Source organism: Hordeum vulgare, chromosome 5H (genome assembly GCF_904849725.1).
Source record: "Hordeum vulgare subsp. vulgare chromosome 5H, MorexV3_pseudomolecules_assembly, whole genome shotgun sequence".
NCBI classification, from domain to species: domain Eukaryota; kingdom Viridiplantae; phylum Streptophyta; class Magnoliopsida; order Poales; family Poaceae; genus Hordeum; species Hordeum vulgare.
The window spans coordinates 164304224-164376312 of NC_058522.1; the positions used below are offsets into that span (position 1 = coordinate 164304224).

At 46.2% G+C, this 72089-nt stretch overlaps 1 protein-coding gene across 4 annotated transcripts; it reads left to right on the top strand.

Annotated features, from left to right (window-relative positions):
- Window positions 1–27689: 27689 nt before the first annotated feature.
- Window positions 27690–56551, top strand: LOC123397677 (ATPase family AAA domain-containing protein FIGL1). Of its 4 annotated transcripts, XR_006609999.1 has the most exons (15): window positions 27692–28079; window positions 42037–42175; window positions 42430–42840; window positions 43418–43662; window positions 44197–44324; window positions 44400–44518; window positions 44597–44689; window positions 49391–49492; window positions 49572–49674; window positions 50099–50182; window positions 50246–50341; window positions 50440–50567; window positions 50798–50920; window positions 55517–55648; window positions 56284–56551. XR_006609999.1 is itself a non-coding variant. In XM_045092211.1 (14 exons), the coding sequence occupies exons 1-13, from the start codon at window positions 27781–27783 to the stop codon at window positions 50897–50899; spliced, it is 2049 nt and encodes a 682-aa protein (XP_044948146.1). In that variant the 5' UTR covers window positions 27690–27780; the 3' UTR covers window positions 50900–50920; window positions 53180–53463. The 4 variants fall into 4 exon arrangements, 3 of the variants coding, with proteins under 3 accessions (XP_044948146.1, XP_044948145.1, XP_044948147.1); XM_045092211.1 differs by lacking the exons at window positions 55517–55648; window positions 56284–56551 and adding an exon at window positions 53180–53463 and having other exon boundaries at window positions 27690–28079; XM_045092210.1 differs by lacking the exon at window positions 56284–56551 and having other exon boundaries at window positions 55517–56070.
- The last annotated feature ends 15538 nt before the right edge of the window (window positions 56552–72089 follow it).

The window sequence follows — 72089 nt, forward strand, 5'->3', positions numbered from 1 at the left end:
GGGAGTTTGAATCACTCCATTTGGAGTTGATTTGAATCTGCTAGGAATTTTGAAAGGTGGGATATTTTATATCCAGATTGGGATTTTAAATAAAACACCATAGAAAGTTGGGAGGGGAAAATGTGCAAAGCACTTATTTGGATAGGCCTCATTTTTAGGATCCTGCAGAAATTTGAACCAAGTGATTTGGAGTTAGAATGATTTTATGGTGGAATTTAGAAGATTGCAGATAAATGAAAAAGGGAAAAATGGGCCTGCAGACTTAGCTATCATGCGCACTGGGCGCTAGAGAAAGAGGTGGGCCGGCCCGGCGGCTTGGCCTGGAGGCACAAGGTGGCCACGCCGAAGGTGCCTTTCCCGGGGGCGCTTTCCCCACGTGGAAGCGGAATCTGAGAGGGGCGCCTCCACTTATTCCGCGTGGGCCTGGCCTTGGCTCGCTGACAGGGGGCCCCGCCTGCCAGGTCTTCTCCTTCCTCCTGCTCGCACGCAGGGGAGGCAGGGGGTAGACCAGCCACGGGAGGAGCTTCCCCGGGCGGCTGTGGCCACCCCCCGGTAGTGTGCCGGCCATCGACGTGCTCGGGGGAGTTAGCCGCCTCCGTTCCCCTGCCCGGCGCCTACAGGGGAGGGCCGCAAGGGTGCCGACACCGTGGTTGCAGGGAGACTGCCGGCCTCCTCTGGTGCCAGTACCAGGGGCGAAGGAAGGGAGGAAGAGGAGTTGGGGAGGAGGCCCGACGACGAGGTGGTTCTCCGGAGGGCCTAGGGGGCGAGGGGTGACCCCCCTGGTTAGCCATGCTCGCGCAACGGTCTCTCGTGGCTTCGTCCATGGATAGGCAGAGGGAGGAGGAGTCTTGGAGAGAGAGCAGGGCTCTAGGGTGGTTCCAAAGAGAGAGGGAGAGGTTCTAGAGTCTTACGGAGCTCGAAAGGGAGCCATATGGGGAGGGGGGAAAGGAGAGAAAGCCTAGGAGCCGTTGGAGCTCTCTGGTGCATGGATGCCACTCATGCCTGAGGGGGTTTGGAGGTTAGCTAGTGATTGGGAGTGGCTTGGAACGGTCAAAGGTTGCTCTGAGACACGCTGAGACAACCTGCCTCGCCAAGAAACGGTCGGGAGGGGAGAAACTAGGTGCAGAGCACCCGGTTTGCAGGTCAAGGTGGTGGTCACCACGGCCACCCACGCCCACAGGTTTGCAATGGCCAGCAAAACCTGTCCAGCATGCAAGGCATACATGCAGAAAGGTAACGCTGGAGTTTGGCAACTAGTGGAGTCGGTTTGAACTAGCCTTGACTGCTGCAAATTTCCTAACAGCAAACTTAGAGCTGACAACAGGGGGTCTTAGGTGGGGATCCTTGGAGAGAAATTATGTCTGGCAGTGCTAGGCATGGAAGTACTTTAATACTGCAAAGTTTCAGTTCAAACAAATGAGGGTAGATACTACTTGCTGTTCAAAGCCATGATTCAGCCAGAAATGAACTTGAGGAGGTGGTGCTCATTTTCTCCACATGAGCACGCCATATCTTGGTTCTAAATGAAGACTTGGAATATAATGGATGCTCTGGAAAGAGTTGGGGGTGATAGCTTAAGCAGAATAATGGAAAGAAGGGTAAAACAGTGCTGCCAAGGGTTAAAATGAGAGAAACTTACAAAGGGTCCTTCCCAAATAATTGACCAGTGGTCATGGGAAAGTTACTGGAGGTGAAATGTAACTATGTGAGGCTGTGGTAGAAAGTTGAGCTCAAGGGTAAAAGTGGAAGGGGCAAAAGAAACCAAATTAGTGAGTGCACACAAGGTGTTTGATCTGTGGTTGGGCCACCAGATGAATTCCAATGGCTATGAAACTTCATAGGGTCAAATAATATATGAAAATAGGCTTGCACACCAAATTTGGGATTTGCTGGAGAAGTTTTCCAATGTAGACTTGAAAAACCCTAGAAATGGGCAGAAATGGGTTTCTGCTTAGAACCCTAAGCAAATGAATTCCGACAAATCCAATATTTGGTGTAGGGGCATTATTTGAGCATTAAGGCATGCACAAAAAGTTTGAGGATAATTGGAGAAACTTTATAATGTAAAGTTTACCAAAGTCAGAAATCAACAAAGAGGGTTTTGATGGTCTTAGGACAAGTTCCTATATTCTCCTTGGTGTACCACTTGGTGTGGATGCCTCGTTGGAGTACTGGAACATGTCCACCAAATTTGAGCACAATTGGAGACACTTCACAATGTAGAGTTGCTCAAATTTAATTGTGGACAGATAGGGTTTTAGAGTGATTAGGGGAGTCAAATCAACTTGGATTGAAATGCAACTTGGCAAGATCATCAATAATATCATAGATGACATGCTAGAATTTTACTGGAATTTATTGAGAATATTTCTTATGCAGGAATGGTTTTGGGGGGTTTGCCCAATATTTTGAACATGACCATGTGTTGAAACTCATACATATGGAATAAATATATCCAGTGAGTTTCCCTAAATTTTCTGAAATATTTTGAAGGCAACAAAAATAACTTTCCTTCATAGGAGACCATTTCTGGCCTCACAGAAGGGCTTTTAAATAAAATAATAAAATAACTTTTAAAATAATATTATGGTGGTTTTTGTAAGACACTTTGATAATGGGTTTTACTTAAAATAATTGATGCAAAAGAAATTCCCTAATTTGAGGGCTTGTAGTACAAACCTCATCTCAGGGGTTTGAAAGTTTAACCCAAAGAAAATGCTTTTTGGTGAAAATAATATTTGGTAAAAAATAGATATTTGTTCTAAACACATGGCATGATCATTAGGCAGGAGATCATGGAATGAGGATGTGATTAGGAGAATGGCAAGAATTAATGGGGATCAATCACATGCAAAACAAACAGACAGACAATAGTCACTCCAAGCATCACAAGCATTCACAAAAAATTTAATTGGTCCTAAATTTTGAAATTAGTTAGTTAGTCAGGAAAGCCAAAAACTGGGGTGTTACAACTAGTTGGCCATGAACAAGGCATTGATTGATTGTGAAGCTAAAGAAGTGAAGCTAAGTCACTCTTCGGAGGACGTGATTATCTTCTCGACGCGCGATGACACAATCCGTCTATTTTCCTTAAATGAGAAGGGTGAGATTAATCCAATTTCGCAAGTCCCAGTGTTCTGCGAATATGAAGATGTGTTTTCATAAGAACTGCCAGGAATGCCTCCGCATCAAGAAGTTGAATTCGTTATTGAGCTTGAACCGGGTACTGAGCGTGTGTGCAAACGGTCGTACAAATTGGGTCCAGAAGAGCTGAAGGAAATTAAGAGGCAACTCGATGAGCACGAGCGTTTTGGTCTGATCAGACCAAGCTCTTCTCCTTGGGGCTGTGGAGTGTTGTTTGTCAAGAAGAAGGATGGCACGGACAGATTGTGTGTCGATTACTGTCCATTGAACAAGAAGACAATCAGAAACAAGTATCCACTTCCTAACATTAATGAGTTGTTCGAACAGTTGAAAGGGGCTAAGGTCTTCTCCAAGCTCGATCTCAGGATGGGCTATCATCAAATTCGCATTCGCGAAGAGGATATTCCAAAGACTGCTTTTAGGACAAGTTTTGGCTCCTATGAGTATACGGTCATGTCTTTTGGTCTCGCAGATGGTCCACCAAAATTTTATCGAATGATGAACTACATATTCTCTCCGTTCAAGAATGATTTCGTCTTGTTGTATCTCGATGACATTCTGGTCTTTTCGAAAACTGAGGAAGAGCATGAAGAACATCTCAGGCTGGTGCTTGATAAGCTGAGAGAGCATAAGTTCTATGCCAAGTTTTCCAAATGTGAGTTCTGGTTGAAAGAAGTTGTCTACCTTGGGCACATCATCTCTGCTGAGGGCATCAAAGTTGATCCGTTGAAGGTGCAGCCATTGTTGAGTGGGAGCCTCTGCAAAATGTGAAGCAATTTCGAAGCTTTATCGGGCTTGCAAGCTATTGTATAAGGTTCGTTGAGAACTTCTCGAAGATTGCTAAGCCTCTCTCAAGTCTTCTTCAGAAAGGTCTGAAGTATGTCTGGTCTCCACAGTGTCAGTTGGCCTTCGCCACACTCAAAGAGAAGCTCGCCTCTACTCCAGTCTTGGTTCCTCTTGATGACTCCAAACCTTACCAAGTGTTCTGCGACGCCTCTCTTCAAGGTCTTGGTGCAGTTCTGATGCAAGAGAAGAAAGTGGTATCTTATACCTCGAGGCAGTTGAAGACAAGTGAGAAGAATTATCCTCTGCATGATCTTGAGTTGGCGGCAGTGGTACATGCTCTGATGACTTGGATACACCTCTTGCTGGAACGAAAGGTTGAAGTGTTCACCAATCACAAGAGTCTCAAGTACATCTTCACCCACCCTAACCTCAATCTTCGGCAAACTCGTTGGGTGGAAATTCTCCAAGATTTTAATCCGAGCATTGAGTACACTCCACGCAAAGCTAATGTCGTGGTAGATGCTTTGAGCAGGAAGGCGTACTGCAACAGTCTCATTCTGAAGCCTCTCCAGTCTGACCTTTGTGAATCTTTCAGAAAGGTCAACCTTCAGTTAGTACCTCAGGGATTTCTTGCAAATCTTCAGATCTCTCCTACCTTGGAAGATCAGGTCCGAGCAGCACAACTTCTTGATGCAATGGTGAAGAAAGTTAAGCTTTGCTTGGCAAAGGGAGTTCCCAAATATAAGTACTTCAGTGTTGATGCCAGAGACATGTTATTCTTTGAGGATCGTCTTGTCGTTCCAAAAGGTGATCTCAGAAAGGTAATCAAGGAAGAAGCTCATAACTCTCTGCTCTCAATACATCCAGGAAGCTCCAAGATGTATCAGGACTTGAAACATACCTTCTGGTGGACTCGCATGAAGTGTGAGATTGCTCAGTTCGTAAATGAATGTGATGTATGTCGAAGGGTGAAAGTAGAGCATCAACGTCCAGCAGGTCTTTTGCATCCATTGCCCATTCCCGAGTGGAAGTTCGACCATATTGAGATGGATTTCGTCACCGGGTTTCCGAAGTCCAAGAAGGGTAATGATGCCATCTTTGTCGTCATCGAAAAGTTGAGTAAAGTGGCTCATTTTCTTCCAGTCAAGGAATCCATCTCGGCACCTCAGCTTGCAGAGCTGTACACTTCCAGGATAGTATCTTTGCACGGCGTGCCTATGTTGATTTCTTCGGATTGCGGAAGTATCTTCACTTCCAAGTTCTGGGACTCTTTTCAGTCTGCGATGGGTACGAAGATACGATTCAGCACAACATTTCATTCTCGGACTAGTGTGCAAGCGGAGAGAGTCAATCAGGTCTTTGTGGATATGCTGAGAGCCTGTGTTATCTCTTTTGGCATGAAGTGGGAAGACTGCCTGCCTTTTGCTGAGTTCTCGTATAACAACAGTTATCAAGCTAGTTCAGGCAAAGCTCCGTTTGAGATTCTCTATGGCAGGAAGTGTCGTACCCCGCTCAACTGGTCCGAGACCGGCGAGCATCAGATTCTTGGGAATGATTTGATAGAAGAAGCTGAAGAGATGTGTCGGGTCATTCGGGATAATCTCAGAGTAGCGCAGTCCCGTCAGAAGAGCTACTATGATAGTAAGCATCATGACATGTCTTATGAGCTCGATGACTTCGTCTATCTCAAAGTGTCTCTTATAAAGGGCACACAGCGTTTTGGCATCAAAGGCAAGCTTGCTCCTCGTTTCGTTGGTCCTTTCAGAGTTGTTGGCAAGAGAGGCGACCTTGCGTATCAGCTTGAGCTCCCTTCAAACTTTGCAAATGTGCATGATGTGTTCCATGTCTCTCAGCTCCGGAGATGCTTGAAGACTCCCGAGCGCACAGTTGATCTTGAAGACATCGACCTTCAACCCGACCTATCCTATCGTGAGCATCCAGTTGCGGTTCTCCACGCGACTGAGCGCAAGACCCGCAACAAGTCCATCAAATTTCTCAAGGTGCAGTGGTCACATCATTCCGATAAAGAGGCCACTTGGGAACGCGAGGATCACCTCTGTTCCGAATTCCCAGACTTCTTTTAGTCCTAGATCTTGGGGCGAGATCTGATTGTAGTGTGGGAGAGTTTGTAATGCGCCAGAGTGTAACTTGCCATAGTTGGAACCTTTATGTATGTGGGTCCATGATGGCAGTGCCTTGTGAGATATGCATGTGTTATTTCATGTGATATTACCTTGTCTCCCCTTTGCATTCATGCATCCATGCCTTCATTCTGTTTGTTGTTATTGTGGGTCCATGAATGTGGTTGTGATGTTGATGTGCTATGTGATGTGGAGTGGTGTTTGAAAGTGGGGTGCAACTATGCTAGTTTTCAAATAGGTTTCAAAACCCCCCCTTCTCTATTTCTCAAGCTCAAGTTTTATTTGCTCTAACCCTGGTTCAAAAATGTAGATCATTTGGAGTGATTTGTGGTGGATGTGGTGCTAGGTTTAGTGTGATTTGAATCTATGTTTGAGAGGGGTAGATATTCACAAAACAGGTCATTTATTTCTGTTTTGTAAATATTTAAATGCTCCAAAAATCCTCCTTTCATTTTATTTTATTGGGTCATAATTCCCTTATGACCAGGGGCATTTTTGTTTTATTTTAGGGTCAACAGTGTTGCCTGTGTATTTTTATTTGTCTCTGTTTTGTTTTAAATAGAAAAACCCCAGTGGGTTTTTCTTTTCTTACGTGGCGCCTCCGAGTGGACCTCCTCCTCCTCGCTGGCCCAACTAACCTCCTCGCGCGACAGCCCTCTCCTGTAGACGTCGTCTTCCTCCTCCCTCCTTTTCCGTCAGTTCGTCGAGAGAGCGCGAGACAGAGAGCGACGCCGTCGCTCACGGACGTCGAGGCGGCCTCCCTCGCCCTCTATTTAACCCTTGGCGTGCGTGCCCTGGCTAGGGTTCCTCCAAGCCACCGCCACCTCCTTCCTCTTCCTCCTCCCTCTCCCCAGATCGACAGTAGGCGGGCCGAGCTCTTCCTCCGCCATGGCCGAACCTTGAAGAGATCGTCACCGTCGTTGCCTTACCCCTGCTTCCTCTCCAAGCCTTCAGAGAGCACGCGGGACCCCAGGGGAGCCCGTTCCCGCAGCTAGCCGTTAACGAACGCCCCTGCTTCCACTACTTCCTTGTCGACCCCTTCCGCTCCGACGACCACCTCCGCATCGGCTTCTTCCACGACGTCCCCTTCTTCCGCTCCGGCACGCGTGTCCTCCTCGACCAGTGGGTGGGCAGATGCACTCCTCCCCCTTCCCTGGTAGCAAGATCTCGCGTAGGGTCGTAGCATCGCCGTCGTAGGTTCTTTCTGTCGCCGGCGCCGCCGTGCACGTTGCCGTGTAGTTGTAGAGCGTCTCACGCCGCGATTAGGTATGAAATGGAACCGTGGGAGGTCCTTCTCCCTTCCAGCAACGAGTCGTTGGCCAATTCGTAGTGTAGCGCCGGCGCTGAGCCTCCCCTATTCCGGCCACCATCGGGCAGTAGTAGATCCAGAGGGGGTTGCTCAAAAGAGCAAAGCCCCCCTCTGTGTTAACATTCGATACCGCAACGCAGTGGTAGTGGTGTGTTTTACCTTAGCGCAGGTCGTGGGTTCGAGCCCCCGTAGCGCACCCCCTTTTTGTTGATTTTATTTTCTGGCACAGTACCAACAGGGGGAAGGTATATCATGTATACTCCCTCTGTTCTATCGAGCCAGAGGTGATAGCCCAGTGGTTGTGCATGTGTGTGTGGTGACAGTAGGTTTGGGGTTTGATCCCCAAGCTACCCCCCCCCCTTTTTCCTTTTGCTGATTTATGATTGGATGATGTGGCTTGCTTGGGCATCTCTATTTTGTTGCCTAGTATCTCAAACCAGTAGTTTTTCCCTTGTTTTAGTTAGTGAGCATGTGTAGGGATTTGAAGTGCTAGTGTATGTGTGTAGGATGTATATGTGTGTGCAAGCTTCCATGTGTATGTGTGCTTGTGTGGTGCAAGCACCCAAGATCTTCTGTGTGTGTGTGTGTGTGCTTGTGCATATGTGCACTAGTGCATGTGCATGAGGTGTGTGGTTGTGAGTGTGCAAGCACCCATGTGTTGTGTGAGTGTGTATGTATCCATGTGGTGCATGTGTGAGCATGACACACACATGCCCAAGGCATGATTTTGCCTTAGTGAGCACTTGTGTGCAAGCATGTATGCATGTGTGGGTGTTAGTGGTAGTGGATGTGAGTGTAAGTATGTGTGTGTGTTAGAAACTAGCATGTGTAGGTGCTAGTGTGTGTATGCTTGGTCCATTGTGATGTGCTATGGCACACATACATGAGGTCTAAACCCTCATGTCACCATTGGAGTTGTGAGTATGTGCAAGTGCATGTGTAGGTGATGATCTAGTGAGAAACACATATGATATGGCACTATTTGCATCTTTGTGATTCCATGTTGTTTTTCCTTTCAACTTTGTGCCTACATGTTCTATGCAAGTACCTAGGTATTATATATGTTTTTGGGGTAGAATCATCCCATGAATCCATTGGTGAAATCAGTTTTCCCTTTTGGAACACTTTCTGGAGATGTCATTTTTCTGTTTTGATCTATGTTTAGAGTTTGGTGCCATGTGATGTGAACAGCCTAAGAGGATGATTCCATGATGTGGCTGTAGTGGGTGAACCCCTCTACAGCATGGTGGTTTTGCTTCATGCTTAGGAGTTTCTATGTGCAAGTTCTGCCTTGTCAAAGTAGGCATGTGGCTCAAATTGTCAGCTTGGAGAAAATTTGTGATTTTCACTAAGTCTGAGAAACTGCTGCTATTTTCTTCCCTTGTAGTTCTGGTTGCAAAAGTTCATGTGTTGGGAATCAGCCCTTGCAATCAACTAGAGAGTTGGAGATTTTGTGTTTGTCTAGCTCTGTGTAAATTTTCATGCACTTTCACTTCCTGTAGATATTGTTTTGGAGGCTGTCAAAATGCTTCAGAGCATAAAGAGCTGGTGAGAATCTGAGATTTTCACTAAGTCCCTGAAATCTATTATTTTTGTCCAAGTTAGCACGTGTAGATCTTTCTGTGTGTAACTCCTTTGTATTATATTTTTTCTCATGCTTGTAGAGCTTTTGAATAGGTTTTGGCACACATCTTGTTTGGCACATTTGGGTGGTTGTAGGTGCTTTGCATGTTGCTCTCAAACTGCTATGATGTTGTTCATGACAGATTGCATAGTTTTGTTGTTTTGAAGCTTGTGAGTGCATAGTTAGTGGTGTGGTGAGTTTCTTTGCACCACCCCACCTATACTTGTTTGTTTGATCATGTGGCAACCTGGGAATACCAGAAGTATGCCATTGGAGAGTGCTTGTGGTAGATTTGATCCGTAGGACTCCATTTCTTGTTTCGTAGTTTACGGTTGATCCGTAGCTCCATTCTCAACGTTCTTTATATGTTTTTGCATCGTTTTCTCGTGATGCATCTGTTCATGTCATCTTCATGCATGTCAAGATAGCTTAGAGTGAAGTTCTGTCCAGAAGTTTGTCTTTTCTTCTCATGCACATGCAAGTGACTAGAATAGAGATGCATGCTACATTCTCATCTCATGCATCGTGTGTTTGTTGCATCATGTTGTGTTGTTGTTCATTGGTTGTTGTTTTTATATTGGGTAGCACCGAGATCGGAGAGCGAGTACGTGGATTCGGGAGAGTACGTGCAGGACGAACAAGAGCAGTTCCAAGCTGAAGACATCACATGCAAGATGACCATGACCTTGATACCGTCTCTAGCTCTGTTGTGCTTAGATTCACGTTTCCTCCGTCATACGCTCGCTGCCTACCACTGAAATAATTGCCTCCTGATATTGCCATGAAACCCAAACACTTTCCCCTCCTAGCTAATATTGAATGGCTAAGTAGGCTTGCTCAGCTTCTAATGTTTAGCGTTGCTAGTTGCAGGTGCCAATTGTCTCATGTGATAACATGAGTTTTGATATCATTATGTTTAAATTCTGTTATTTAATTAATGCACCTATATACTCGGTAAATGACGGGAGGCCTAGCCTTTTGCCGGGTGTTTTGTTCCGTTATTGTCGCCTTAGTTTCCGGCTACCGGTGTTTGATTCCATAACTGTTCGCTCCTAACACGTTCGGTGTTGTTATGGGGACCCCCTTGATAAATCGTGTAGTGTTAAGACTTGTCCGGCAGGACCCAACATTGGTTTTAATTTGCTAATCACTTAATAATAATTTGCATGGGGAACAGCTGTTGGAAATATGCCCTAGAGGCAATAATAATTAGTTATTATTATATTTCTTTGTTCATGATAATCGTTTATTATCCATGCTATAATTGTATTGATTGGAAACACAATACTTGTGTGGATACATAGACAAAACACTGTCCCTAGTAAGCCTCTAGTTGACTAGCTCGTTGATCAAAGATGGTCAAGGTTTCCTGGCCATAGGCAAGTGTTGTTACTTGATAACGGGATCACATCATTAGGAGAATCATGTGATGGACTAGACCCAAACTAATAGACGTAGCATGTTGATCGTGTCATTTTGTTGCTACTATTTTCTGCGTGTCAAGTATTTGTTCCTATGACCATGAGATCATATAACTCACTGACACCGGAGGAATGCTTTGTGTGTATCAAACGTCGCAACGTAACTGGGTGACTATAAAGATGCTCTACAGGTATCTCCGAAGGTGTTAGTTGAGTTAGTATGGATCGAGACTGGGATTTGTCACTCCGTGTGACGGAGAGGTATCTCGGGGCCCACTCGATAATACAACATCATACACAAGCCTTGCAAGCAATGTGACTTAGTGTAAGTTGCGGGATCTTGTATTACGGAACGAGTAAAGAGAGTTGCCGGTAAACGAGATTGAAATAGGTATGCGGATACTGACGATCGAATCTCGGGCAAGTAACATACCGAAGGACAAAGGGAATGAAATACGGGATTATATGAATCCTTGGCACTGAGGTTCAAACGATAAGATCTTCGTAGAATATGTAGGATCCAATATGGGCATCCAGGTCCCGCTATTGGATATTGACCGAGGACTCTCTCGGGTCATGTCTACATAGTTCTCGAACCCGCAGGGTCTGCACACTTAAGGTTCGACGTTGTTTTATGCGTATTTGAGTTATATGGTTGGTTACCGAATGTTGTTCGGAGTCCCGGATGAGATCACGGACGTCATGAGGGTTTCTGGAATGGTCCGGAAACGAAGATTGATATATAGGATGACCTCATTTGATTACCGGAAGGTTTTCGGAGTTACCGGGAATGTATCGGGAATGACGAATGGGTTCCGGGTGTTCACCGGGGGGGGCAACCCACCCCGGGGAAGCCCATAGGCCTTGGGGGTGGCACACCAGCCCTTAGTGGGCTGGTGGGACAGCCCAAGAAGGCCCTATGCGCCATAGGAAGAAAATCAAAGAGAAAAGAAAAAAAGGAGGAGGTGGGAAAGGGAAGAATGACTCCACCTTCCAAACCAAGTTGGATTCGGTTTGGAAGGGGAGACCTTCCCCCTTGGCTCGGCCGAACTCCTTTGGGGTCCTTGGACCCCAAGGCAAGGCTCCCCCTCTTCCCCCTATATATACGGAGGTTTTAGGGCTGATTTGAGACGACTTTTGCCACGGCAGCCCGACCACATATCTCCACGGTTTTTCCTCTAGATCGCGTTTCTGCGGAGCTCGGGCGGAGCCCTGCTGGGATAAGATCACCACCAACCTCCGGAGCGCCGTCACGCTGCCGGAGAACTCATCTACCTCTCCGTCTCTCTTGCTGGATCCAGAAGGCCGAGATCATCGTCGAGTTGTACGTGTGCTGAACGCGGAGGTGCCGTCCGTTCGGCACTAGATCGTGGGACTGATCGCGGGACGGTTCGCGGGGCGGATCGAGGGACGTGAGGACGTTCCACTACATCAACCGCGTTCACTAACGCTTCTGTTGTACGGTCTACAAGGGTACGTAGATCACACATCCCCTCTCGTAGATGGACATCACCATGATAGGTCTTCGTGCGCGTAGGAAATTTTTTGTTTCCCATGCTACGTTCCCCAAAAGTAGCATCATGAGCTAGGTTCATGCGTAGATGTCTTCTCGAGTAGAACACAAAAGTTTTTGTGGGCGGTGATGTGCGTTTTGCTGCCCTCCTTAGTCTTTTCTTCATTCCGCGGTATTGTTGGATCGAAGCGGCTCGGACCGACATTACTCGTACGCTTACGAGAGACTGGTTTCATCGCTATGAGTAACTCCGTTGCTCAAAGCTGACTGGCGGGTGTCAGTTTCTCCAACTTTAGTTGAGTCAGAATTGACCGAGGAGGTCCTTCGATGAGGTTAAATAGCAATTCATATATCTCCGTTGTGGTGTTTGCGTAAGTAAGATGCGATCCTACTAGATACCCATGGTCACCACGTAAAACATGCAACAACAAAATTAGAGGACGTCTAACTTGTTTTTGCAGGGTATGCTTGTGATGTGATATGGCCAACGATGTGATGTGATATATTGGATGTATGAGATGATCATGTTGTAATAGATAATATCGACTTGCACGTCGATGGTACGGCAACCGGCACAAGCCATAGGGTTGTCTTTAAACTAACGTTTGTGCTTGCAGATGACAACCCCGATGGCGACACGTTGATGGAGATCATGATGATGAAGATCATGGTGTGACGCCGGTGACAAGAAGATCGTGTCGGTGCTTTGGTGATGGAGATCAAGAAGCACATGATGATGGCCATATCATGTCACTTATGAATTGCATGTGATGTTAATCCTTTTATGCATCTTATTTTGCTTAGAACGACGGTAGCATTATGAGGTGATCTCTCACTAAAATTTCAAGACGAAATTGTGTTCTCCCCGACTGTGCACCGTTGCGACAGTTCTTCGTTTCGAGACACCACGTGATGATCGGGTGTGATAGACTCAACGTTCACATACAACGGGTGCAAAACAGTTGCACACGCGGAACACTCGGGTTAAGCTTGATGAGCCTAGCATGTGCAGACATGGCCTCGGAACACATGAGACCGAAAGGTCGAGCATGAATCGTATAGTTGATATGATTAGCATAGAGATGCTTACCGCTGAAACTATTCTCGACTCACGTGATGATCGGACTTGAGATAGTGGATCTGGATCATGTACCACTCAAATGACTAGAGAGATGTACTTTTTGAGTGGGAGTTCTTAAGTAATATGATTAATTGAACTAATTGTCATGAACATAGTCTAATGGTCTTTGCGAATTACGATGTAGCTTGCGCTATAGCTCTACTGTTTTTATATGTTCCTAGAGAAAATTTAGTTGAAAGTTGATAGTAGCAAACTTTGCAGAGGATTGTCCTCGTTGCTGCGTAGAAGACTTATGTCCTTAATGCACCACTCGGTGTGCTGCACCTCGAGCGTCGTCTGTGGATGCTGTGAACATCCGACATACACGTTTCTGATGACTACACGATAGTTTAGTGCAAAATACTTAATGGCTTAGAAGCAAGGCGTCGAAGACGTTTTGAGACGTCACGGAACATAAGTGATGTTCTAAAGAGATGAAATTGTGATTTCATGCTTGTGCCCTTGTTAAGAGGTACGAGACCTCCGACAAGATTCTTTGTCCACAAAGTAAAGGAGAAAAGCTCAATCGTTGAGCGTGTACTCAGATTGTCTGAGTACGACAATCACTTGAATCAAGTGGGAGTTAATCTTCCAGATGAGATAGTGATGGTTCTCCAAAGTCACTGCCACCAAGCTGTGAGAACTTCGTGATGAACTATAACATATCAAGGATAGATACAATGATCCTTGAGCGATTCGCGATGTTTGACACTGCTAAAGTAGAAATCAAGAAGGAGCATCAATAGTTGATGGTTTGTAAAACCACTAAGTTTCAAGAAAGGCAAGGGCTAGAAGGGATACTTCGTGAAACGGCAAAACAATTGCTGCACTAATGAAGAGACCCAAGATTAAACCCAAACCCGAGACTAAGTGCTTCTGTTATGAGGGGAACGGTCACTGAGGCAGAGCAACTCTAGATACTTGGTAGATAAGAAGGCTGGCAAAAGTCGAAAGAAGTATATTTGATATACATGATGTTGATGTGTACTTTACTAGTACTCCTAGTAGCATGAGGGTATTGGATACCGGTTCGGTTGCTAAGTGATTAGTAACACGAAATGAAAGCTACGACATAAACGGAGACTAGCTAAAGGCGAGGTGACGATACGTGTTGGAAGTGTTTCCAAGGTTGATATGATCAAACGTCGCACGCTCCCTCTACCATCGGGATTGGTGTTAAACCTAAATAATTTTTATTTGGTGCTTGCGTTAAGCATGAACATGATTGGATCATGTTTATTGCAATACGATTATTCATTTAAAGAGAATAATGGTTACTCTATTTTCTTGAATAATCACCTTCAATGGTTTATTGAATCTCGATCGTAGTGTTACACATGTTCATGACATTGGTGCCAAAAGATACGAGGTAATGATGGTAGTACCACTTACTTGTGGCACTGCTGCTTGAGTCATGTTGGTATAAATTGCATGAAGAGGCTCCATGCTGATGGATCTTTATACTCACTTGATTTAGAATCACTAGTGACATGCAAATCATACCACATGAGCAAGGCCTTGTTTTCATTGAGATGAAATAAGATAGTGACTTGTTGGAAGTGATACATTTTGATGTATGCAGTCCAATGGGTGCTGAGGCACGCAGTGGATATCATTATGTTCTTACTTCAATGACGATTTGAGTAGATACTAGAGTATTTACTTAATGAATCACAAGTCTGAAATATTGAAAAGTTCAATTCTGTTTGGAGTGAAGTTCGTCGTAACAAGAGGATAAGATGTCTACGATATGATCATAGAATTGAATATCTGAGTTACGAGTTTTGGTACGCAGTTAAGACAATGTGGAAATTGTTTCGCAGTTCATGCCACCTGCAACATCATAGTGTGATGGTGTGTCTGAACGTCATAGCCACGCACTATTTGGTATGGCGCATGCTATGATGTCTCTTATCGAATTACCACTATCGTTTATGGGTTATGCATTAGAGACAACCACATTCACTTTAAATAGGGCACCGCGTATTTTCGTTGAGATGACACAGTATAGACTGAGGTTTAGAGAAATCTAAACTGTCGTTTCTTGAAAGTTTGGGGCTTCGACACTTATGTGAAAAAAGTTTCAGTCTGATAAGCTCGAACCCAAAGCGGATAAATGCATCTTCATAAGATATCCAAAACAGTTGGATACATCTCCTATCTCAGATCCGGAAGCAAAGTGTTTGTTTCTAGAAACGGATCCTTTCTCGAGGAAAGGTTTCTCTCGAAAGAATTGAGTGGGAGGGTGGTAGAACTTGATGAGTTTATTGAACCATCACTTCAACCAGTGTGTAGCAGGGCGCAGGAAGTTGTTCCTGTGGCGCCTACACCAATTGAAGTGAAAGCTGATGATGGTGATCATCGAGCATCGGATCAAGTTACTACAAACCTCGTAGGTTGACAAGGCCGCGTACTACTGCAGAGTGGTACGGTAACCCTGTCTTGGAGGTCATGTTGTTGAGCAACACTGAACCTACGAGTTATGGAGAAAGCAATGGTGGGCCCGGATTCCGACTAATGGCTGGAGGGCATGAAATCCGAGAGAGGATCCATGTATGAAAACAAAGTGTAGACTTTGGAAGAACTACTTGATGGTCATAGGACTATTGAGTAAAGATGGATTTTAAAAGGAAGACAGACGATGATGGTGATAAGTCACTATTAAGAAAAGCTCGACTTGTCGCAAAGATGTTTCCGACAAGATCAAACAGTTGACTATGATGAGACTTTCTCACTCGTAGCGATGCTGAAAGTCTGTTAGAATTATGTTAGTAGTTGCTGCATTATTTATGAAATATTGCACATAGGATGTCAAAACATTGTTTCCTCGACGATTTCCTTGAGCAAACATTGTATGTGATACAACCAGGAGGTTTTGTCGATTCTAAAGATACTAGCAAGTATGCAAGCTCCAGCGATCCTTCAATGGACTGGTGCAAGCATCTCGGAGTTGGAATATACACTTTGATGAGATGATCAAAGATTTTGGGTTTGTACAAGGTTTATGAGAAACTTGTATTTCCAAAGAAGTGAGTGGGAGCACTATAGAATTTATGATAAGTATATGTGGTTGACATATTGTGGATCAGAAGTAATGTAGAATTTCTGTAAAGCATACAAGGTTGTTTGAAAGGAGTTTTCAAAGGAATACCTGGATTGCACTACTTGAATGTTGAGCATCAAAGATCTATGAAGATAGATCGAAAGCGCTTAATAGAAGTTTCAACAAGATGCATGCCTTGACAAGTTTTTGAAGGAGTTCAAAATAGATCAACAAAGAAGGAGTTCTTGGTTGCGTTGTAAGGTGTGAATTTGAGTAAGACTCAAAACCCGACCCCGGCAGAATAAAGAGAATAGACGAAGGTCGTCTTCTATGCCTTAGCCGTAGACTCTGAAGTATGCCATGCTGGGTACCGCACCTGATGTGTGCCTTGCAGCAAGTCTGTTAAGAGGTACACAGAGTGATCCAGGATTGAATCACTGATTAGCGGTCAAAGTTATCCTTAGTAACTAAATAGACTAAGGAATTTTTCTCGATTATGGAGGTGGTTAAAGAGTTCGTCGCAAAGGGTTACGTCAATGCAAGCTTTGACACTAATCCGAATAACTATGAGTAGTGAAACGGATTCGTATAGTAGAGTAGATATTTGGAGCATTTCCAAATAGCACGTAGTAGCAGCATCTATAAGATGACATAAAGATTTCTAAAGAACGCACGGATCTGAAAGTTTCAGAACCGTTGACTAAAACCTCTCTCACGAGCAAGACGTGATCAGACCCTAGAACTATATGGGTGTTGGATTCGTTGAAATCACATGGTGATGTGAACTAGATTATTGACTCTAGTGCAAGTGGGAGACTGTTGCAAATATGCCCTAGAGGCAATAATAATTAGTTATTATTATATTTCTTTGTTCATGATAATCGTTTATTATCCATGCTATAATTGTATTGATTGGAAACACAATACTTGTGTGGATACATAGACAAAACACTGTCCCTAGTAAGCCTCTAGTTGACTAGCTCGTTGATCAAAGATGGTCAAGGTTTCCTGGCCATAGGCAAGTGTTGTTACTTGATAACGGGATCACATCATTAGGAGAATCATGTGATGGACTAGACCCAAACTAATAGACGTAGCATGTTGATCTGCGTGTCAAGTATTTGTTCCTATGACCATGAGATCATATAACTCACTGACACCGGAGGAATGCTTTGTGTGTATCAAACGTCGCAACGTAACTGGGTGACTATAAAGATGCTCTACAGGTATCTCCGAAGGTGTTAGTTGAGTTAGTATGGATCGAGACTGGGATTTGTCACTCCGTGTGACGGAGAGGTATCTCGGGGCCCACTCGGTAATACAACATCATACACAAGCCTTGCAAGCAATGTGACTTAGTGTAAGTTGCGGGATCTTGTATTACGGAACGAGTAAAGAGAGTTGCCGGTAAACGAGATTGAAATAGGTATGCGGATACTGACGATCGAATCTCGGGCAAGTAACATACCGAAGGACAAAGGGAATGAAATACGGGATTATATGAATCCTTGGCACTGAGGTTCAAACGATAAGATCTTCGTAGAATATGTAGGATCCAATATGGGCATCCAGGTCCCGCTATTGGATATTGACCGAGGAGTCTCTCGGGTCATGTCTACATAGTTCTCGAACCCGCAAGGTCTGCACACTTAAGGTTCGACGTTGTTTTATGCGTATTTGAGTTATATGGTTGGTTACCGAATGTTGTTCGGAGTCCCGGATGAGATCACGGACGTCACGAGGGTTTCTGGAATGGTCCGGAAACAAAGATTGATATATAGGATGACCTCATTTGATTACTGGAAGGTTTTCGGAGTTACCGGGAATGTACCGGGAATGACGAATGGGTTCCGGGTGTTCACCGGGGGGGGCAACCCACCCCGGGGAAGCCCATAGGACTTGGGGGTGGCACACCAGCCCTTAGTGGGCTGGTGGGACAGCCCAAGAAGGCCCTATGCGCCATAGGAATAAAATCAAAGAGAAAAGAAAAAAAAAGGAGGAGGTGGGAAAGGGAAGAAGGACTCCACCTTCCAAACCAAGTTGGATTCGGTTTGGAAGGGGAGACCTTCCCCCCCTTGGCTCGGCCGAACTCCTATGGGGTCCTTGGACCCCAAGGCAAGGCTCCCCCTCTTCCTCCTATATATACGGAGGTTTTAGGGCTGATTTGAGACGACTTTTGCCACAGCAGCCCGACACATATCTCCACGGTTTTTCCTCTAGATCGCGTTTCTGCGGAGCTCGGGCGGAGCCCTGCTGAGATAAGATCACCACCAACCTCCGGAGCGCTGTCACGCTGCCGGAGAACTCATCTACCTCTCCGTCTCTCTTGCTGGATCAAGAAGGTCGAGATCATCGTCGAGCTGTACGTGTGCTGAACGCGGAGGTGTCGTCCGTTCGGCACTAGATCGTGGGACTGATCGCAGGACGGTTCGCGGGGCGGATCGAGGGACATGAGGACGTTCCACTACATCAACCGCGTTCACTAACGCTTCTGCTGTACGGTTTACAAGGGTACATAGATCACACATCCCCTCTCGTAGATGGACATCACCATGATAGGTCTTCGTGCGCGTAGGAATTTTTTTACGTTCCCCAACAATAGCTACCCCAAGGAATTAATCAACAACCCGGGCGAGTGCTCCTCATGAGTGTTGGTCCAAACTAGAGCACCGTGCGGGGCCATCCCGGGGCAACTCGGGAGATTTCTCTCGCCACCGTACGCTTCGCTTATCCGGCGTGTCCTGAGACTGAGATACGCGGCTCTTATCGGGGTCGTCGACACGTCGGGAGGTCCTGCTAGTCTTGTCTTACCTTGGCGATATATCTTGCGTATAGGAATCCCGGTGAAGCTTTGGTTCTCCCCATAGTTGAGGTTTTCCTCTAAGGAATCCGACGAGATCATGAGATTCGTGATAGAGGATTACTTTACGGCCCGTGACCATTTGTGATGGACTAGTTGGAGCACCCCTGCAGGGTTTAATCTTTCGGAAAGCCGTGCCCGCGGTTATGTGGCAACTTGGAATATTTGTTAACATACGGTTCTAGATAACTTGAACTAATACTAATAAAACTGCCAACCGTGTGCGTAAACGTGACTGTCCCCTTCGAAGACCTCTCTTCGATCGGGAACACGGTGGGGTTATGTTTGACGTAAGTAGGTGTTCAGGATCACTTAGTGATCATCTAGTCTTCGACCGCTCGCGTAGACCACCACATTTATAACTCTGTTCTACGTAAGTTATCCACCGTAAAGCTTAGGATGCTGCAACCTAAACACTAAACCTTCCTCACCTAATAACTTGACTAGTTTCGGTACCAAGGTCATAGATTGCTGAGTCCCCGTGGCTCACAGATTACTTCAACAACCCAACAGGTATTGGTACGCCCGACATAGGTGATCCAGATGGCACGCAGCTGGCATGGCAGTACGATGAGGAGAACGACCGCATGTACGTGAACTATCCAGAAGACTGAGGCTTGGTCGTGATCGTGGGCAAGCATGCGGGATAGCATAGCCTTTTCTTATGTTATGTAGTCCGTAGAACTACCTTGTGTGAATAAATGTGTGGATGTAAACTCTGATATTATCTATGTGAGATGGCAAACGATTCCCTATTTGTCATTCTTATATTATGTATGTGCTATGTTTATCTTGCTTGCAAAACGCAAATATGCACTTCTTTCCATTTTGGGGCCTCGTTCCCTAAATAGGAAAGGACCGCATCTTAGTCGTTACACTAATCACCCCCCTCTAGACATACTTTCGATCCTAGAAGTGGTATAAGAGCTTTGGTCTCCATTGCATTGGTTTCACAACCTAGGAGTGTATGGCGTCTAGTGAGGGAAGTTATCACCGTAGAGGTCCATATTTCGGTGGCACTAATTTTGCTAGTTGGAAGCATGAGATGAAAATGCATCTTCTTGGTGATAATCCTGTCGTATGGGGCCTTGTTCGTGTTGGTGTGCAACGTGATTTCTTCGGAGAAGGGCGAGAACTGGATCGTGATGCGACAACGAAAGAATTGAAGATGTTGCAGTTCAATGCACAAGCCTGTGACGTCATATTCAACTACCTATGCCCCGAAGAACTCAACAAAATCAGTCGCCTTGAGAATGCAAAGGAAATTTGGGATACTTTGATTGATATGCATGAAGGTACCGATTCTGTCAAAGAATCTACGTTGGATGTGCTTCAAAGTTAGCATGACAAGTTCAAGATGAAGGATGGTGAAGGAGTCACTGAAATGTACTCTAGGCTAGCTCTCATCACAAATGAGATTTTTAGCTTAGGGAGCGAAGAGACGACCGACAAATTCATCATCAAGAAGATACTTAGAGCTTTGGATGGAAGATACGACATCTTGTGCATATTAATCCAAATGATGCCCAACTATGAAGATCTCAAGCTTACTGAAGTCATTGGAAGGATTGTTGCTCATGAAATGTCTCTGAAAGACAAAGATGAGTTGCACAATAAGTCAAGCGGTGCTTACAAAGCTTCAGTAAATTCCCCCGCTACTTCAAGTGACAATCTTGTTACCAATGAAGAGATTAGCCTCATGGTCAGAAAATTCAACAAGTTCTACAAGAGTAGAAGCAAAGAAAGAAGCTCAAGACCAAGACATGATGAGAAGCATTCGTCCAGTCGTGACCAAAACTGCTACAACTATGGGAAGCGCGAACATTACTCCAATGGGTGCTCGGCTACCTACAAACGAAGAGAAGAGTCACCTCGAAGATGAATCTCAAGAGATGAGTCACCTCGCAGAGAGAGAAGGAGTAGGGAAGATCATTATGAACAAAGACACCCCCGGAGAGGCAAGGAATTTGAGAAGAAGGACAAATACACCAAGAGCAACTCCAGAAGAAGACAACAAGCTCATGTTGGTGAATGGGTTTCTGGCTCCGAGTCTGACAACCAATTTGAGAGAAGCTACCACTCCAACTCTGACTATAGTCAAGATGAAGGTGTTGCCGGAATTGCACTTGTTTCCTCCAACTCCTACGACTTAATTGATTCACCAAATGAAGGGATTGGAAACTGTTTCATGGAAAAAGTTCCCAAGGTATCACACCCTGAGTATTTTGACTTTGATAGTGATGAGTATGACTTGTTAGGAGAAGATGACTTGCTTCTTGATAAGACTAGTGATAATGTTGGAAATGAACTTGCTAATTGCCATGCTAGTCAAGAGAAATCGAATGATGATGATAAGAGAGACATTGAACTACTAACTAAAGAATTAAACACTCTTGAGTTATCTCATGAAACTACTCTATAAGATCATAGAGAGCTTGCAAGAAGTCATGAGAAGCTACACTTCGAGAAGCTAAATTTAGAGCAAGAGCATGAGTTCCTAAAAGCAATCAATGATGATCGTTGAAAGAAGAGTTCCTCTTATCTAGCCAAACGGTTACTCTTGTCTACTTTTGTTCCACGAGTTAAACCTAAGAACACTAGTAACAATGGCAAGAAAGTTTTTCTTCTAGTAAAAACAATGCTAGAGCTAAATCAAATGATGTTGTCGCTGGTAGCTCTTTTGATTCTACTAATGATTTTCTTTGCCAAGTTACACTTGAGCAAGAAAATGATTTATTGAAAGGATTATTGAGAGAGGTGTCTTCAAGAGTCTCGCCGGAAGTAAGAAATTTGAGGAAATTGTGCGTAAGAAAGGAGGACATCGGAAGAAGCAAGGTGTTGGCTACTTCAACGTCAACGGAGATGTTTGGTAAGAAGGTCCATTCCCAAATTTGTTCCTCAAGAGGAGAAGTATGATCCTACTCCTCCTAAGGGAACAAGCTCACAAGATGGCCTTCTACCACAAGACCACAAGGGCAAGGGAAAGCTTCAAGAGGACATTGACTCATTTGAAGAAGAGCCCCAAGCCAAGGTTGAGTGGGTTCCCAAGGACACTTCTAGTACTACCTCATCTAGTGCTACCACAACTCCAAGGATTCCCATCAAAGTGATGTGAGTCACCAAGAGGAAAAACTAGGAAGTTATTGAGGGGTGACTCCACCAGTGAATTTCACTCCCATTCATTTCAGCAAGAACTATATGCAATCAACCTCAACCATATGTATTAGTTCAAGGAGTCACACATTCCCTCAAAGGTAAGCAAGGGACAAGGTAATTGATGTATCTTTAGAAATCATCCCACATGTTTTTCACTCCATGTCCATAGATATGTTTGTGTTTTTTCCTTTTTTGCTTTGGGACTAACCCATCTAGGTGAGAAGAGTAAGAAACAACAAGGATTGCTCCCAACTCAAGATGATCTCCATCAACATTGAGCATCCATCACTACTTCACCTACTTGAAGTCTTCTACGATAGAACCCAAGGTTAGTTTGTCCCTCTTAGAGGGTGTGTCATATCAAGGGGGAGCTTTACTCTAAATCTTGAGTATAAGCATCTTATAAAGATATGAACACATTAATGCTTTATGTAAAAGTGGTAACCCCACTTGTGCTTAAATGATGAGTATGACCTATGATCAAGTATTATTACTTGACTCCTAAGTCAATACACTCATATATAGATGACTTCGTCATCGCCCAAGTGCTTGATAGATGATAGGATGTTTGTGCATGTTCATCATGATTATATTTGACATCTTATTATGTGAGCATGTTGGTATGCATATCCTTTCTCGTTCGAGGATATCCAATTGTTGCTATTTGGCTTTTGATTTATCCTTTTCCAATTGGATAGACAAGAATGCCTAGGACCCTTTTTCTAGCCATCTATGCTTTCTTGTCTCAAGTTCTATTCATGCTTCATCACAAAACTTGAACAAGCACTTCTTGATCCCTTTGTGTGAAGGAGCACTCGGAGTTCTGTATTGACAAAGGATGCACTCCAAAACCTCTTTGTGAATCTCTGTGTAACCAACCCCACAATCTCGGTTCCACCGAATTCCAAAGTTGATATGGGTTTTCAATCTCGGTACCACTGAAACCACCATCTCGGCTTCACCGAGTTTCCTTGTCAACTCATAGTAGAGGAACTCGGTGGCACCGAAATCTTAGTCTTGGTGACACCGACAGTGACGGGTATAAAGCCTGGCAGACCAAACGTTTTGAAATAACTTCTTCAAACGCTTCGACCCCAAACCCTAATCTGCCATGCAAGGACCCCCGGTCATCGCCTTTGCATCCCCGAGCACTTCCACCGTTGGGATTCACCGCCGACGACAGAATCTTCGCCGTCGTAGTCGGACTGCCATCAAGTTAGGGTACGGTTTCGATCTTCTCTTGCGCTCCACCGTTCCGATTCATGCGCATTAGAAAATTTTATCTATAAACCACCGTGTGCAAACCCTCTTCTCCACCAGAATTTCTCATAGATCAGTGAACAAAATACTTTTAGGGTTAGCCGTCCGAGAACACATCTCGGTGACACCGAATCACAAAACTGGTTCCACCAATTTTGAGTCTAGGTTTCTCGAGAATGGACTCAGTGAGACTGAGTGATCACTTTTGGTTCCACTGAAGTGATTGCCAAGTTTTGTGAAGAAGTTCATCTGTCTTGGTGAATCTGAAAATTTAGACTCGGTGCTACCGAAATTTATTCTGCAGAAAGCTAAAACTAAGAATTTCTTTGTGCAATTTTTTTGAAAAATCTTTTGTGTTTTGTGATGCTCAACCCTTCTGCTCCTCCATATCTATTTCACATGGTTGCTTGTCTGCTGATTTGCTGGTGTGCTTGTGTGCTTGGTTTGCGAAGATGTCAGGATTTGATGATAGCCAAACAACTTCACTGAGGACAGTGTTGAGATGGGTTGAGGTACAAGTCCTGAGAGGTCCCCTTCTAATCCACACACCCCCAATTCCAATAGCTTGCCCAAGGATGCCACAAGGACAAGAAGGAAACTGAATTCAGATGAAGAAGATTCATATTTTCTTCCTGAAGTTCCTGTTCCCAAAAAGCAAAAAGAGAAGGCTCGTGCCAAGAATCCCGCCAGGAAGGAATATTCTAAACCATCTAACATGAGAGCTCCAGAGTATGCAAGGCAAGGGATGACGCTTTCCCTTAACAATCCTCCTAAGAAGGCTGGTGTGAAGAGAGACAAGAAGATAGTTATTAATGTTGTTGGGAGACAAACTTCCATGTATGAAGACTCGGTTGAAAGTGTTGCTGCTGAAGAAGAGGGAGTACTAGCTAAGGCCCCTCCTACAAAGAAGAAAAAGAAGCTTATGGCGGATGCTATGAAGCCTTCAACTCCAAAGAAGCATGTAGCTCCCAAGAGGACTACAAAGGACATTCCTACTGCTCCTAAAGAGAAACACACTGCTTCCAGAGCCTTTGCCACATAGGAAGATGTTGAGAATGCACCAATTATCATGAAGTTAAGGCCTAACTTGCCAATTCACACTGAGGCTCATCCAATTGCTGAAGACATGAAGAAGAGAAGAGATGTTGGGCTGAGGAAGTGGAGAGCTATTGATCCCTATGTTGTGAGGAGAAGGAATGTCAAATCCTTGACTGCACCATTCCTCACTAATAAGTTCAGACATGAGTTTCGAGATAACGAGCAGATGCCCTTAAAGAAATTTGGTGAGAAAGTCCAGACAGAGTACAATATGCTTCCAACTAGAAGTAAGCTAGGGAGGGCAATAAGGTCAACAGTGAGGCAGATTAGAGGTGAAGATGATGACCAGTACAAACTTTTGTGGGATTTTGGACAGGAACTTAGAAGATCTAACCCAGGCAACACGTTCTATCTTAGCACAAAGGAAGTAAAAGAGGAGAAGGATCCATTCCCAAAGGAATACTTCTCTACTCTTTATTGGTCCTATGATGCTTGCAAGAGAGGCTTCCTTATGGGTTGTAGGCCAATAATCTTCATTGATGGATGCCACATAAAGACAAGGTACAAAGGAAATTTGCTAATTGCAGTTGGAATTGATCCAAATGATTGCATATTTCCTATTGCTTTTGGTATGGTGGAAGTTGAGTCAACTTACAACTGGGAATGGTTTCTAGCTAGTTTAAAGACTGATCTGCATATTTTCAACACATCACCATTCACAATCACGAGTGACAAGAAAAAGGTAATGAAAATTGCTTTGAACATGCTCACGGAAACTCAAACACTAAACTTCTTTTTTCTGATCCAAATTTCTTTTTTTGGTAGGGTTTAATTGCTGCTGTCGAGAAGGTATTTCCTGATGTCGAACACAGATTTTGCGTGAGGCATCTTTACCAAAATTTTCAAAAACTTCACAAGGGTCAAACTCTAAAGAACAACCTATGGGCCATAGCTAGATCAACTACCGTTCAAGCATATAATGAACATATGGACAAGATGAGAGTTGACAACCAGGATGCATATAAGTGGGTTGAGAAATTACCACCCAGGACATGGGTTAAAGCATTCTTCAACCCTTTCCCAAAATGTGACATTCTGTTGAATAACATGTCTGAAGTATTCAATAGGTCAGCCTATATTCTCCCTTCTCACTGTTTACACATGTTGACATATTGAGTTATTACACATGTTTGTAATCCTGCATTTTGTTTCGTGAAATTGTAGCTATATCTTAGAAGAAAGGGAGCTAACAATTGGATCCATGCTAGAGAGCATTCAAAATAAGTTAACCCACATAATTGAATCAAAAAGTAGGGAATCAAGTGAGAAATGGACTGAAAGATTGTGCCCTAAGATCCAGAAAAAGCTAGATAAGTATGTTGAATGGGCTAAGAATTGCACAATACTGGATGCTGGACAAAGGGTCTTCAAGGTGAAAGGGTTGAACAACTCATACATTGTTGGTTTGAACACAATGAGTTGTGATTGCAAAAGATGGGAATTGTCACAGGTTCCATGCCATCATGCCATCGCTTGTTGTAGAAGTGAGAGAATTGATCCCGAAAGCATGGTGCATGAATCTTATACTGTAGAAAGTTACAAGAAGGCATATGGGACTCCTTTAATGCCTATGAGAGACAAAGTGTTTTGGGAAAAAATGAATGGCATTGTTGTTCATCCACCATTGTACACAAAAGTTATGGGGAGGCCCAAGAAAAATAGAAAGAAAGCTCCAGAGGAGAAACTAGATAAGCTTGGTGGGAAAAAACTTACCAGGCATGGTGCTACAATGCACTCTCAGTTTGTGGAAGTGTGATCACAATAAGAAGGGCCACCACAAATATCAAAGTACTACAACATCACCTACTACAGAAGAAGAGGAGGAACCAGATGTTCGAAGCATCATTCTTGTACCATTCTTCAATTTTTGTTGTTCCTGCAATTATTATTTTCCAGGTTCTGCAATTATTGTTGCTTAAGTTGCTGAATTAAACACTATAATACCTTTTTGCATAATGTAATGCCACACAGAGTTAATCCATGGAAGGATCCTACACAAACAAGAGGCAGCATGATCTACACTATGCAAGAACAGGTAATGCACTATGTATGAATTTTAATGAGGTAATAAAAGTGGATACTAATAATTTCCTCTATGACGCTAACTATTTACCTAATTTTCTTTCTTAGGAGAGAAATCATTATGTCCCACCCAGACAAAATGTACCTCTCCCCGAGTCAACATTTATTGTTGCAGCGAGACACTCAATTCCTCAGGAAAGGGTCACAACAACAATGACAAGAGGCAAGGTGAGAATAAACAGGGCAACATCTACTCAAGTTGAAGACGAGGAAGAAGTAGAAACAAGTGGTCATGCTAGAGGATGAGCTACTAACAGAGCTAGAGGAAGAGGTGCAGGGATCTAGAGGCGGAGGACGTGCTACTATTTCAAGATCTGAGCGCACATGAGTAGGACAAGGCTTCTCCAATATGTTTTTTGGAAATGATGGAGCTATAACCACACACGCACTACAATTCATTCTAGCAGAGGAAGTGCCAATTAGCCAGAATGCACCACAATTCAATGATTTTTCTGTTGATTTCCTATTTTTATGAATGAACTAGCTCAAAATGCACCTCAGTTCATAAATGAACTCGTACTTTCTTTAAGCACAACGACCATGTGTTGTTGATACAAGTCATGTAATGAACTTATTCTCTTTTACTTTGAAGCACTTGGTCATATGTTATTCAGACAAGTCTGCAGTGACCAACTTGTTTTATTTTGCCCTCAACTACAGACCATGTATTGTTGAGTTATGAATTTGCTTCAAAATGCATTCGTACTATATTTTCAAATATATTTTTTAAAAGAGTGAAACTTTCCCAGATTTCTTATAATTATAGTGTTGATTTTAGAGATTTGTTCCATTTTTTGTCGACACTTTATATTTTCAAATTGATCAAAAGGCGCTTTTATTGTTTAATTTGACCAAAATGGGCTGAAAAATGGGCTGAGGAATGCTGTGTGGGGTTTCGAGTTTTGCCGTCTCATTTTTTTTCAGAGGTTATGTGTAAAATTGCTTTTACGGACAGGGCTCCAAAATGCTCCAGCCACCTGCCTGTCCACGTCATCATTGAAAAGGCACGATATGACAGATTGACGAAGGATGAACTGTACGTGCAAGTTTGTGGACTAAAAATGTGTATTTTGCAAGTTTGTGACTAATTTGAACAAACGACACAAGTTTGTGTACCAAGGGCGTTATTACCTCAATAAAAAAAGAAGTAAAACCCTGCAGCCGCGAAAAAGCGGGAGAAGAATCGAGATCCCCCAAATCGCCGAAACTCTGAAACACCCGAAATGGAGGAGCAACCCCACGCTGCCGATTGCTCCTCCTCCGCCAGCCCGACGAACTGGCGGAAGGAGGTGGAGGGGCGGCTTCGGCGTAGTCACTCCCTCCTCTTCGGTGCCGACGCTGCGCTCGAGCGCGGGGATGCAGCGGCGGCGCAGGTTCTCGTGCTCCGCCTCCTCGGCTTCCTCGATTCCCAGACCCTCTACGCCGATACGGGTCCTGAAGCCGCCTTCGTCGCGCCCATCCGCGCCGCAGCCTCTTCCCGTCTCGCCGCTGCATCCCGCGCCCGCGCGTCCGACACGGACCGGTACAAACCCTACCTGGAGTCTGATTCATTCAGTTTGACGTTTCATGCTTAGTTCATGATAGATGCAATGATTTGGTTGCTCCATCACTGTTTTATATTATACAAAAGCTGAATTGCTATTGCTTAGATCCACTAAATTTTGTAGTTATGAAGCTTCAAGAATATGCAAATCCTTGGAGAATGCAATGACCGACGATGTGGTAGTTTGCCTACAAAAATGGCTATAGCTTTTTATTTGCATGTACATACCCTTTTGTTTATTTAAGCATATGTATAGTAGGATATTATCATACTGTTTCCCCCCTTTAACATTTTTGTTCCAAATACCTTAATATAATGCATGCTAAATTTAGGACCCTAATATAGGGGGAACCTTCCCTCAGGAAGGTTTCTCGAGCATACAATTGTTCCCCAGAGAGGTGGAAACGAGAGAACGCTTTCGTTCTCTCACCCATGCCCTCCAGCGCGACTGCCCCCTTCCCCTGCTGGGCCGCCCGATCAGAAGCGCACCAGTTTTTTCGCGCCAACCCCCGTCGATTTTTTTGGCCTACACTGCCTAACCCCCACTAAAGCAAACAAAAAAAGAACACACGAGACTGGGCTGCTCCCAACTTGCCAGGGTCTAATCACCCCCCCCCCCTCTTTTCTAAAACTAAGGCCATCTCCATGGAGGATTATTGGAAAAAGTTCCATGGACTACGAAAGAAAAAAAAACCCTACAGGAGTGCCATGGACCACTACAAAAATCATCCATACAGAAAAATAAATAAATACACACTACCAAAATATTCTGCAGGAAGAATTGGCATCATTCACTTAGAAAAACAGTACCTACAAAGGAAGGAAATTGTCAGGGTCCACTACAAAAATAACTACAGGAATATTTGCCGCGATCCAGTAAAAAAAGAAAACCTTCATATTACAAATTTGCAAAGTAATATACAAAATGCAAAAACCCCACCAGAAACTTGCCATGGTCCAGTACAACAAAAAGAGAAGACACCTAAAAAATAATTTGCCATCCATGGAAGACTACATTTGCCATGCAGTCACACAAAACTAACTGTACATAGAAAAAAAATCAAATTGCCATACGGTGATAGAGAAAATTAAATAGCACATGCAATCTTAATTTGTCGCTAAAAACGAGAGATAACAATCCATTCACACTTAGTTGTAATATCGAAAAACTGTAGAAAACATTTTCATTAGTATAGAAAACTTGGTTTTGCCATGGTCCAGTATCTAGATTTGGCACCAAGCTAACGATTGAGTTGCCGTGACATTCAAAAGAAGGGAAAATAATAAGAATTTGGATGATTTAGTAAACAAATTTTTAATTTTGGTGCCATGTGAAAACATCACTCCCTCCGTTCCATAATATAAGAGCGTTTTTGACACTACACTGGTGTAAAAAACGCTCTTATATTCAGAGGGAGTACAAAAGGCTGTATAGATTGCCATGCGAGTAGTAAAAAAATTGGTAAAAGCTGCCATGTAAGTAGAAAACTATGTAAAGTTGCCATGATTGTAGAGAACAAAATTCTATGAAAATGCCATGTGACCACTAAAATGCCTAATACTGCCATGGTGCACTATCTAGGTTTGCCAGTGTACAGAAAAACATAAAAGAAAGCTGTCATAATGTGAACAAAGCTAGGGCGAGAGAGTGAATGATATAGATAATAAATTCGCCACGAGGTAAGGACAAACAAAGTTTAAAATTTCCATGTTTTATACACAAAAAATCGTAAATTTGCCATCTGAACACTATATTGTTTTTGAAATTGCCATCATGAAAGGGGAACCAAAAAATATATAAATTTGCGATGTGACCAATACAAAACATTATCCCAAAAAGCTGCCATGTTTTAGAAAACAATTTTTTGTAAAACTTGGCATGTGAACATTACAAAAATGTGTAAAATTTTCCATGAGGAAGACAAAAAGCAAATATGTAAATTTTCCATGTGATAAATAGAAAAATTCATAAATTTGCATGTGGACATTTCAAAAACTTATAAATTTGCCATGTTTTGGAAAACAAAATTTATGAATTTGCCATATGACCAGTTGAAAACATTTTATAAAATATGCCACATGTAGAATTTTTTTTCTTGGAAAAAGGAAAAAATAATTAAATTTGCCATGTGATAAAGTAGAAACATTTGCAAAATTGTTGTGATTCTGGAAGCAAAGTTCCTAAAGGTTGCCCTGTGAACATTTATTTTTCTCCTAAATTTGCCATGTTTTGGAAGACAGAATGTTATGAATTTGCCATGTGACTAGAAGGTGATTATCAAAATTTGCCATGTGTAGAAAACAAATTTGACCACAAGTGATGCGACAAACAGAAACATGATCGCATGTCCCAGTGTGTTCAAGAGCAACAATCTCCTCTGCCATCGCAAGTTGCCATTTGGGATGAATAACAACATCACGATAAGTCAACTCAAGAACAACACACTAGCGCTAGAAAAACCATTGCGGTCAACTGGCGAAAGCGGGCGATGGTGCAAGCCATAGGCAGGCTGAGATGAGGAAGATGGCACATTAGAATTAGATGGCTCGGCAGTAGACTCATCCACAACATGCGGACGACAAGTGTAATAGTGAGGAAAAAAAGGGAAGAATACTCGGAGGAATCACCGAGATAGACTCATGTGATGGAGACACGAAAGCTACTTAGGGGTAGAATCCTGTGACAAGCGAGGTGAGGAAATCATAGGAGATGGCGGCGCGGTTCTGCAACAAGCGAAGAAGTAGGAGCAATGGGATGGGTGGACAAGGGCTCAACAAGAGTGATAGGAGTGTCGGGAAAAGCGAGGAAAGAGACATCCTCCACTGAAAAGGAAGATGTGAGCGGGTAGAAGGGACGAGGCTCATCAAAAGTCACATCCCGAGAAATACGCATCCGACGACCAACAGGATCCCAACAATGTTAGTCCTTATGCTCATCATTGTATCCTAAGAAGACACACTCGACAGACTGAGCGGTCAGTTTGGTGCGTTCATGTGGGCAAGAAGAACATTACAAGCACAACCAAAGCGTCAAATAATCAGAAGAACGATAAAAAAGACCCTCGAAAGGAATTACCACCATGCAAAGCAGAGGATGGCTGAATGTTGCTGAGATAGGTGGAAGTGTAGACAGCCTGAACCCAAAAGTGTGTCGGAAGAGAGGCGGCGATCATCAACGCACGAGCCGTCTCAAGAAGGTGAAGATGCTTGTGCTTAGCCACGCCATTTTGTGCACGAGCATTAGGACAGGAAACCAAGCAAGAGTACCCTGCTCAGCAAGGACTCCATGCAACATCTTGGAGATATACTCTTTAGCAGAGTCGACACAGATCGCAGAAATGAGCGTAGAGAACCGAGTGTGAACCATGGTAGCTAAGGCCTTGCTACTAGAAGACGTAAAATATATTCAGGTTTGTCGAGAGAAATCATCTAATAAGATAATATAGTAGTGATGACCTCCTTTCTAGGCAAAGGAGCTGAATTCCATACATAAGAGTGAACAAGGTCGAAAGGACGTTGCGACATATTCTCGCTATGAGGATAAGGCAACTGGACTTATTTACCAAGACAACAACCCAGTCAGTCTAAAGACACTAGTGGAGCCGGATCGAAGAAGGCCACGTTGAACTAAGGGTGAGAGACGAGGGCCACACAAGTGACCAGTGCGATGATGCCACTGCTGAAAAGAGCAAGTAGACAGGGCAACAAAGATGGATAGACCGACGCTGGCAGCAGAGAGAAGGTGAAGCCAATCAAGCTCCCAGTTAAGGCTGCAAGAAAAGCTCGAGCTACTCGAGATCGTTTTGTTTTTTAGCTTGATTCGAGATTGACACAAAAATAAATGAGCTGAGTTTGAACACTTTATGTAGCTCGACCAAGAAATGAGCTGATCTTGAGCCAATGCTAGCTCGCTCGATTTTAGCTTGATAACTCGACATAATATAATTATGTTAAATGATCATGTCATATATTAAATGGAAATAAGATAATTTATTACCATATATATGTTGTCCATGATTTTTTCTCCATTTTATTTGAACCTTAATTAAGTGCGAAAAAGATTTAGGCCTTATTATGGTCTTTGGCCAATAATTTATTTTTCTAATTATATGTTTGTCATGAATTATTATCTTATTTTCCCCAAAAATTATCATCGTCTTGATTGGAATAATAATTTTTACTGTTTTGTGTTAGAAATAATCAGCGTAGGTTTATACTTTTTACCATCTCATTTAGCTTGAAACTAGCTCGAGATCGGCTTGAGATTGTTACAAGCTGAGCACAAGTCATATTCTATAGCTCGGCCTTGAGCTTCACTCAGTTTGAGATTGCTCGACTTTTGTTGTGAGTTGTGCAGAGCCAACTCCAGCTCGCTCAAACTCGACTCGTTTGCAGCCCTACTCCCAGTGGCTCTATGAGTCACGTTGCCGGGGGCCAGCACCAAAGAAAGCACTAGCATGAGCATCCTGAACAGAACATGAGTCAAAAGTCGGAATGACCCTACAACCAGAGTCAACAATCTGACCACCATAAATTAGTTTCATGGTAATTCGCGGAACATGAGCAACATTAGGAACATGACAAAACGAAGTGCTAAGAATGCCTTGTCCATTAATGCGAGAGAGGTACCATAAGCATTAGGAACATGAACAGGAGCATCGAGAGTCGAATAGAGGGCAAAGTGAATGAACCACGAGTCATATGAGAAGTTGCTCCAGTATCAAAATCCATGAAGACGTACCTGTCTGTATAGAAGTTGGTCTCCAATGCCAGAAGAGTTGGTAGCTGAACCAGTCGAACCCGTCGGTGGAGAACCAGAGGATGCAACTAACAGGCATCGAAGTCGCGTAATCTCCTACTTAGTCAGGCGCTCAATTGAAGAGGTCGATGTAGATGCACTCGACAAGGAAGAACCAGATGCAATAATCACGAAGGCACACAATCTTCTGCTCAGTGAAGGATAAATGGAGTAGTCGATGTAGCAACACCAAGAAAGGGGCAACCACCACTTGTGGAAGCCTCTAGAGTGAAAGAATCGATATGGTCGACTAGAGGGGGGGGGGGGGGGGGGTAAATAGGCGACTAACAATTTTTAACTTCTTTTAACAAATTAGGCTCAACAATATTTCAACCGTTGGTGCTGTTGTTCTTGATCCGACTTCTTATCGTGAGGCTATTGTTCATCCTGAATGGCAGTTTGCGATGGAAGAGGAGATTGCTGCTCTTGAACGCACCGGTACATGGGATCTTGTTTCTCTTCCTCCAGGTGTCCGTCCCGTCACTTGTAAGTGGGTCTACAAGGTTGAGACTCGCTTTGATGGTTCTCTTGAGCGTTACAAAGCTCGTCTTTTGGCTCGTGGCTTTCAGCAGGAGCATGGGGTGATTACGACGAGACTTTTGCTCCTATGGCCCATATGACTACTATTCATACACTTCTTGTCGTGGCCTCTGCACGCCACTGGTTTATATCTCAGCTTGATGTTAAGAATGCCTTTTTTACTGGTGAGCTGCGTGAGGAGGTATACATGCAACCACCACCTGGGTATTCTGTTCCTGATGGCATGGTATGTCGTCTTCGTCGCTCTCTCTATGGCCTTAAGCAAGCCCGCCGCGCCCGGTTTGAGCGTTTTGCCTCTATGGTGGCTGCCGCTGGTTTTTCAGCGAGTGCTCATGATCCAACATTGTTTGTCCATCTTTCACCTCATGGTCGGACTCTTCTTCTTCTCTATGTCGATGACATGATTATCACTGCTGACGATCCCGAGTATATTGCCTTTGTATAGGCCCGTCTTAGTGAGCAGTTTCTTATGTCCGATCTTGGACCTCTTCGCTATTTTCTTGGGATTGAAGTCTCTTCTACCTCTAATGCTTTTTATATCTCAGGAAAAGTATATACAAGATCTTCTTGCTCGTGCTGCTCTTACTGATGAGCGCATTGTTGAGACTTCCATGGAGCTCAATGTTCACCTCCGTGATACTGATGGTGACCCTTTGCCTGATCCGACGCATTCTCGTCATTTTGTTGGGAGTCTTGTCTATCTAGCTGTCACTCGTCCGGATGTCTCTTATCCGGTTCATATTCCGAGTCAGTTTGTCTCTGCTTAGAAACCGACTGCAGTTTTCCATTAGAGTGCAGAGGTTGAGTTGCGAGCTATGGCTCTTTTGACGGCTGAGGTAACTTGGTTACGGTGGTTACTTCAGAATTTTGGTGTTTCTGTCACTACACCTACTCTGCTATTACCTGACAGTACATGTGCTATTAGCATTGCGCGCGATCCTGTGAAGCATGAGTTCACCAAGCATATTGGTGTTGATGCTTCCTATGTGCGTGCTGGTGTGCAGGACCAGGTCATTGCTCTTCAGTATGTGCTTTTTGAGTTATAGTTGGCGGATTTTCTGACGAAGGACCAGGTTATTGCTCTTCAGTATGTGCTTTCTGAGTTACAGTTGGCGGATTTTCTGACGAAGGCCCAGACTAAAGCGCAACATGACTTCTGTCTCTCCAAACTCAGTGTTCATCCACCATGAGTTTGATTAGTATCTAAATACATGACCATGAGTTTATCTAAATAGGATAATTCTAACATTAGCGTTAGAGATTTGATTAGTATCTCTTGGTTGTTGCAATATCAAGTAAGTACTGTATAAGGAGTGCAGTACGTCTCGACTATGAATGAGGCAAACCTTCTAATAGATAACAACCTAGTCCTAACTAGGGTTCAGTAAAATTGAAAAAAGGTATGGCTCCGCTCCGCTCTCTCCCTCCCGCTCCACCAGCCTGACCAAGCCCCCTACCGGTCTCGCCGCCGTTAAATCCCCGACGGCAGCCCACCTCCCCGGCCTCGCCGCCACCGAACCCCCGACGGCGGCCCACCTCCTAAGCCCCCCGACCTCCCTGGCCATGGCGTCTGCAAGCGCTGACCCTGTCAAACCCCGAGAGACCCTTTCCGGCGACCGCGTGTCCTCTGGTGGCCGCTGGTCGGACTCGGGAAGCGAGTACTCGGCGCGCTCGTAAAACGACGTCGCGCGCACCCCGCCGTCTCCCTCGACCCACTCCGCGCCACACGAGCCCCCTGCTCTGCGGGCCGCCGACCCCCGCAGGTTGCACGTATCGACCCGCCTTGGCCCTCGTTCTGAGGTGCATCGGGTCTCTGACGGCAGGTCGACGCTGAGGGGTTTCAGCAACCTCGCCGCAGAAACCGCTATCGCCGCCCGCGCCAGGAGGCCGCACCCAGCCCGCCACCGCAGCGACGCCGCAACCCCTCCTCGGAGGAACTCGTTGGACTCTGCTTCCGCTGCCTTGATCCCAGTCATCGGGTGAGGGATTGCACGAACGACATCAGGTGCCGGCGGTGCCTCATCCCCGGCCATGACTCGCGCTCCTGCACCTCCCGCCGCGCCGGACCTGCCATTCCGGCGCACGCCGCACCGGCTGCCCGGGAGCGCACTGGACTGGCAGTTCGGGAGTGCGCTCCAGTCCAAGCCCCCTCAGCCCTGGTCGCCAGACTGGCTGGCCCATCGGCCGCGCACGAACAAGAGCCGGCCAGGGTGATCATGGCGCACTCTGTCGAGATGGAGGAGGCCGAGGAGGTCCTGAGCCGTGCGATGGTCGCTTCCATCTCCGGCAACAGGCCGTGAGTGTCGTGCGCCGAGGTCTCCGACGTGCTTCTCAACTCCTTCGACCTTGCCGATGGTGACTTCACAGTGCATGCCCATCACCCCGAGGACTTCCTAATCCTGTTCAGTACCCACACCACCAGGCATCGGCTGGAAGGAGACCACTTCATCAACGCACCACGCTTCTCCCTCTCCATCCGGCCCTGGAGCAAGCTCGCCCATGCTGGGTATGGTGTGTTCGAGTCCAGCGTAGAGCTTGAGCTCAGTGGCATCCCCCAGGCCTGGCATCTATCCACGGCCGAGCACATCCTGGGAGAGTCCTGCTGGATCGAGCGCCTTCACCCCAACACGTGCTCAAGGGCCGACATGGCCACGTTTCGGCTAGCAGGACACACGCACTGCCCGGAAAACATCAGGCGAGCTGCGATTCTGGAAATCGTCGATCAAACCCTCGCTCGCCTGGGCTCCGACGCGCCGACCATCAGGATGCTCACCCACCCGATGTCCATTGTGGTGGCGCGCGTCGCGCTGATCAGGACACCGCAGCTCGGTGGCCAGCAGGCCGCAGGGAATGGAGGTGATGGCACGCACGAGGGGAATGGCTAGAATCGCGCCTCGGGCCACGGGGCCGCAAACGCCGTCTGACGGACGCGCCGCTTCTGGGCCGCGCTGACGGCATGGCCATGGACGCACCCCTGTGGCGTGCTGGCAACCGGGCCACCCGCTTCGATGGTGTTGCAGTCAACAACTCATGGCCGGCGCCCACCGGCGTGGTTGCCCCGCCGCCCGTACCACAAGGGCGCTGCGACATGTTCCCATGGCCGGGTCAGCCAGGACCCACGGGGGCTCGTCGCATTGCCAGAAAAGGGCGGAACAGAGGAAAGCAAAAGCGAACAGCACCAGCGGAACAGACCCCCAAAGTTGCACAAGACGTAGAGGCTCTCAGGAACGTGACGACGGAGGCTGTCAGAGACCCACTTTTGACCAGAGAGGTGCGGGAGGCCACGACAGGCTCGGGATCTGGCTCGGGGCCAGCTAGTAACCCACCACTGGTTGCAAATCGGGCCGAGAACTGCATGGTCGAGGAGGATCGCGCGAGCCCCACGCCTGGCTCGTCTCATCCGATGGATTGTCAGGAGCTGGCGTTGCTGAGCACGACGCCAGACTCGCAGCCAACCGGTACGCTTATCTTGTCGGACCAAAGCGATGTCTCCTGCACGCCAGCAACTGCACCAGGGTCAGGCGAATCAGACGAGTCACCTGGGCCACCCGAACTGGCTGACGTGCCGCGGGAGAGGCACATAGCCCCTGTGGCTAATCCCATTGCCTCCGAGGCCAACCCCGTTGCATGCGCGATGGAATCCACTCCTGCAGATGAGCCCCACACCCCAGTCAGAATCCTGTAGCGCTCAGAGACTCAGCCCCTCATCAGCTCGTGATGAATGGGCCAATGCCAAATGGCGAGCGAACGGGACCGTGCCATGCAACAGGGAGGTTCGCCTCACCGCCGATCACGCTCCGTAGAAGCCGTGGACGTGCCGCCACTTCACGCAGCTGGACTCTGGGCGAGTTCCTTGCAGCCGCCACGAAACACATCAGCGCAGCCTTGCCTACCCCACGGAGGAAATCGCGGCGGCCGCTTAACTTCACACCGCGACGCGGCCACTCGGCCATGACTCCAGCTCCTCAACCGGGGGCGCCACCAACCGCCGAGAGAAGGGCGCAGGTCCAGCTTCTGTGTACTCCGGGGATTGTTGGGACGAACCAGAGGATCACCTCCGCCGAGATGAAGGCATACGACGACATATTTGCTGCGCCCATCCTGCTCACGGTGATCAAGGCCATCGCTGCATTGGTGGACCGGGAGATCCCGACATGCTTGGCTATGGCAACGCCGCTCCCTGCAAGCACCGATGTTGCACGCGTGCCGTAGTCCGGCCGTGCGCTACCTCGTCGATCATGTGTTCATGGATCACAACCCTACAATCGTTGTTTGGAACATGCGTGGCCTAAAAGCACGCGCTCGTCGCACGGCCATTCGCTTGCTGATTGCTACAACCTCCGCCTCTATCATTTGCTTTCAAGAAACAAAGATGGAGTTATTTGCTTGTCGGTTGTGCTTGAAACCCTCGACTCGGAGTTTGATGACTACACGTACCTTCCGGCCCATGGCACGCGAGGCGACATTCTGCTTGCTTGGAAGAGCAGGGCCGTGACTATCACGGACCCAGGGTTCACCACGAACACCCTTTCGGCCAAGGTGAACACGGGCGCGGGCACGACCTGATGGTTAACAATTGTCTACGGCCCAGAGGATGACGACGCCAAAATTGCATTCATGCAAGAGCTAAGAGACGTGTGCGCAGAATGCCCTGGGCCGTGGATGGTGTGCGGCGATTTCAACCTAATCCTCTGCGTCGAGGACAAGAGCAGGGGCCGCCTGAACCGTCGCATGATGGGTAGATTCCGACGCTTCGTCAACGACCTTGAGTTGAAGGAAGTATACCTCAACGGACGACGCTTCACGTGGTCGAACGAGTAGTCTCCGCCAACGCTGGTGCACCTGGACAGAGTGCTCTGTACTTCAGACTGGGAGGATGCGCATGCGGACTGCCATCTACGCTGCCTTGCCTCCGTCGTGTCGTACCATAGCCCAGTGCTGCTAGACTGCTCGCCCACGTCCCCGACACGACGACGATTCCACTTCGAAGACTACTGGCTGCGCTTGGCCGGGTTCCACGACATGGTGGCCACGGCCTGGGGCTTGGTGTACGACCCGGATCCCTTCCGCCGCCTGATGTTGCCACAGCACGCAAACTCACTAGCTGGAGCGCTAAATCCACCGGCTGCATCCGGGACAAGATGGCGATCTCTCGCAAGCTGATCTCGCGATTTGATAAGGCCCAAGAGGAACGCGTGCTTTCGCCCCAGGAGGACTGGTTATGGAGGCAACTCAAGATAACTTATCTTGGGCTAGCCTCCATCGAGCGCACCATCGCTAGGCAGCGCTCCCGCATCACCACGCTCAAGGATGGCGACGCCAACACGACCTTTTTCTACAGGCAATGCTCATACCGCCGCCAGAAGAACCAGGTGCACGCCCTCTCAGTCGACGGCCATACCATCACGAATCAGGAGGAGATGGCGCAAGCAACATTTGAGCACTTCGACCAACTCTTCGGTAGTCCCGCTGACCGTGAATGCTCTCTCAACCTGGACAATCTCATCGAGCCATGCGACCTAGCAAGCCTAGATGCACCATTCAGCCATGAGGAGAATATGGAACGCTGTCAAACTGCTCATTCCGCGCCTGGGCCGGACGGGTTCACGTCCGAATTCTTGAGAGCCTGTTGGAGTATTATTCGACAAGACATCCTGGACGTCTTCCAGCAACTGTATGAGCTACGCGGCCGTGGCTTCTGCAAGCTCAACCAGGCGCTACTGATTCTGCTGCCCAAATGCGCCGACGCTAGCGAACTCCGCGACTATCGACTGATTTGCTTGATACACCTCATGGCAAAAATCTTCGCGAAGGTGCTATCGCTCCGGCTTGCTCCCAGTCTTAGCGGCATGGTCAGCCGCAACCAGAACATGTTCATCCCCAACCGGAGTCTATATGACAACTTCGTCCTGGTTAGGCAATCACTCAAGATGCTGCACCAACTAAAGGCTCCGCGGATCATGCTGAAACTGGACCTCACGCGGGCCTTTGATTCCATATCATGGCCTTTCCTCTTCGAGGTTCTTGCCCGGTATGGTTTTGGAACCAGGTTCCAGGAGTGGCTGGCGATTTTACTTGCGACATCCAGCACCCGCGTCATGCTCAACGGCGAGCCCGGGCCACCCGTCTGGTTTCGCTGTGGCCTGCGCCAGGGAGACCCGACGTCCCCACAACCCTTCGTGCTCGCTGTGGACACCCTCGGCCGCCTCATTCGACGCGCCCATGTGCAGCATACTCTGCCAGCTTCACCCCGGATGCGACATCCCGGCGATCTCCCTCTATGCCGACGATGTCATGGTGTTCTGCCACGCCACGCAGGACGACGTGGCTGCCATCAAGGGGATCCTCACCCTATTTGGCAGAGCAATCGGGCTCAGAGTCAACTACGCCAAGAGCTCAGCTACCATCATCCATGGCAACCCCGAGACTGTGGAGATGATCGCTTAACTGGGATGGCCGGTGGTCGAATTACCTATCACTTACCTGGGCATCCCGCTGACGCTCCGTCGCCCCACTGCGGCCCAGCTGCAACCCCTCGTCGATTCGGTGGCTGCCAGGCTCCCGACATGGAAGGCATGGCTCATGAACAAAGCTGGGCGACTAGCGCTGGTAAAGTCTGTCGTGAGCTCGATACCGATCCATTAGCTGCTCACATTTGCCCCTCCAAAGAAGACCATAAAACAGCTCGAGAAACTATAATGTGGATTTCTTTGGGCCGGCCGCGCCACCGCGGACGGAGGGCACTGCCATGTCAACTGGCGCCACACCTGTCGACCCACAGAATATGGCGGACTTAGATCCGTGATCTGGAGCGCACCGGTCTGGCGCTTCGGTTGCGATGGCTGTGGTTTGCCCACACGGACGCCGAAAGGGCATGTCAAGGACTAGACCTACAGTTCACTAGAGAGGAGAGTGTGATGTTTTTCGCATCCACCACTATGGTCCTTGGCGATGGATTGACATCCCTTTTTTGGGAAGACCGCTGGATACACGGACGATCAGTTCGGGAACTCGCCCCCGTGCTATACCAGTGCATCCCCAAGCGGCGATGCAGAACGAGAACTATGGCAAAGGGACTCCACGGGAACACCTGGGCCCGTGACATACAAGGAACCCTCGGGATACACGAGATAGGTTAGTACCTGATGCTCTGGCAGGCTGCCCAACAATTCGCCCTCTCGAATGAGCCCGATCGGCTGCTTTGGAAATGGACGGCCAATGCCATATACATGGCGCAGTCCTGCTACGCCGCCACATTCCATGGATCCACCCGCTGCCCCTCATGGAAGCTCATCTGGAAGGGCTGGGTGCCGCCCCGCGTCAGATTCTTTCACTGGCTCGCCAACAAAGACCGATGCTGGACGGTAGCGAGACTCGCCCGGCGTGGCCTGCAGCACCACCCGAAATGCCTCCTCTGTGACCAAGACCCAAAGACTATCCATCACTTGCTTCTAGCGTGCCCATTTGCTAAGCAAACTTGGCATGCCATCCTGGAATGGACGCACATACCAGCGCAACCACCAGGTAACGAACCATCACGATCATGCCAGCGCTAAGCAGGACCGGTGGCAAAAGGCGCAAACCCCGCCCGCACTCGACAAGGCTCTACAATCCATCAAGATGCTGGTCCCTTGGATGATTTGGAAACAGCGGAATGATTGTATCTTCAACAATGCAAGACCCTCGATAGATGCACTAGTTGACAGGATCAAAGTAGAAGCCAAATGTTGGGCACAAGCTGGGGCACAAGGGCTGAGGGTTGTACTGCCTGCCTCCTGGGACGTCCATTGATGACGAATTTGGATTGTAACAACACCTCTTAGGAGGCCTGTAATCTCCCACCTTTTCAATGAAATGAAACGCAAACGCTCCTTGCGTTTTCTCGATTTTTTTTTGAAAAAGGGTTTAGTAAACACTATTGTTCATAAATATCATGTAAAGTCCCATTTAGAAGATAAACGCTCAATGCACATAACAAGCCCCTCCTCTACTGAAATACATGTGTTTTTACTTGTGATCGTTATTTATGTGAGAGAAAAGAAGTTACCACCACTAAAAAATTGCCTGAGTGTGAATTCATTTTAAGAATTGACATGTGTTGGATACGTCTCAGTGTTCTTGGGCCATCACCTGTGTTTCATACTTACATGTCCATGGATGAGGAATTGAGGATAGAGGTGTTTGCCTATAGCATGTTGCAGAAAATGTAGAGCACGACCTAGATTGGAAAGGGGTGCCAATTGTGAAATATGCCTGCTGGAGTTTACCAAGTTGTGGTATTGTTCTGGGTTTTAACTTCAGATATCTGTAATGGTCTCTGCGACATCATTTCAATGGATCTAGGATAGGGATTAGTAAATATAATCAGTGAGAGTACTGAAACCGAGAGATCTTTTTTCTTCTGTGCTGACGAAGAGATAACATTTTAAGAAATTTCTTGGGTTTATCATGAATGTATAAGATGCACATATAACCAAATTTACTATTGACGCCATGTTATCTGCGGGAGTGTTCAAGTTTATACTTTTGAAGCATGCTAGCTTGAGCATATCCCTCAATTTGGTATCAATCCTCACTTTGGATGTGTTTTGAGCTCAGTGCAGCGTTTGAGCTCGCAAAAAAGATTGCTGGTTGTGTTTTTCCAAAGCAAGGAGACGTTAGCGTTGAAAAGATAAAGTGTTCAAAGTATTTTCAGGCTTTTCATCAGACATCCAAAGGAAATGTTGCTGATCAACTGGTATGATCTAGTTTATATTATTCTTAAAGTGCATATTCATCACTCAGACTCCTTTTTCCTTCTCTATCTCGCTTCACCTTTTCTTTGGGGAGCATCCAGACGGAGCCCCTTTTGCTTAATTTCCTTTCCATTTCTATTTTTTCTGAATGCCAAAAGTCACAGAACACATCTTGATTACTATTTGCAAATATTGGTGTTTGCCTGCTAACTTTTGTTGCCCTTTTTCTCTCCTTGACATGTATTCAATTCAAAAGAACCCAGCTTGTGAAAAGTTCACGATTCAAGGGGGTCCACATATTGAGGAAAGCCCAGCTGGCATAGACAATGAGAAGCTTAGCATTGCACAAACAAAAATAACATCATTGTACAGTAACAAGTTCTTGAAGGCGAATACTGTGTCACACAACAATCTGTTCAAATCAGAGGGGAACATGTCTAAAGAGTTTGATTGTGTTGAGAATGAGATCAGAACAAATCGAAATGATAACAAGCATCCTGCTTATCTGGGGGTTGAAGAGGATAAGAAACATTGCGGGTCATTGCAGACATCAAAACGAAAACATACAGGGTTCAGAAGTCCAATATGTGAACATGTGAATTCTCCATTAAGCAAAGATGCAGCTGATGCTCCTGCCAATGGATTTGTGACTGCTAGGATAAAGTTGGTATGTGCACTTGTCAAATTATGCACTTAGCCGTACTTGCAATACTGGTTCAAATTTTCCATTCCCTATTTGATAAGCATTTTAGAGAATGCTCTTTACAGGAATTCTTTTATGTTCCTCCAAGAAAGTGGACATGCCATAATCACCTACTACCTCCATATCAAAATGTAACCTAAAAACGTCCTACATTTTGAGACAGAGTAGTATGGTTTATAATAGGTTGCTGCCGATTTTTACCATTCAAACTTAACTCATATGTAATAAGTGACTTCCGACTTTCACAGTTTTTCATGTCAAGACTTTTTTGTTTTTTGCACATTGCATATATTTGAATATGAGATAGTTTCTTTGTTTTGTTCATTTTCGTTGTTGTGATGCACGATGCTCTTGCTGCATGGACCCACACCAACAACAATGTCAGATGGCATCACCATCCTTTTAGCAGAAGACATTTTTATTCCATTAAATCCTAAATTGCAGGAGTTGATTAGGCTTATATCCACTGCGGTTAAAGTTCAATATATCTGTACTTGCTGTAACCTTGTTTGGTGGGTGCCTCTTGGCTTTTGCTTTGTAGGCGATGGACGCTGTGCAAAAGCATGGGCATAATGGCCACCAAGGTGCTTCTGTATCTCCACAATGTGATAACAGCCTGAGTACACAGAATTATGGTGTGAGGCCAAGCTGGAATTCTCGTCGTGGACCACGCGGTAATTTTGTCCCCCCTATCCGAAACAATGGAGGATCTACTTGCAATGCAATCAACTCACGAGGAATTACTGGAAAAAATGATGATTCGATGGAAGATTCAATAAAAAAATGGTATGTAATTCAAACTTAATTGTCTGGTACCATTTCAACCAACATGGAGTGCTGAACAATATCTAGTTTGTTTGTTATTTTAGCGTTTAGTTTCTTGCTTAGTGATGTTAAAAAGCAGCATTTTGTGGAAATGCTCTTTGTGTCCTCAAATATTAACCATTCCCTGTCAGGGAAAGAAGTGTTGCCCCTCCCTTTCCTGGCAAAGTCCCCCTTGAATTGGGCATTGCTATCATTCACCTCAAAAGTTATTTGACTTAATTAACAATAAAAGTAATTGCTTGTTTGTCTAATGTTAAACTAATATGTGAACTTAAATTTAATCACATAATTAAATGTACATTAGTAAAAGCCGTCCAAATCACGAGCATGCAAATTACTATTACAGTTTCTTGCCATTAACTGTATTTTGGATCATTTTATATGTTGTTCGATCTGGATTTCACATGCATGAGTAGCCTTAAAAATATATGCGTGTGTTCAATATATTGGTGATGCTTGCTATCATATCTTACTAATAAGAATCACCACCATCAGCTTAGAAATGCTTTGTGGCCCTGATGGCGAGCTTCCTGAGAAGTTGCGGAATTTGGAACCTCGCCTTATTGAGCATGTTAGTAACGAAATAATGGATAAAGACCCTAATGTTCGCTGGGATGACATAGGTAGGTACATATCTTTCTAGTTCTTCAGATTTTTTTATTAATCTTGTGTAACTAATTCATGCCAACTTGCAATAGCTGGATTGGATCATGCAAAGAAGTGTGTGACAGAGATGGTTATTTGGCCCCTATTGCGTCCAGACATCTTTCGTGGTTGTCGGTCTCCTGGAAGAGGACTACTACTATTTGGACCTCCTGTGGGTACTTATCTCATCTGGCTGTGTTGTGCCTGCCCTTCTTTCTTAATGTTAATGCATGCACACTTATTTCCACAGGGAACAGGCAAAACCATGATTGGAAAAGCAATTGCTGGTGAGGCTAAGGCAACATTTTTCTACATATCTGCAAGTTCACTCACGAGCAAATGGGTATGTCTGGCACTTTTGATTTTTTAATACTGACACATTTCTGTCATTTTGCAGTCATTATTTTTCTGTTATGCTATGTAAATATCTTTGACATACTAATGAGGTGTTACAACTGAATATATTTTTTCTATCTGCTAATTGATGCTTGTGATATGTGATAATAAGTTTGTCATTGTCCATACTTCCAAGCTTAATAGGGTGTGTAAACATGTTTCTAAGCGTATCTGTTCCTGTACTCTTTTGACAATCTGCTCCTAACTGCCTATACAAATAATCTTGAGGCAGGATGCAGTTTTTTGTGTTCCTCAAAAGTACTGATAGTTCACAACTCGAGATCAAATTTGTTTATAATGAAAATGGGCAAACATATATGTTCCAAAAATTATTCTTTTAGTATGTTTAGTTCATTCCCATGTTTACGCCACATTAACTGACTGCATTATGCATGCGAGTGGTACACGTACCACTCCTGCAATTCTGATTAGAATGGGAAGTGACTTATATGGGCAGTTTAATGTGATCAGTATTTTGTATAAAATTATTTAGACTCGACATAAATCATTTGTAAATACCTTGTATGATCTAACTTGGTAATTTTTCTAATTCTTAAACCCAGTAAATAATAAAACGGTCTGTCTTGCCAACTAATAACACAGGTTTTGAAGGGATGCATGGGGGCTTTGGCTATGACATGAGGAATCAAGGAGAAGATGTCTTAAATTTTATTGTAGCCTATGGCATGGCCGTAGCTAACACCCTCTTTAAAAAGAGAGAATCCCATCTAATGACTTTTGGGTAGTGGTCAACACCCCGACTAGATTGATTTTGTTCTCTCATGAAGAGAAAACATGCGTGCTTGCCTAGATTGTAAGGTGATACCTAGAGAGTGTTGCCTGTTGAGCATGATCATCACGTGTACATTAGGCAGCTAGGATTATGTTTGTAATTTCCTAGTTTTACAGATATCTCCTGATCCTTTCCTTGTATAGCCGATACGGTTGAGATATTCTTGCCCATGTACTCTATATATGCTAAAGCATACGATCAATGCAAATATTGACAACCTACATGGTATCAGATACCGCCTCCTTCCTCGACCTAATCGCTTCCGCCTGTGCCGCCGCGCCTGTGCCGTTGCCGCACAGTAGTCGCTGCCGCACCTCCTGCTGCCGCAGCCTTCCTGCCGCCGCTATCCCTACCCTGACCGCCACAGCCCCAACAACCGTTGTCACCCACCCACCCGATCGCCGCAGCCTCCTTGCCGCCGTCGCCCTCCTCTCCCACGCCACACCACCATGTCCTCTCGATCATCCCTCTCCACCGGGTCGAACCCCTTCGTCGGCCCCGATCACGTCACCGTCGACATCCGCAACATGAACATCCAAGAGCGCGTTCCTATCCGTCTCTCTCAAGATGACTCCTCATACTACCCATGGAAGACCTACTTCAACCTAGTCTTCCGTGAGTATCATCTTCAGGAGCACATCGACGGCTCCGTCGTCTCGGAGGCCACGAAGCACGATGCCGAGTGGTCAGCCATCGACGTTACTCTCATCTGCTGGTTCTTTCAAACCATCTTGAAGGATCTCTTCTGCATGGTGGTGCAGGATGACGACGACGCCTACTCCGTTTGGACGAAGCTGAATGAGCTCTTCACCGACAACCGCCTTCAGCACCTTGTCTTCCTCCAGCAAGAATTCTTCGGGTGCCATCAAAACAACTCCTCCGTGGATGACTTTTGTATGCGTCTCAAGCGTCTTTGCGACGAGCTCCACGATACCGGCGAGAAGATCTCCTCCGACCTCCTCCTCAGCACCCTCGTCAATGGCCTCAACGAGGAATTCTCCAGCGCCGCCACCAACCTCACGCTCATCCCCGGCCCGACTTTTCCCAAGGTCGTCACGTCCTTGAAGTTGAAGGAGCGTCGGATGAAGCAACTGAAGGTGCGGGCTGTCCACATAGCCCTTACCGCCGGCACCTCGCGCGGCGCCCCTCCTCCATCACAGCCGCCGGCGCCGCCCACGCTCTCGTTGCCGTTGCCGTTCCCGTTCCCATAGCATGGGACGCCGACGCCTCCCCCTCCCGTCAATCGCGGTGGCCGCCGCGGTAGGGCAAGGGGCAACAGTAGCAGCAGCGGGGGCCCGCCTCGGGTCAACCACCAACAGCAACCCATGCCGCCGTGGTCCTACGGGCACAACTCGTGGATTGGGGTATTCCATGCCTGTTCCTTGCGGGCTCGCCACCGGCATCCTCGTCTTGTCCAGTCCAGCATCAGGCCTACCTCGCGGCGCCCCAGCAGTTCGCGATGCCACCACCGCCCGCGCCACCACAACAGTTTGGGGCATACCCGGCTCTGCTGGCCCCACCCCACCATCCAGCCAGCGGCCCCTACTTCAACCCGGCGCCTCCGCAGCTGCGGCCTGCGCCATGGGACCCGACCCTACTAGCCGCGCTACACTTCGCCCTCACGCGCAACGTCTACTCCTGTGGTGGAGATTGGCGCAACGTCTACTTCGGTGGTGGAGATTGGTACATGGACATCGGGGCTACCGCTCACATGACCTCCTCGGCTGGTAACCTCGCCACTTCTTTTCCTATCAACACCTCTACCCGCATCATCGTCAGTGACGGTTCCTCTCTTCCCATTACACATATTGGTCATACATCGTCCCCGTCTACTTCTACTCCTATCATTATGTCTAATGTTCTTGTTTCTCCTGAACTCGTTAAAAACCTTGTTTGGGTTCGCTGTCTTGCTCGTGAAAATCCTCTCACAGTTGAATTTGATGAGTGTGGTTTTTCTGTGAAGGATGCCCGTACCAGGATGATACTTCACCGATGTGACAGCCTCGACGATCTCTACCTGGTCCACTCATCATCCTCCACCTCCGCCACCCCTGTTGCTCTCTCCACCGGTGTGGACCTTTGCATGCTCGTCTGGGACATCCCAATCCCGCCGCACTTCGTCATATTCTTCGGAGTTTTTCTTTCACTTGTAATAAAGTAGACTACCATACTTGTCATGTTTGCCGTATCGGCAAACACGTGTCTACCCTTTAGCAAATCCGCCACTATTGCATCTTACCGTTTTCAGTTGATTCATAGTGATGTTTGTGTTACAGTATATGTGGATTGCACTAGCCCTTTCCATTAGTTCGGACTTTTGGTTGCGTTGGCTAGTGCATGAAGCTTAACATGGTATCGGAGCTAAGGTCTTGAGTTCAAGTCCTGGCTTTCTAAATTTATTTAAAAAATTGCTGGTAGCCCCCCTTTGTGTCCACGTAGAGGCCTCTTGAGTCATACGTGAGTTTCGCGCGCCGTCGCTCTCTTCCGGTTGCACGTGTTGACTTGTCTTCTCCGTCACATGTGAGAGGGGGTGTTACAGTATATGTGGATTGCACTAGCCCTTTCCATTAGTTCGGACTTTTGGTTGCGTTGGCTAGTGCATGAAGGACATCCTTTGATATTTGGGGTCAATGCTGCAAAAGGATGGTGATATCGATGAAGATGTGAGCCATTGAATCAAAGTCGGATGGATGAAGTGGCGCCTAGTTTCTGGCATTCTCTGTAACAAGAGAGTGCCACAAAAGCTAAAAGGAAGGTTCTATAGGACGCCGATCCGACCTGCAATGTTGTATGGTTCAACAGTTGGGTGTAGCGGAAATGCGCATGTTGAGATGGATGTGTTGCCACACAAGGACCGAGTCCGGAATGATGATATACATGATAGAGTGGGGTAGCACCGATTGAAGAGAAGTTTGTCCAACATCGTTTGCGATGGTTTGGGCATACACATTGAATGCCTTCTGAAGGGATGGCAATGGTACCCATTACCCATGTACCCGGTGGGTAAAACACCCATTAAGGTAAGGGTATGAGACAGAAATTTACCCATGGGTATATAAATACGAAAATCTCAGACCCATCGGGTAGAGCAGGTACGGATATGGAATCGTATAACATATACCCGTGTACCCATGTACCATATATACATATAATATCTCACAAGTACGAACCAGTTACCTCTACACTTTGTCTTCACTTTGTGAACTTAAAAGTATGACTAATTGACAACTTCTGTTTATGACCGTGTGTTGTTGTTTTGATATGTTGTTTATGAGAAAGTGATGTTGTTTATTTGAATTGGTTGTTGTTTATAATGTGCTCTTGTTTATAAGTGTGCAACCTTGTTATGGTGTGTTGTTGTGTATAAATTATGATTATATGATGTTTATGACCGTGTGCTGCTCAAATTGATGCTTTGCAAACGTTTGTATTTTTACCCACGGGTACCCATCTACCCTGCCGGATGACGGGTATTGAGAAAAATTATGGTCGTTGGCGGGTATGGGTACGTGTGATGAAGAGGGACATGTAAGTATGGGTGGAGCCACCCCATACCCAAACCCGGTTGGTGCCATGAAGCTCCAGTGTAGCGGACGGTTTCACGGTTATAATGTCAAGAGAGGTCGGGGTGGACCAAACTTGACATGGGAGGACAAAAAACTAACCATGGACAGAGGGGCGTGGAAGGTAGCTATCCAGGTTCCATAACCATGAGTTTGTTTCGATCTTATGGGTTTCAGCTCTAGCCTACCCCAACTTGTTTGGGACTAAAGGCTTTGTTGTTGTTGTGTTGATATTGATTGTTAATTCGTCTTCTATGTTGATATTGATTGTTAATTCTTTTGCTGGTGTAAGATTGGCGAGGGTGAAAAGCTAGTCCGGGCGCTATTTGGTGTAGCCTGTTGTCGTCAGCCTGCTGTCATATTTGTGGATGAGATTGATTCACTACTATCTCAGGTTTTGTTCTATGTGTTGTTTTGTTGTGCCCATATCCGTTGCATGTTTTGACACTTGACAGCCTTAAGCATGATTGCAGCGCAAGTCAGATGGTGAACATGAATCAAGTAGGAGGTTAAAAACACAGTTTCTAATCGAGATGGAAGGCTTTGACAGCGGAAACGAGCAAATTTTACTTATAGGTACCACATGCATGGAAAGGTGTAATTTCTTATATGATATTACAAGTGTCATTCTAGGATTTGCCTCATGGGATTGAGGCACCAACAAAGTCTCTATTTTTCCTCTCTGCAAATGCAAATTGCGTATGCACATTTGCTTGGAGCTGTGCTTTGAAGTTCTACTACATAGCCCGTGGAGTGATGTTGAACATCATATTGTGATGAACAACAATGGTGGAGCTTACCAACACACCCCTAATAAACGGGCTAAAGCTCCTCCATGGGTTAGGACTTATGATGACCATTACTTGTTATACCTGTCGCCATTGCAGATCTGCTTTTTGCTCCATGTATTTTTTAGTTTGGGATCAACAATTTTAAGTTGGAACATCATTCACAATGTCTTGTAGCACATACTAATATTGTGGAGTAAAAATGATGGCAGGAGCAACAAACAGACCTCAAGAATTAGATGAAGCAGCACGCAGGCGACTTACAAAGCGTCTATACATCCCCCTTCCTTCATCAGGTAATTCTCTGTTTCTGTTCTATGCAATAGCTGTAGAAAACTGACTATTTCATGGTTGTGAAGAAGCACGTACTTGGATAATCCGTAATTTATTGGAAAAGGATGGCCTTTTCAAGCTCTCAGAGGAAGAAACAGGTGTCATCTGCAAGTTAACAGAAGGTGCAAAGCTTTCATCATGTTTCTAATCCTAGATCATCAGGCCATTTTGCTGAATTTTCCTGTTGTAAGATTTAAACAATGTTCTCTGTTATTTCCAGGTTACTCGGGATCTGATATGAAAAATCTTGTGAAAGATGCCTCAATGGGGCCACTAAGGGAAGCTCTCCAACAGGGTGTTGAAATCACAAAGCTCAACAAGGAGGATGTGCGACCGGTGATGCTCAAGGTACTAGTCATATTGTATTTGAGTTCAGAAAGTGATGGCCTTCTGATCAGTAAGGCATCTTCAACATCGACCCTCACATGGTCGCTGCCACGTCCGTGTCTGGCAACTGTGGCCCACCCAAAACTCCCCTCCCTCGGCTGTGCGCGTTCCCGTCTGACGCCAGATGTCCACAATGACGCTGGCCCTGAGCGGACTAATGTTCTAATTCTGAACGCTTATTTGGATGACAGGACTTTGAGGCTGCTCTGCAGGAGGTTAGACCTTCTGTTTCCACAAGCGAATTGGGGATTTATGAAGAATGGAACAAGCAGTTTGGCAGCCTATCAATCTAATTTGTATGGGGATATTCTCAAGTAAGTACAAATAAAATCATCACAATGAATAAGTGGCTCAGTGATTCACCATGAATATTACCACGGATAAGTGGTTCATTGATTAACCCACAACATTACACGTGACTAGTAGTGCCATCTCCTGTGCACCTCTTGGAAAATAACGGTTAACTGATACATAAATTTCAAGTTGCAATATGTCCGAGCTTCTATGCTTCATAGGAGAACTACACTTCCTAAGGCTTTGTTTGGTACAAGTGGATTGGGGAGGTTTGAAGAGGAGGGGATTTGGTGAATCCCTTCCTTCCACCCAATCCTATCAAATCCTCGGGGATTTGCTTCCACCAGTCCGTGGAGGAGGGTCTTGAAACACATGGATAGAAAGGGATTGAAGGGAAATGGAGGGGATTCGGCTAAGCAAACCCCTCTTACCAAATGGGCGCTCGAGGTTCTGTGGGGTTTCTGACCCTTCCGGGGATTTTCCTCTCGAAACCTCCTGAATCCCCCGTATCAAACGAGGCCTAAATGATGGGCGGTTTATTAGTAAGAAGTCCATTTTAGACCCTGTTACTTCAGGCTATGAGGAGGCGAGTAGAGGCAGCAGCGGGCAACTTGGCAGGAGGATGCGTGAGGAGCCGCGCAGGAGGCGCTCGGAGGCTTGGCCGGCTTCGGTCCATGCGGGTCCTACGATGGCTGGGGTGGCTGGTGGTGACTCAGGTCCGACGTCTCCGATCTAGGGGTGGAAGGTGGCGGCTGGGAGAGGGATTAGGTTTGAGGGAGGTTACGGTTTGGAAGGGAGCAGATCTCTCCCAACTTTTAGGGTTTGCCTGCTTTTGGAGCGAGGGCTTGCCCTTTTTTTTGAGACAAACGAGGGCTTGCCTTATATAGCAAAGATAGGTATCAGGGCCGGGCCGGCAAAATCCGAGGCCTTGTGCGCTAAAAATTGGGGGGCCCTATCTCACAAAAAACTAACGAGCAATTATAATCTATATATATCTTGTAGAAAAAAGTAATAATGTATATAATATAATGTCTTACATAACAATTGGACATATAAAAAAGTCATACCTATCCAACTCCCGGTTGTTATTTATCTGAACATCCTCATTCTTTTAGTATTCTTTGAAATGAAATCTTTAATGATATCCTCGTAATCATTCTTCTCCAATACTTCACTCTCAAGTGCTATTGTGGCCAAATCATCGAGTGTTTGCTGTGTCATAGTAGTACACATATAGGATTTCAATAGCTTCAATTTAGAAAAACTTCTTTCTGCCGATCCAACTGTCAGAGGAATGGTCAACAGAACTCTATATGCAATACTTGCATTGGGAAAAAGATCATGCCGCTTTAGAAAATTCAGAATTTCAACGGGTCGATATTTTCTTTTGGCATGAAATTTTGAAGAAACTTCAACTCAACAAATAGATCATTGCCATCAATATCAGATTGTTTTAACACAATGAAAAGAAACGCAAAGTCTTTGCGTTTTCTCGACTGATTACCAGATGACACATGCGGTGCTTTTTTGTAACAAATTTGTCCATACCACCGTTATTAGATTTATTAATTAAATTTTGTTCCTGTGCTTTTCTTTTGCGCTTATAGGCACCAAACTGATGTTTTCCCATGATGACTCAAATCTGCATCAATGAAACACAAGATAAAGAAGATGAATAAAATAAACTTTAACTTATACAGTAGCATATATCAATTGGAGATCATGTGTCAATGTTTGGTAATTAGACGAACCGTCTAACTCATCTAGTTTTGGGACTTGTCCGATAGAACTGTTACACTGTGATCTTTAATCAAGGAGGTAAAAACCAATCTCTAACGAAGTAAAAATCCCTGTCAATAGTTAATTACAAAATTAAAAATTAGGAATAAGATCCGAAGTTAATCGAAAGAAGAATTCGCTAAGCACCTGGAGTTGGAGGCTGGAGTCTGTCACTGATCAATCCGACGAATCTGAAAATTGAGAGAGGAGACGAGGAAGGCAACAACGACAGTGGCCCGTCGACCTGTGGCCCTGAATCCAAATTTCCAATTCCGATCGATATCACTAATGAGTCCGAGTTAAATGGCTTGTACCTCGATTGACCCCCACACCTTCAGTTACTTTTCAGTATTTAGCGATTCAGTTCTGTGGTGCCCTATGTTTGTCAGCAGAACACAATGCGTGGGGAGCTCAAGATGGTCTAATAAGTTGCTTCTGTATCATATCTGTTGCCCAACGCTAAATGTTTTGCAACTTGTAACTTTGTATACTTGATCTAGTTAAATTCAAGACCCCTGGAAGGTACACAAATTTTCATCGTTGCAAAGACGCGCCAGGTTGAATGAATTCTGCGAGGTCAAAAAGGAAAGGGTTGTCTGCTGTTCTACTTTTCTTCTGGTTTTCTTGTGCTTAGTTGATTTCTAGATGATAGAATGTAATCTCGCCACCTTTGTTAGCTGACATTTGGGCGTATTTGGTAACATTGGTCGAATGTGTTAGGAAAGCAACTTATCTTTATTAAAGGCCCAAGGGGCATATATATTACACAAGACTTGAGGTGCAAGGAAAGTAAACATAGACTAATAGGACTCCTAGACCAATACTAATACTTCTTAACACCCCCCTCAAATGCAAAGCGTATGCAATAGCATTGCATTTGAAGAAGTGTAGTACTAAAAAAAATGATAATCCAAATCCGCGTTTTGAGAGTGTCGTCGTAGCATGAAGAGTCTTCAAAACTTGTCGAGTCGTCGAAGGAGATGACGAAGAGATGGCACATCAGAGGTAGACACCGCATCACTTGAAGATACAAGATAAGTATCAAGAGAAGATGAGTTGTCAAAAGAAGATGGCACATCAAGAGAATAAAGCATTGTGCAGAAAATCATAGTCCCCGACAACCGTCGGCGAAAGAAGCTCGGCGGATAAGGCATGATAAACGTAGATCGACAATGCAAAAGAAGTCTAGAAAATTCTATAGAAAACAACAAGAGCAAATAGGTCACAAAAGTTGCATAGGAAGGATCAGGACCAAAGAAAAGGCTGACAGACAAAGGTATGGTGGACTAGCATGGCATGAGAAAACATAAAATATCACCGGATTTGATGGACGGCAGAAAAAAATGACAGAAAAGCCAAAACAGCAGAATAGTAGCAGCAGGAAAGCAGCTAGCAACAGGTAGCGTACACCACGTTGTAGCAAGTGGTAGCTAGCATCAGCGGGCAGCATCGCGTGCAGACAAGCATGCAGCAGCAGCCAGCGTAGCAAAAGATAATAGCAGGTACGCACACTAAAACACAAGCAGCACCCGCCGCAAGAACTCGAGCTTCTGATCCAACTCGCGGCGAGCCGGCGACCGATCGAATGGTTGCAAGAAGTCGAGGCCATGGAGGCGGTGAAGAAGCAGCAGCTGGAGGCGGCGGAGAAGCTGTTCGCGTCCGGCGACCTGCGGCGGGCCAAGATGCACGTCGACATGGCCGTGGCCGTGGACCGCTCCGGGGCCTGCCCGGAGGCCCAGCGCGCGCGCCGCATACAGGGTCCTCGCCGCCGCCGCCGCCAACAGCAGCAGCAATGCCGGCCACTACGCCGTCCTCGGCATCGCCGCGCCGCCCGGCGGCAGGCCCACCAGGGAGTCCCACGACGCCGTCAAGGCCCAGCACAAGGCGCTCTGCGACGCGTTCGAGGCCGCTGGCGCAACCTGGAGCGGCGGCGTTGCGAGATCCGGTAGGGGCCAGTGGGATCCGGCCTGATCTGCAGCAACTGGGGGCGACTGGAGGCGGCGGGATCCGGCGACACGAGAACCAGCAATGTGGTCGTGGTGGGATCCAGGTGGGATCCAGCGAGTCTGCGAACCAGCAGCGCTTCGATCTGGACCTGCAGCCTGTAGCTTCGATCTGGACGGGAACCAGGAGCGGCTGCAGCGCTTCAATCTGGAGACGGGAACCAGCAGCGGTTTGGATATGGGGGAGCCGGCGGGATCCAGAGATCGAGCGGGGAAGCCTGGATGGAGATCGATCGGAATGGAGATCGATCGGGATGGAGAGATTGGATCGGGAGGGCGAGTTGCGGCGCCCGAAAAAAACAACCTAAGCTCTAATACCATGTTAGGAAAGCAACTTATCTTTATTGAAGGCCCAAGGGGCATATATATTACACAAGACTTGAGGTAGGAAAGTAAACATAGACTAATAGGACTCCTAGACCAATACTAATACTTCTTAACAGAATGCTCAACTTCCAATTGCAGGATTTTTTTTCCGAGTGGCGTACTCTAGTTTTATAGAAGGGAGTATAAAATTTATTACAAGAGTTCTAGCTGCAGTGGAGCAAGAAAACACCACGCTACGGAAAACAATATCTAGTGCTGTCTCACAAAAGCATCTGAGCACACCACACCAGCCTGTCTAAGAACATGTAGCTCCTGTATATGATCGACGAGGGCAGTAATAGAGCGTTGTTGAAAGCTGTAGTATTTCTTTGCTTCCATAGAGTCCAAGCGATGAAAAGCACGAAAGTGTTGAAACCTCCTTGCTCTGATATCTAGATCTCACCCTATGCTACTACTATTGAATGTTGATCATATTTTGGGGATATCATTCGTGATTTGTAACTGCAGGAAACAAAGAATGCCAGGTTTCCCTTGCGACAACACATTGCATGAGAATGTGGTACGAAGTGTCTTCCTCTTGGCCGCATAGAAAAAAGGAGGTCCAAAGCCTGCAAACCATGTTGGGCATGTCTATCAGAGGTACAAAGTCTATACTGGAACGCAAGCCATCCAAAAATTCCGCAGTTTAGTGGCACCTTGTTCTTCTAGATGCAATCAGCTCTTGTGAAACGAATAACACCTTGGCAAAGCAATTGGTAGGCCGATCTTGCAGAGCACTAACAATGCCCGCGTGATGACACGCCTCGCCCCACTGATACGTCATGTTTGTATATGTTGTTGATACGTCATGTTTGTATATGTTGTCTTTATTACATGCTATAAATTTGTATTTGAAGAGAAGTATATGAGTAAGATTGTGATCATAAAAAAGGAAGACATGCATAGAAGCAAATTGAAAAGGATATATTTATTATCACCATGCGTGGTGCATATCAAGGAACACGAAGCACATGTTGATACATTCGTAATAAGATTAAACACGGTAAATTCAGCAACTTGAAGAGGATACATTTATTATTAGCATGAATGCTACTACTTTTGTACCATAATATATGACGTTTTAGCAGCTCAAATGAACCACTAAAACGGCATATATTATTGTACTGAGGAAGTACATCTTATAAAATGGGAAATACATGTTGACGCTTGTGTAGTAAGACTAAAAGCATTGCATTTATTTGTAGCTTATCTCATTCTAGTGCGGCCTTCTGCAGGATTGGTGCTTGTGATGAAGTGATATATAGATTTTGCAAATTGTTGCATGCGATCCAAGGTGCATTAGATAATTGATCTCCAGTTTGTTGAGGATAGATATGTATTGGTATGACGTCGGAGAAACTGTTGCATATCATTGCAAGAATCTTAGCATGTCTTATGAATTCATTTTGCTAAGCGGTTATCTGCTAACGTGCCATGTTGAATTGCCACTGTCGTGTATGCCTTCTTTTACATTGAAAACAAGTTTCTCTTTGCAACTTCAAATGCACGATTGTCATGATCATCGATAATAATGTTATAGTTGTTAGGAATAAGCAACTTGTATTCCATGAAGCCATAGGCCAGTATATATACATGTACATGTGATGGACTATAAGCAGGAAACCCCTTATATATTGGGATAAATACAAAAGGGTACATGACTTATATTATAACTCTAACACCCATCCTCAAACTCATGGTGGATGAACAACACTGAGTTTGGAGAGATAAAAGCCATGTTGTGCTCTAGTCTGGGCCTTCGTCAGGAAATCCGTCAACTGTAACTCGGAAGGCACATACTGAAGAGCAACAACCTGATCCTGCACAGCAGCGCGCACATAGAAAACATCAACACCAATATGCTTGGTTAGCTCATGCTTCACAGGATCGCGCGCAATGCTAATAGCACATGTACTGTCAGATAAGAGCAGAGTCGGTGTAGTGACAGAAACACCAAAATCCTGAAGTAACCACCGTAACCAAGTCACCTCTGCCGTCAAAAGAGCCATCGCTCGCAACTCAACCTCTGCACTCGAACGGGAAACTGCAATCTGTTTCTTCGTCTTCCAGGCAATGAGAGAACCACCAAGAAAAACACAATAAGCAGAAAGTGAACGGCGATCTGAAGGATCACTAGCCCACGTAGCATCCGAATAGGCCTGAAGCTGTAAAGAACTGGAGCGAGGAAAGAATAGACGGTGAGAGATCGTGCCCCGAAGATATCAGAGAACACGGAGGAGATGACTATAGTGAACCGATGTGGGAGCAGAGACGAACTGACTCAGAATATGTACCGGATAAGAGATATCCGGACGAGTGACAACTAGATAAACAAGACTGCCAACAAGATGACGGTAACGCGTTGGGTCAGGCAGGGGATCACCATGAGTAGCAGAGAGGTGAACATTGAGCTCCATAGGAGTCTCAACAATGCGCTCATCAGTAAGAGCAGCACGAGCAAGAAGATCATGGATATACTTTTTCTGGGATATAAAGAAGCCATCAGAGGTAGAAGAAACTTCAATCCCAAGAAAGTAGCGAAGAGGTCCAAGATCAGACATAAGGAACTGCTCACTAAGGCGGGCTTTAACAAAAGCAATATACTCGGGGTCATCCCCAGTGATGACCATGTCATCAACATAGAGTAGAAGAAGAGTCCGACCACGAGGAGAAAGGTGAATGAACAATGCTGGATCATGAACACTGGGTGAAAAACCAGCGGCAGTCACCATAGAGGCAAAACGCTCAAACCAGGCGCGGGGGGCTTGCTTAAGGCCATAGAGAGAGCGACGAAGACGACATACCATGCCATCAGGAACAGAATACCCAGGTGGTGGCTGCATGTACACCTCCTCACGCAGCTCACCATTAAGAAAAGCATTCTTAACATCAAGCTGAGAGATAGTCAAGTGGCGTGTAGAGGCCACGACAAGAAGTGTACGAACCGTGGTCATATGAGCCACAGGAGCAAACGTCTCGTCATAATCACGACCATGCTCCTGCTGAAAACCACGAGCCACAAGACGAGCTTTGTGACGCTCAAGAGAACCATCAGAGCGAGTTTTAACCTTGTAGACCCACTTACAAGTGATGGGACGGACTCCCGGAGGAAGGGAAACAAGATCCCACGTACCAGTGCGTTCAAGAGCAGCAATCTTCTCTGCCATTGCAAACTGCCATTCAGGATGAACAACAGCCTGATGATAAGTAGTCAGCTCAAGAACAGCAGCACCAGCGGTGGAAAATCCAAAACGATCAACAGGCGGACGAGGACGAGAACGCAAGCCATAAGTAGGCCGAGACGAGGATGATGACACATCCACAGAGGCATCCACAGAACGTGAACGACGAGTGTAACACTGAGGAAAAGATGGAACAATGGAAGGAGGCATCACCAATGTAGAATCAGGGAGTGGCGACGAAGAAGTCACCGGAGATGAAGGAGTAGAATCTGGTGACATGCTAGACGAGGAGACCGTGGAAGATGGTGGCGACAAATCGACTGGAGGTGGAGAAGCAGAGGGAGCAGAGCGAATAGGCAAAGGCTCGACGGGTGTGATAGGTGTGTCAGGAAAAGTGAGGAAAGATATATCCTCCACTGAAAAAGTCGAGGAAGATGGGAGTGGGTAGAAGGGACGAGACTCATCGAAAGTCACATCCCAAGAGATACGCATCCGACGACCGATAGGATCCCAACAACGATAGCCCTTATGCTCATCACTATAGCCTAAGAAGACACACTCAACAGACTGAGCGGTCAGTTTGGTGCGTTCGCGGGGGGCAAGAAGAACATAGCAAACACAACCAAACAAGCGAAGCATCGAATAATCGGGAGAACGATCAAAAAGACGCTCGAAAGGAACACCACCCTGTAGGGCAGCGGAAGGCTGGAAATTGATGAGATAGGTGGAGGTGGAGACGGCCTCAGCCCAAAAATGAGGCGGGAGAGAGGCAGCAATCATCAATGCACGAGCCGTCTCAAGAAGATGACGATGCTTGCGCCCAGCCACGGCATTCTGAGCGTGAGCACCAGGACAAGAGAATTGAGAGAGAGAGAGTCCCTTGCTCAGCAAGAACACCACGCAACATCTTAGAGATATACTCGCCAGCGGAGTCAGCACGGAACACACGAATGGGAGAAGAGAACTGAGTATGAACCATGGCAGCAAAACGCTTATAAATGGACAACACCTCACTACGAGAAGTCATGAAATAAAGCCATGTGTAACGAGAGAAGTCATCTATGAAAATAATATAGTATTTATGACCCCCTTTCGAAGTGAAGGGAGCCGGACCCCATACATCGGAATGAACTAAATCAAAAGGACGCTTAGACACTGACTCACTATGTGGATATGGTAACTGAATCTGTTTGCCAAGACGACAACCTTGACACTCTAAAGAGGCATCTCCTGAGACAGACCCCAGAAGACCTCGACGAACTAACGACGACAAACGAGAACAACAAAGATGACCAAGTCGATGATGCCATTGCTGGAAAGAATCGATAGCCGAGGCGACCAAAGCGGAAGAACTGGCGATAGAGCGGGCAGTGGAAGGAACATGAAGCCAGTCCAACTCCCAAAGACCCTCAGAATCACGACGACGAGGACCAGCCCCAACCAGAGTGTGCGTGCGACGGTCCTGGAGAGAACAAGAGTCAAGGTCAAGGATGACACGACAACCAGAATCAGCAAGTTGACCAGCGGAAAACAAATTCATGGTAAGTCGAGGAACATGAGCAACATCAGGAACATAATAAGAAGGAGTGGTAAGAGTGCCTCTACTAACGACAGGAAGGGGAGTACCATCAGCGGTGAGGACATGAACAGGAGAATCAAGCGATCGAAGGGAGGACAGAGTGGAAGAATTAGAAGTCATATGAAAGGAAGCTCCAGAGTCCATAACCCATGGGGATGTACCTGACTGTGTAGAAGGTGGTTGCTCAGTGCGGGAAGCCTCAGTCACAGAACCATCAGTACCCGCCGAGGAAGAACCTGAAGCAGCGAGTAGACGCTTAAGTCTCAGAATATCCTGCTCAGTCAAAGCGATGGCTGAAGCTGTCGAGGTAGATGACGAAGTCGTTGTAGATGATGATCGCGCCTTGCGCAAGTGTTTCTTCTTTGTGTAGCAGTGAGACTCAGTATGACCATCATTGTTGCAGTAGTCACAATGTGGAAGGGGGCGACCTGAGCCTCCAGAAGGAGTGGGCAAGAGCGGTGGAGCACTCGAGCGAGAAGGGGTCGGTGCAGCAGGTGGCGTAGAAAAAAATCCGAGCTGCGAGCACCGAGGGAACCTCCAGCAAACCAGCACCACGTAAGCGAGTCTCCTCAGCACGAATCTCAGAAAGCGCCTCCATGAGAGAAATACGGCCACGAGCAAACAACTGAGCACGCCAGGGCTCAAACTCCTTACGGAGCCGAGACAGGAACTCGTAGACGCGATGAAACTCCAAGTCGGCCTGGACAGCCTGGCAACAGGGGCAAGTACAACAACCAGCACTGCGGAGAGAATCAAGCTGGCGCCAGATAGCAGAACTCTGTGCATAGAAGTCATCAACAGTAGAGTCACCCTGCTGAAGAGCATGCTCCTGACGGACCAAAGAGAGGTATAAGGCATCACCAGAGGGCTCATAGCGCTGACGAAGGCGAGTCCGCATCTCAAACACAGTAGGAAGGCCCAGAAACTCAGAGGCAAACTGAGGCAGAACGCTAGCAGTGAGAACAGCTGCAGGACGAGCATCATCATCAAACCACTGGGTGTAAGCAGACAGAGCACCATGATACGTATGAAGAGCCTCCTCATAAGCCAAAACCTTCTCATCATAGGCACGGATATCGACCTCATCAGCAATCTTAGCCGCATCCTTTGCGGCCTGAGAAGCATCCACAGGAAGAGCCGGTGGGGTCGGCGGAGTGGGAGCCACGGGAGGAACCGGACATGGCGGACAACAGACCTCGCCAGAAAGAAAACCCCATAGGCGGATGCCACGCATGTGAATGCGCATGAAGCCAATGAACTCGGTGTAATTAGTGCTATCAAAGATCACCGGACAACGAGGAACAACAACGTAGCGAGATGAAGCAGACATTATTTTTTTTCTTTTTTTTGAGAAGGAAATCAGTCAACCGGATCGGAACCACATCGGTAGCAGAGAGAACGAGCCGATCTGGAAGCCGCACCTGTGAAAAACTCGTCGGCTGGGCAGTGGTGGCGGGGAGAGACCCTCAGAATCCCAGCTTCGTAGCTCCTGCATGGCGCACCGGGACAAGAGATTGGATCAAGTCACAGCTTCGTACAGCACGCACAGCTCCTGATCGAGTCCCATCTTCGTACAACACGGACGGCTCCTAGCGATTGGATCGAGTCCCAGGTACAGTGCGCACGGCTCCTGCGCGGTTTCTGGCGGAGCGGTGCGTGGCGCCTGGGGAGAGTGGATCGAGTCCCAGGCAGCACGTCACGGCTCCTGCGGTGCGGTGCGTGGTACCGTGGCGACTGGATCGGGCGTGCGCTGGATGGCTTTGAGTAGAGCCTGCGGGAGCAGACAAGGAGGAGGCAGCCAGACGAGAGGAGATCGAGGCCGGCGAGATGGATCAAACGCACGAGTTGCAGCGTGCAAAAATTTGACCTAGCTCTAATACCATGTTAGGAATAAGCAACTTTTATTCCCACGAGGCCATAGGCCAGTATATATACATGTACATGTGATGGACTATAAGCAGTAACCCCTTATATATTGGGATAAATACAAAAGGGTACATGACTTATATTATAACTCTAACAATATTGAGCACAAATGTATCCCGACGATGCTTGGGCAACAATTTCCTTTGCTGCTTCTACTGTGTTTCAGTTGGCTGACCTGTGAATGTAGCATTCTTTTCTTTGAAATTGTCTGGTTGGCTTGGCAGATCAATCACAAGCTATGATTCAGTTGTATTGCGGAATCGGTTCTAGCGACTGTATCCATGAATTTCCATTTGAGACCCATGATAGAAAGGACACCCATGAACAATTAAGAATTCCCACACATAGTAAGAATCGACGTGGAACACGAAGAAGCGCATAGTTTGGAGGACAACATTCATATGAGAACAAATTTTCATCCCTTAATTCCTCTGACCTACTAAGAGCATCTCTAACAGTAGCCCTTTATAGGGCAACCACTTTGGGTGTTATATGGCTGCCCTATTTTTGTTTTATGGCAGCAAAACGGCTGCTGCTTTTCCAGCAGACCAAGATAGGTCGAACTACCTCCATATTTTGTATATGTTTGCACATATATCTCAACAAAAAATATGATAAATAAGCTAAAATAAATTTAAACAAATAATAGTTTAATAATACTTAATTATTACACGAATGGTTCATCAAATGGTTCAACAAGTTGCTCGCAAATCATCACACAACAAGTTTCATCACATAGAAACACATAAATTGGGCTTGCAGAATCCAAAATGCCCTCTCACGTCTTTCCTTGCCGCCGCTTGAGCTTCGCATTCTTTTTTTACCTTCGGGGGCAATTATGGGCTTCACAAATGTAACCCACTGCGGATAGATCCCATGTGCAAGATAGTACCCCATGTTGCATGTGCGGTTGTTGGCTTGGAACTCCACATGTGTTGACTGACCGGCGAGAAGCTTGGCAAACAGAGGAGATCATTGAAGAACATTGATATCATTGTATAAACCGGGAATTCCAAAGAATGCATGCCATATCCATGTCTCATGATCAGCCACGACCTCTAAAATAATGGTGGAGTCCTTCTTTGGACCTCTAAGAGCATCTCTAACAGCAGCCCTTTATAGGGTAGGGATGTATAAAACCTGTCATATAGGGCAGAAAACGATCAAAATTGGTAACGTGTCATATAGGGCAGAAAACGATCAAAATCGGTCTCCAACGGCAGCCCTAAATAGGCCAGTGGCCAAAATCTTTTTAGGGCACTGCCCTAAAATGTAGCAAACTCATGTATATATGGGGTAGCAAAAGGGCTGCCCCAAATTCCAACCAGCGAACCGCCAATCAGACATTTCACGACCCCGCCCCTGTGCGACACTGCTCCGCCACCCCACACAAATCCGTCTTCGATGGATCGCGCCACCAGTCAAGGACTGTCGCCGTCCACCGCCTGACCCTACAGCAGCCGTAGGTTGCCGAATTCTCACCGCCGGTGACCGGAATCGCCTGTCTGTCGCCTCTGTCGTCGTGCCCGAAATTGGTCCTACATCGTAGATTCACGGCCGCTGCTACCTCACCGTCGCTCGAACACGGTCCCCACGTGTAACGTCCCGGACACACCCGCCGGCGGTCGTTACTCCTGGCGGGATCTAGATTGGCCCCACATATCAATACTAGTCTTTTCTGCGCACTTTGTCCTCACTCATGCGCACCCGGGATGAACTTCCCGGTCGGTCACCCATCCTAGAACTACTCCAAGCCGACCACACTTAACTTGAGAGTTCTGTTTGAATGGGCTCCCGAAAAAGAAGGAATTCATTATTTACATGAGTAGTCTATCATCCCTAATAAGCCACGCTATCACATACACCACCACTCAGAGGAACCGACGTCCTCGTCGGGCCACATGAGCGTTCTCTCTTAGTACAAAGGTCTGTGCATCCAGTCCAGTACATGTACCATGCCGTGTGCCACGACGGGTCACAAACGTCATGAACAACATGACCGCACACCTGTCCGTAAACATCCGTGTAACCGCGAGGGTCGGCTCTGATACCAAACTTGTAACGCCCCGGACACACCCGCCGGCGGTTGTTACTCTTGGCGGGATCTAGACTGGCCCCACATATCAATACTAGTCTTTTCTGTGCACTTTGTCTGATACCAAACTTGTAACGCCCCGGACACACCCGCCGGCGGTCGTTACTCCTCGCGGGATCTAGACTGGCCCCACATATCAATACTAGTCTTTTCTGCGCACTTTGTCCTCACTCATGCGCACCCGGGATGAACTTCCCGGTCGGTCACCCATCCTAGAACTACTCCAAGCCGAGCACGCTTAACTTGAGAGTTCTGTTTGAATGGGCTCCCGGAAAAGAAGGAATTCCTTATTTATATGAGCAGTCTATCATCCCTAATAAGCCAGACTATCAACGTGTCACGCCCAAGATGCGACCCTATCCTCAATTTGGCACGAAGGCCTCGTCAGGGATAGAAGCGCATCTCGTCGTGTCGCAAGAATGAATATCGTTACAAGTACATGTACTGAAAAGAAGAGGTATATAACAGAGTTGGCTTACACTCGCCACAAGCTACATCAGAGTCACATCAGTAAATTACATCTTCATCAAGAGTAAGAGGAGGGTCCGACTATGGACGAAAACAAACGAGAAAATAAGAACGACATCCATCCTTGCTATCCCAGGCTGCCGGCCTGGAACCCATCCTATATCGATGAAGAAGAAGAAGAAGAAGCAACTCCAAATGAACAATCAACGCGCTCGCGTCAAGTAACCTTTACCTGTACCTGCAACTGGTGTTGTAGTAATCTGTGAGCCACGGGGGACTCAGCAATCTCATTTCCAAAGGTATCAAGACTAGCAAAGCTTAATGGGTGAGGCATGGTTAAGTGGTGAGGTTGCAGCAGCGGCTAAGCATATATTTGGTGGCTAAACTTACGAGAACAAGAAAATAAGAGGGGGAAGATCTACGCATAGCGGACGTGAACTACGGATGATCAAATGAATGATCGTGAACACCTACCTACGTCAGACATAACCCCACCGTGTCCTCAATCAGAGAAAGAACTCACGAAAGAGACAGTCACGGTTACGCACACAGTTGGCATGTTTTAATTAAGTTAACTTCAAGTTATCTAGAACCAGTGTTAAACAAAGTTTCCACGTTGCCACATAACCGTGGGCACGGCTTTCCGAAAAGATTTAACCCTGCAGGGATGCTCCAACTAGTCCATCACAAATTACCACAAGCCGCATAGATATCCTCAATCACGAAGCTCGCGATCTCGTCGGATTCCCTAGTGGAAAACCTCAACTCTGAGATTACCCAAAGCATCACCGGAATCCCGATGCACAAGATATCTCGTCAAAGGTAAAACTAATCCAGCAAGGCCGCCCGGTGTGTCGACGATCCCGATAGGAGCCACGTATCTCGTTCTCAGGACACGACGGATGAGCGATGGTTACCACGCCAGACGCCGAGTTGCCTCGGGTAGCGTTAGTAAGCTGCTCTATTTTGGACCAGCACCATCAGCACTGGCCCTCCCTGTATTATGTAGAATTACTCCTCGGGTAGTGCTAACTCCCTATGAATTTCAATTTAACAAAATTATTATGTTGGGCAAATAGTACCAATATTGGGCCTTGCCAGACCAGCTTTAATCTAAAATGAATTATCAAGGGGGTCCCCATAACAACCCCGATCGTGTTAGGAGCGCTCATTTATGGAACATAACACCGGTAGCCGAAACTAAGGGGGCAAAGGTGGAACAAAACACCAGGCTAGAAAGGCCGAGCCTTCCACCTTTTACCAAGTATATAGGTGCATTAAATTAAATAGCATTAATATGGCGATATGACAAGGAACCCATGTTATCACATGGAAGCAACTACACCTGCAACTAGCAACGCTACAACAGGGTTAAGCAAGCAGTAACATAGCCAATCAGTGGTTTGCTAGGTTGAACAGGTTGAAGGTTTTCATGGCATTGTTGAGAGGCTGATATTTAACATGTGGTAGGCAACGAGACATAATCGATAGAAGCGGTAAAACTAGCATGGCAATGATAGTAATGGTATCTGGGGAAATGGTCATCTTGCCTGAGATCCCGCTTGGAAGAAGAATGCCTTCGTGAAGCAGACGAACCGACGTAGTCGAACGGTCCTCACATCCGACACGCTTGCGGAATTCTATCGAGACGGAGGAAACCGGAAACTAGCATCAACACACGATATACACCACACGATGCAAGACACACATGATGCATGAACGGTCTAATGCAAGGCATGACAATCACAACAATCAAACACTACACATTAAGTGAAGCTCGATATGCACCAGGTTGCATATCGACGAAACTCCACATTTAATTGTTTAGTTCACTCCCGTTAATTTACATGACAATATTTAAAATGTTGTTAACATGGCAAGGGGTGAAGCACAAATTAAACTACCTATCTAGGCATTTTAAATGAGACCGGAAACGACATATAGCATCTCCGAAATGACCCCACGTGTTAAATCTTAATTTTGTCCAGATTTGTCCTAATCACATTTTAGGTTTGTTAAACGGAAAAACAAAGTGGTTCACGTGATTCTACTCGTCGTTCTGATCCATTTGCATATATGGCACATCTCTAACGGAGCTACGGACAAATAGTTACGACCTAAACCGTTTTTAACACGTCGACACGCAAACTGACACAAACAGCACGTTAACAGCCTTAAACATGCATGAGAGTTGGAAAATATTACTCTACGCATAATTCTAGTCAAAAACCATATACAACCCACTCCGATCCGATGCACGGTTTAGAAACTACGCTCCTTTGAAAATCAATGCAATTTTCTGAAAATAAATAAGATCGCAGGTTAAAATAAAATAAATAACACGTATGGGCCGAATCTGTGCACTGAGAGAAGCAAAAAACAACAGGGGCAGTCCAGGTTCGAACCCAAGACCTCCTTCTATGTCCTAGCATGTGCCACCAGTGGGCTAGATGTGTCCTCGTGCTACTATATGCATTCGCCTGGTTATACCTAATCCACGTAGCTGGCGAGTGGCAAGGCAAAATCGCTGAAAAAAAATTGGAGCTACTGGGATTCGATCCCTGGTCTGCTGGGTGGAGGTGCAACGGTGTGACCAGCTGAGCTACGACGGATTCGTGACAAAAGTGGGTCCCTTCTGTAGATGAGCACACAACTATGCTGAAGGTAAACCTGAACAAAACTGCATCTGAAACAGGGTATGTCTCTGTACCTTGCTGAAACTAGCACGTACAGGGGCGACTTTGGCTGCTCTCCACGGGGAACTAGGGGCCGGCGGCGCGATGCTCCGGCGAAGACGGTGAGCTGGGAGGCCGGGAATGGAACGAAGACATCATCGGCATGATCTCGTGCAGGTGGAGGAGTCGCGGGGCTTGGGGATGACGCGGATCCGGGCAAGGGCGGCTCGAGCTCCATGGTCTGCGTTGGCTGCACCTGAAGATGCAGAGACGAGAGAGATGCAGGGGCCGACGCTGGCTCGGTGCTTCTCCCGCAACAAGACAGGCAGGGGCGCGGTCGGCAGTCTCTCGTTCTGCTCCTGGTAGAAGAAACGAGCACAGGGAGAGATGAGAAAAAGAGATGGGGGAACATGGAGAGAGGGCAAGGGAGGCGATCTCTGGCCTGCGTCCGGTGGCCGGCTCCGACACTGGTCGACATTGGTGCACTATGCGCGGAGGCGTCCTGGCGTTGCTCCGGATCCTCTCTGGATCGAGGCACGGGATGCGGGGACGAGGCGTTCCGTCCCGCAGCTGCTGGTATCCATTGGATCTCTAGATCCGACGGGCATAGATGGTCAACGGGCTGGCTTTGGGGATTGGTTGGATCAGATCGAGGGAGAGGTGGAGGTTTGCCTGAGATGGATCCCGAGGGATTCCTTGAAGTGGCGGCGGCCTCAACGGGACAGATCCCTAGATTTTAGGGTTTGTCCAAAATAGGCTAGGAGTGGGGTATTTATAGGGAATAGGGTAGGTTTAGCTATTTTTAGCCTGCTCCGAGCCGTTCGATCACGATCGGACGGCTCTGATCATCGGGTTAGGTTCGGTGGGTTGTGTAGGGTGGTTATCCGGAGACGAGAGGGAAATGGGCGGCGCGGCAACGCGATTTGAAACACCGATAACCGTTCGACGGTAGATGGAATACGGTGTCGCTACGGTCGACCGTCCGGGTACCAGACGGTCTCCGATCGCGATGAAACTTGACAGGCGGCCTACCTATATTAAAATACGACCGCACGTCAAATCTCACCCCAATCATAGAAAGTTTTAGACGCACTTTTAAAACAGGGTTTGACGATGCCGCGGGCGCGTGCGTGAGCGGTCGGGCTCGGAACGGACAACGACGCGAACCGGCAACTAACAACGGATGCAAGTTTTGAAAACTGGCGGCAACGGAGATGCCGATGCAGTGCAGATGATGCGCATGATGCGATGAAGATGCGACAAAAGAAAATAGACACACGACGAAAACGGAATAGAAGGGGAATCTTCTGGGACGTCAGCATCGGGCTGTCACACCACGGCGCCAACAACTCCCTCTGATGGCTGCGCTGGCTAGCTGCGGCCAAATCGATGACTTCGCTGCCACCCCATCGGCTCGGACGCACAGAAGGTGTTCGAGGTAATGTCCCCCTCATTTTTTGTTTTCTAATTTTGTTTAGGATTAGAATTTTAATAGATGTTTTTACTTGTAGATGGATTTATTTGATGATACGTCTTAGGAGGAGTATGATTTGGAGGAGGAGGAAGATATTGCTTTGATTATGCTTTTGCACAAGAGGAAGAAACTGAAACATGGAGGTTCAGTCTATGGCCGTGAGATGATTCAGAAGGAACGCATTGAAGTCGACAACAAGCTCATGCGCATTATTTCAACCCGAATGTGATTTACCCCGAGCGTATATTCCGTCGCCGGTTTTGGATGTCTCTCCGTTTGTTTACAGAAATTGCTGAGCGAGTGAAAGCACATGACATTTTTTGTGTGCAAAAGAGGAATGCCTCCGTAGAGCTTGGGCATAGCACATTGCAAAAGGTGACAACCGCATTGCGACAACTAGCATATGGGATCCCGACTCATCTTGTTGACGACCATTTGGCCATGAGTGAGAGTGAGAGCATCAAATGTGTGAAGCGGGTTGCGGTTGCAATGGTTGAATCATTTGGGCTTGAGTTTATGAGAGCTCCCTATGCTGAGGACACAACGAGGATCTTGGATATGAACAAGGCCCGAGGATTTCCCGGTATGCTTGGCTCCATAGATTGTATGCACTGGAGGTAGAAGAACTGTCCTACGGCATGGCATTGACAGTTTAGAGGGCAAAAGAAGGACTCCACCATTATTGTAGAGGCTGTGGCTGATCATGAGACATGGATATGACATGCATTCTTTGGAATGCCCGGTTCATGCAATGATATCAATGTTCTTCAACGATCTCCTCTGTTTGCCAAGCTTGCCATCGGCCAGTCAACACGTGTGGAGTTCCAAGCCAACAACCGCACATACAACATGGGGTACTATCTTGCACATGGGATCTATCCACAGTGGGTTACATTTGTGAAGCCCACAGTTGCCCCTGAAGGTAAAAAAGAATGTGAATTACATAGTGCTCAAGCGGCGTCAAGGAAAGATGTGGAGAGGGCATTTGGGATTGTGCAAGCTCAATTTATGTGTTTCTATGTGATGAAACTTGTTGTTGTGTGATGATTTATGAGCAACTTGTTGAACCATTTGATGAACCATTCGTGTAATAATTAAGTACTATTGAATTATTATTTTTTAATTTATTTTAGCTTATTTATCATATCTTTTGTTGAGATATATGTGCAAACATATACAAAATATGGATGTAGTTTGGCCGTAGCCGTGCCCTATATAGGGCGGCCTTTGGAGCAGTACAGTGCCCTATCTTGGTCTGCTGGAAAAGCAACAATTATTTTGCTGCCCTAAAACAATTATAGGGCAGCCCTATAACATCCAAAGTGGTTGCCCTATAAAGGGCTGCTGTTACAGATGCTCTAAACTGTCCATGCCATGCCGCAGGATAGTTCTTTCACCTCCACTGCATACAATCTATGGAGCCAAGCATACCAGGAAATCCTCGGGCCTTGATCATCTCCAAGATCCTCACTGTGTCCTTGGCATTGGGAGCTCTCAGAAACTCAGGGCCAAATGATTCAACCATTGCAACCGCAAACTGCTTCACGCATTTGATGCTCTCACTCTCACTCATGACCAAATGGTGGTCAAGAAGATCAGCCAGGATCCCATATGCTAGCTGCCACAATGCGCATGTCACCTTCTGCAATGTGCTATGCCCAAGCTCTCCGGAGGCATTCCTCTTTTGCACAAAGAAATTGTCATGTGCTTTCACCCGCTCAGCAATTTCCGTAATGAAATGAAGAGACATCCGAAACCGGCGGCGGAACATACACTCGGGGTAAATCGGATTGGGGTTGAAATAGCTGCACACGAGCTTGTTGTCGGCTTCAGTGTGTTCCCTCCGAATCATCTCATGGCCATAGACCGAACCTCCATGTTTCGGTTTCTTCCTCTTGTGCAAAAGCAGAATCAAAGCAATATCTTGCTCCTCCTCCAAATCATACTCCTCCTTGGATGAATCATCAAATAAATCCATCTACAAGTAAAAACATCTATTAAAGTTCTAATCCTAAACAAAATGAAAACATAAAAATTGAGGGGGACATTACCTCAAACACCTTTCGTGCGGCCAAGACGGTGGGGTGGCAGGAAGTCGCCGGTGTGGCCGCAGCTAGCCCGCCCGACAGTCACACGGAGTTGCTGGCGCCGTGGAGACAATTTTCGAGCGACGACGAGGTAGTGTCGGTCGCGAATCGACGGCGGTGGACCAATTTCCGGCGCGGTGGCAGACAGGCGATTCTTGTCACCGACGACCTACGACTGCTGCAGGGTTAGGCGGTGGACGGTCGATGGTCCCTGGCTGGTGGCGCGGTCTACCGGCGGCGGATTTGTGCGGGGCTGCAGAGCAGTGTCGCGTAGGGGCGTGGTCGTGAAATGTCTGGTTGGCGGTTGGCTACGGCGCGTGGGGGTTGGAATTTGGGGCAGCCCCTTTGCTGCCATAAATATACATCAGTTTGCTACATTTTAGGACAGTGCCCTAAATATTTTTTGGCACTCACCTATATAGAAAAGCCATTGGAGACCGATTTTGGCCATTTTGTGCCCTATATGACAGGTTTTATACATCCCTGCCCTATAAAGGTCTCCTGTTAGAGATGCTCTAAATACTTGTGACCATAATTCACTTTGCCATATGAAAGCATGTATCAACACATTCAACATATGACATCTTCTGCATATGCTCTTGAAGAATAGCTTTCGTGTGGCATGGGTCATAACTAAATTTTCAAAAAAGAACCTGCCAAGATGGAAAGGATTTTGCTAATTACAAAGGGGCCAAAACTTGTACTCTTGGTAGTATCTACGGCTGGACCCCTCATTCCCATCTCAAACTCTCGAAAAGGCCGTTCGGTCAATGACCGGTCACAAAAAGACGACCTAACCGGATCCCTCATACCCATCTTAAATGTTTGATTTGACCGACACCCATCATATCGATCTCAAATGTTAGAACGATATGAGGGTTTGCAAACGCGCTCGGCACGCCCGGTCTATCCGTCACGTAGGACGCATCCCATCCCAAACCACATTTTTGCTTTTTTTATTCATTTTCTCTTTCTCTTTCTTCTTCTCCTTCAATTACATGTAATTGACGAGACATATGACAAAAGTGAAATGAAAAGTACGACTACGTGGATGAAAAAGTAAGAGTTTAAAACAGACCGGACATGTCTAATCACTGACCGGACACGTCCGTGTACATATAAGGAGTCATATTTACTAAATCTTGGTGTAGATGCTTTTACGTAAAAGAAGCTGCCGGACAAGGAATGTTTAAAGCAGTCAGCAATAAATTCAATTTAGAATTTGGAAATAGAAACCGTGGTGACGGAATTTCTAAAGTACAGCAGCTCAACAGAAAGAAAATAACGAAGACACAAATAGTATTTGTGTAAGCTAATTACTGATGCAAGATGGAAGATTGTTCTAACAACACACAAGTTATTAAACATGGCAAGATCCTGTGCCTTCAAGGTGTACTGCTCTGAATGAGGCACTAGAATTGACATTAATCACTCTCTACGTAACTTATCATTAGTCCAATGATGCATATGTTGTGATTAATTACCAAAACCACCTTAGGGAGAAATTGTGCTTTCAATCTTCCCCTTTTTGGTAATTGATGACAACATATAGATC

What these genes read in the sequence shown, in the direction of transcription:
- LOC123397677 (XM_045092211.1), top strand. Translation starts at nt 27,781, where the DNA reads ATGGAGGAGCAACCCCACGCTGCCGATTGCTCCTCCTCCGCCAGCCCG. An exon ending in TACTACTATTTGGACCTCCT is followed by an intron (nt 44,519 to 44,596) that starts GTGGGTACTTAT and finishes TTATTTCCACAG; the next exon opens with GGAACAGGCAAAACCATGAT. An exon ending in TGCGACCGGTGATGCTCAAG is followed by an intron (nt 50,568 to 50,797) that starts GTACTAGTCATA and finishes TTTGGATGACAG; the next exon opens with GACTTTGAGGCTGCTCTGCA.